Source organism: Ovis canadensis, chromosome 10, assembly GCF_042477335.2.
Source record: "Ovis canadensis isolate MfBH-ARS-UI-01 breed Bighorn chromosome 10, ARS-UI_OviCan_v2, whole genome shotgun sequence".
Taxonomy (NCBI): domain Eukaryota; kingdom Metazoa; phylum Chordata; class Mammalia; order Artiodactyla; family Bovidae; genus Ovis; species Ovis canadensis.
In genome coordinates, this window is record NC_091254.1 from 98,034,183 (window position 1) to 98,105,636 (window position 71,454).

A 71,454-nucleotide genomic window follows, 5' to 3' on the forward strand; every position below is an offset into this window, starting at 1 on the left:
TGTGTCCGGACTTTCTGGGCTGACCGCTGGACTCTGTAATGCGGATGGAGAGGCAGGTGGGACCACTGGGGTGGAGGGGGTCGGGCTGGGGGCCGGAGGAAAGGGAAGTGCAGCGGTGACTGAGGGTAGGGCAGGGCTTGGGGGGGACAGGGGGAGGCAGTGCCGGAGGAGACCCCCCTGCCCCGCGACGTCGCCTACAGAACCAGCAGGGACGCCCAGGGGAGCACACACTCTCCCTCTGCTCCGAAGGGCAGGCCCTGAGTCTGTGAGTCAGCGGGGTGACTCCTCGTCTAGCCTGGGCTCCCGTCCAGGGTGGGGACAACCGGCCTGACCGGTGTCTGCTCCACGGGCTCCCCCGTCAGCCAGGAGACCAGCCCAGGCCTGCTCCACCGCCAGGGCTGGCCCCCGGGAGAGCAGGCAGGAGCTGCCGGGCTCGTGGAGGAGCAGGCCCGGCGCCTGCCACTGGCTCCACGTCCCCCGGACACAGCGGGCCACAGCCAGGCCCGGGTCAGGAGAGGAGGCCCACACTCCGTCTCCTGATGAGCCAGGCCTCCCATCACGTCTCGGGGGCGGACACAGGGCCCCGTGAGACCTTGGCCGCGGGTCATTTTCAGCTCCTGATACCAAACGAGTAGCTTGGTTGACAGGTTCGTCCGTCTCACAGAATGTTGTTTAGGGAGCTGGGGGAAGCGTCTCCAGTGCTTCTTATCTGACGTATCTCTGCTTGTCATTTATTATGAAATTAGTGAACTTTATGGAAGACCTGTGCCTGCTGCAGTCCTTGGGGTCGCAGAGTCAGACACGACAGCGCGACTGAGCCGCGCCTGCTGCAGGTGGGTGCTTAGGAGGGGTACTCGCTGTGCTGTGCTTAGTCGCTCAGCAGTGTCCCACCAGGACCCTCCGTCCATGGGGTTCTCCGGGCAAGAATGCTGGAGTGGGTTGCCATGTTCTATACCAGGGGATCTTCTGGACCCAGGGATCGAACCCGCATCTCCTGTGTCTCCTGCATTGGCAGGCGGGTTCTTTACCACCTGCGAAGCCCCCAGAGAAAGAATGCAGAGTGTGAAACCCCCTTCCCAGAAGAACTGAACCAACCAGCCGCCCTGCAGCCTCTGCCGAAGCCACTGCCTGGCCCTGCCTCCCGCCTGAGTCACCGGGTGAGCCACGCTGGGTGTGGAGAGTGGCCTGCCCGGCTGTGAGCTGCCCTCAGGGGGCAGATATTTACTCCAGGGCTGGAGCAGATTTTCAGCCACACCTGGATGCCTCCTGGTGATCAGGAGAAAACACTGAGCAAAAGGCAAGCATCTCTTTCATTGAGGGCAGTCTGCGTGCAGGAAGGTTGAGTGGGGGGAGGGGTCGGGGAGTGGCTTTGCTTGCTAACTGGAAACATTTGCAGCGGAAAGCTTCCTCCAGGATCCAAGGACACTGGAGGAGGCCTGACAGGGGCCCTCTCCAGAGCGACTCTGGAGTTCCTGCAAACCCTGGAGGGCCCCCGGGAGCCGCCAGCCTGCACGCCCGGGTGGGTGAGGGCAGGTGTGAGTGGCAGGCAGATACACTGTTTTCCCAGTATGACCCCGTGACCCCAGCAGGACTCACCGCCCTTTGGGCAAGTCTGCAAAAGTCACCGAACTTAGCGAGCAACCCAGAGCAGAGGGGATGAGGTCGCCTGGCCTCTGCCCGGCTCTAGGTGCTCTGCTGCCCTGGGAAGGGCTGCCCTGGCCGCGGGCTGGACATCCTCCGTCCAAGCCGAGCAGATGAAAGCAGGAAGCGAGGTCTGCCGGCCTGGAGCTGAGTGTTTTCAAAAACTAGACCGGACGGGAGGAAGGAGCTCAGGTCTGGGAGGAGCTGACATCTCCCACGGATCCTGCGAAGCCTGGAGTCTGCTGAGCCCCTTTGGGGGATGCTCAGAGCGTGGTGGGAGGGCTGCGGGCCCAGGGCGGGGGCCCCTGCTCCCCCCACCCTCAGAAGAGACAGAGGAGCCCAGGCCGGCTGTGGAGCTCGGGATAAACCCACCAGGGCTCAGCTCCCCAACGGATGAGGATGTGGGGACTGGCCAGGCGGCATCTCCTGGCTCTGCCAGGACAGGACTCCTGCACGAGGGACCACAGGGTTCCTCAAGCAGCGCCAGGCTGGGTCCCAGCCCCAGGCTCCCCCATCCCTTTCAAGGAGTCTGAGAGGGCTGCGACCACATCCATAAAAAATTTTGTAAAGGTAGGGCCTTTCCTGGGTTATTGCCGTATGATGCCCTCGTAAATTACTAACAACCTGGCCTCTCTCTCTCAATTTTTAAGGGGGAAAACGGTTTCCGCACACCAGCATGACACTTATCAAGCAAATCTCTACTGTTGTAAAGTCGCTGCGGGCGTGATGGTTTCAGGGTATCCTCTGGCCTCGCCGGATGGTGGAGGGAGGCAGCAGGTGGAACACGTGGTGAGGGAGCCAGCATCAGTTGATTAGAAGCTTATCTTCAGTTATTTTAACGGAGGTGCCAATCTCCGCTCCCCAGCACGCCCAGAAGTGCTCATACCCTGTGAGAACGAGGGTCATGAGTCTTGTGTGTTTCACTTTGTCTGGACAGCATGGGGCTTACTGCACTGATGGTCATCGTAACAAGATCACAGCAATGTGGTAACAATTATACCCACGGATGAGGAAATTACACTGAGCCGATGATACCATGCAGCCGTGGACAAAACACACAACCTGGAGATCTGGGAGCGCGTGGACTGATCCCACGCACGGTCTAAACGAGGGGCGGTGGAGCCAGCACCGTCAAGGTCTGAACAGGCCACGACCCACTCTGCCTTTCAGCTGGTGGCCCTGAGGGTGGAATGGATGAGGAAGTAAAATACCAGCCCAGCTCTTGGTTAGACACACAAATCCGCGAACGGCCTGTCCAAGCAGCCTGCAAGCCTGCCAAGTGACCTCTAACGTGGGACTCGGGGCTTTGGGATGGGCCAGCTATGATCCTGCCAGTGAGCTCACAGGTGCTGTCATCCTTGAAGGTGCCCACCCACATCCTCCATGCTGCCCACAAACGGCTCAGAATCAAGCTCTCCCCAGTCAACGTGGGGGGCCTTTAGCCTACATCTTGGGATGATACCCTGTTAATCTAGCATTCACCTCCAAGTTCAGAAATTGGCTTCTGGTGAACACTTCTAGCTTCCATGGGACCTTGATAAAACCCCCTCCCTCCTTTACTTGCAGTCAATGTTTCTGGGTAAAGACACTCTCTGATTTTTGCCTTGTATGTCTCCCCTAAAATGACAGTCCTCTCATCACAGATTTCAGGGGCATCAAACCCTGTAGATCATGCCTCCTCCTTGGTGTCTAACGGGAACCCCCCAGAACAACCAGTCTGGGCACCAACAGGCCACATGTCATCACCAAGTTCCCAGATGCCGCACAGGGCTTACAGGCTTGAGATTTAAAAGCCATCAATCAAAAATCACTTCCACATTGCTCTGGTTTTATTTGTTCAAAAGAGATGCCACCCCTGTTACTGCATTTCAATGGTATAATGCCAGTGAAGTGGATGTATTAAAAAGTGACTTCTAACACGGAGGTGAGGTTGTCCGCGATAAAAATCACTGGCGGTCCTTTTCCTGTTTTCTGTACCTCCCGGCTCCGATGCTGACCACCCCACACCCTGGATGCTGTCTGTCTGACACCTGCATCTCGGGAGTTGGGCCACAGCAGGCACACGGGGGTGTGTTTCTGCACCCGAGTCCTGGCTCCGCCCCTCCTGAGCTCTGTGCCCCCCACCCCAGGAAGTCCTTTACCCGTTCTGTGCCTCAGTCTACTCATCTATAAAATGGGACAGCAATCCCTACCACCCAAGGTTATCAGGAGCCACAAGGGAATTAATGTTTGCACAGCATTTAAGCAGCATCCAGGACTCCCCTGTGGTCCAGGGGCTGGGGCTCTGAGCTTCCACTGCAGAGGGCTGGGGTTCGATCCCTGATGGGGAAACCATGATCCCTCATGCTGCACGGCCAAGAAAATAACTAAAATCAAATAACAAAAAAAAACATTAAGGCAATAAACAAAGAAAATAACAAAACAAAACAGCATCCTGTATGCCTGCAATGATTCTATGCTTGGTAAAGTGAATTTTTGTTGTTGTTTTCTTAATACATCGACTTTTCATGCACGTTGTGGCATGGGGCAGTGGGGGGGGGGGCGGGGGGCGGGTGTTTTCTGGTTTCCAGAATACAACTATTAAATGAAGATGTAACAAAACGTTTTTAAAGAGCCAAATATTTACTTAATGGCTCCGACCACCAGGAGAATGGCTTGATGTCAAATTCATTATCCACACAGGAAAAAGCATCGCGCAGGCGGTCTTCATTTCATAAATAATGCATTTTATTGTATTGCATATGGCTATTAAGGAGAGCATCCATGATCAATACAGACTGAATACAATGCGCTAGTCTAGTTCCGTGGAGTCCGGTGCCATGTCGGTCCTTATGTACAGCGGAGGTGGTGGAAGACAGCAGAGGTCAGTCTTTCGTCATGTCACGATAGCAAGAAATATATTTAACATCTCGAGCTCCAGAAACAATGCGTACCCCCGAAAAGAAAACACTGTGTCCTAACTGTTAGAGTTTATATAGCAAAAAATATTTTAAATTTAAGGTAAGTCAGGCAAAATGTACAAAGACCCAATATACATTGTGAAGTTTTAACAAACATAACATTTATACATTTTGGTTCCATTCTGTAAACTAAATTTAAAATGTAAATATTGCATATGCCTTTTTTTAAATTTTTTTGAAATGTACAGAAGAAAATTTAGTATATTATCAACTTTTTTATGTCGCTCGTTTGAAGCGGCAAGAGGAACATGACCACGGGGAGGGCGGCAGGACCACGCGGGGAGGGGAGTCTGACGCTGCATCCGGCATTGTCCACAACCAGTCCTGCGGGGAGGGGCGGTTTCCATAGCGACTCCATCCATCCCGAGTCCCAGAACTAAACCAAAACTTTATACATCTTTTCCATAAAGTCTCTCTATATTACACGCTGAAAATGACCTTCAAACCAACATCAGACGGTCTGTGCACGGTTGCGCTGTGTGATTCCAGAAGCACGAGACGAGCAAGGTCCAGGGCGGCCACTTTACATTCAACTTTGTCTTGCGATACAATCCTCTGTTCTGAAAGGTCAGCATGAAGGAGAAAGACGTTTGCATTGCGATTAAATATAGGTTTAAGACATTGAATCTTTTTGGTCTTCCTCTAGAAAAGCCTCATTTTATGAATGCATTACTCTATACTGATATATATCTATATATTTATATATATTTTTTTCTCCCCCTACCACCCTCCCACAAAAAAAAAAAAACACCCCAACTCGTATCTCCAACGAATTCATGTAACGTCTACAGGACTCTCAGAGAAGAGGCACTGAGGATGAGCCCGTGGGAGTGGGGGGCCCTGCAGCCCCCTCCCCATGCGTCCAGGGAGCACGGAGGTGACCTGACACTCTGCAGCTCAAGGGCGGCGGTTCTTGGGGACACCCTCGGCGATCGCCACAACACTGGTGTTTCCGGAACCCTGAAGACACACAGCAAGAGGGGCCGCCTTGTCAGGAACTTCTCTGACAAGTGACATGCGCTGTGAGATCGCTTTGCTTTCTCTGTGTTCCAGGATGCCTTCTGTATCAGCTCCTTTTCCTTTTCTGCGTCTTTGTCGTCGTTTGGGAAAGCCTCGTGGCCCGACACGAGTGCATTGTCATCAAGATAATACATTTTAGAAGAGACCTGCCAAACCCTTGACCCCCCATCTTGGAACGGCTCGCATGCCTACGTGAATTTTTGGTTAGAGAAACGCAAGCTCAAGGTTAAGGACGGCAGAGACGTTTGAGCTTGTCAATAGGATCAAAGGTGTCTGCAATCTGAAGTGCCTACATAAACATCTACAGAGAGAAGCTTGAGCAAGTCTCTTAAAGGTAAAAAGAGATACTCACCCCCATCCCCCACCCGGCCTTCCCAGACCCTGCCCCTCCCACCCTCCCCCACCCCGTACAGTTGATGATTTGCGAAAGTAGCTTGCTTCCGTTACATATAATAATTATTATTTATCCATCCATCTTCGGAGTCCAGTCTGAAGTCGCATCTCCGTGGAGAGACGTCAGTCCCGCGCGGGGCTCTGTGTGGGAGTAAACACATGGGTCCCTGGGCTGGACTTGGACGAGCAGCTGTGTCCGGGGCTGGGGGATAAGGCAGATGACCGCGCTGGAGACTCAGCCAGCAGAGGGGGACTCCCCCCACCAACCGTGCCGACCCGGCTTCACCTGGGACTGAGGTAGGACGGTGGTAGTTTTGAGCGGATGTCCGTAAACACCAGATTTTACCACCTGACTGTGAGCCGGGAGAATCTCCTAGCATGCTGCGGGGTACACCTGCTGCGCCGAAACGAGGGCGAGGAGGGACAGACACTGGCCACAACCAAGGCTGTCCGACCTTCTCGGGAGTCGCTCCTTCCGCTCATGTCCTCGAAAACCAAACGCCAGGAGGCAGACTGCACCCCCAGCCCCCGGAGACCGGGGGAGACGGGCGTGTCCACGTCTAACTGGGTCACAGGCGCATCCACACGTGACGATCGCTCAGATCCAAAAGGAAATGGCAAGCAGCTCCCGATGTGTTTTAAAAAAAAAATGCTGAGCATCTTCCTCCCATGGTTTTCTGTGATGCGTGTCGTCACGGGAATGAAGCTGGACAGGTCTTCACTCTGTAAGAGGAAGGAGATCGTTAGTGGGCTTCTGTGCACACAGAGCCACCCTGGATGGGGAGGCGAGGGCCCCCTCTCCACCGTCTTTTGCCACTTTTCAGGAAACGATCCTCTTTGGGAAGCAAAGTTTATTCACTCCATTTTTCCAGAGACAAGCTCGCTGGGTAAACCTCCCACTGTTGCCCCTGGAAGCGGGGCTGATGGATTCCCAGTGTGCTGGTGAGACCCATCAAGTGAGGCTCATGTTTTCAATGCAAGAAAACTAGCCAGGATTCTCCCCTTGGCGGGGGCGAGGCCGCGTGACCTGGCCACGGCCCCCTCGCCGCCCCGGGCTCAGGTCATCATGTGGATGGCCGGGGGAAGCGCGAGGAGCCGCTGCCTTCCTCAGGGGGCTGCGGAGACGATGAAAGCTCCACCAGGATCACAGCGCACCGCCACCACAGATGACACGAGCACGTCACAGCAAGAAAGGGGGAGAAGCAACGAGTCCTCACACCTGCCCGCAAGGAAGCCCTTCTCACTGGATCCTCAACCCTGTTCCTCACTCAGTTCAGCTCAGTCGCTCAGTCGTCTCCGACTCTTTGCAACCCCATGAATCCCAGCACGCCAGGCCTCCCTGTCCATCACCAACTCCCAGAGTTCACCCAAACCCATGTCCATTGCGTCAGTGACGCCATCCAACCATCTCATCCTCTGTCATCCCCTTCCCCTGCCTTCAATCTTTCCCAGCAGCAGGGTCTTTTCAAATGAGTCAGCTCTCCGAGTCAGGTGGCCAGAGTATTGGAGTTTCAGCTTCAACATCAGCCCTTCCAATGGATAGTCCCTGTTCCCAAAATGACCCTAGATTTCAAAACCTCCCATTACATACTGCTTCCTCTGCCGACGACCCCCCCGGCGCTGACCTGGCAGGATGCCCACCAGCTCCGACGGCTTCCTCCCTAAACTTCCTCAGCTGTTCCCGAATTCCCTCAGCTTACTGCCACTGGATGTGTTTGCTCCTTCTTCAGGGGACACACCGACCAGGAAGGCTGACGTGCCGCAGCGCACCACCTCTTTCTTCTCCAGCCTCTTGGCTCTTAGAAACGCCAGGTGGAGCACCCTCCCCACGTTGGTAACTACTCGGCCACATGAGTGCCCAGCGGGTCTCGCGCCGTCGTAAACAGAACAGTGTCGTCCTGCGAGGCTGTAGGTTACTTAACCAGCATCTCTGCATATTATTCTGAAATCACTTAGGATTCTAGTGATCGGTTCACACTCCCAGATTTACTTCTTTGCACACCTACTGTTTTCTGTTTACCTTGAGTTCTGAGTGATAATCCCAGTGAGACGGAAACATCCAGGGTGTCCCACGGCCGAGACTGGGCACCTCCTCTGTAGCCAGGCGGTGCCCAGGCCAGAGCCAGCATAGATGCGGGCTGTCTACCCACAATGTAAACACTGTCATTTTTCATGACTTAAAGTTCCCAACCATGCGGTATTTTGAGACAGTGCCACTTTATCTTAATATATTAAAAAAGACATATCTTTTAAGAAACTTGATACATAAACTACTCAGAACATGAAATAGAGAACAGGGCCCCAGAGGTCCTCCAAAGCAAAGACGTGGCTCCATCTATTTCAGGTTCTCAGCTGAGCACTTGAAGGGTTTGCATCCCTTAATTACAGAGGCAGTTGTTAAATCTACCTGAACTACCGAAGAATTGATGCTTACGAACTGTGGTGCTGGAGAAGACTCTCGAGAGTCCCTTGGACTGCAAGATCAAACCAGTCAATCCCAGTGGAAATCAACACTGAATATTCACCGGACAGACTGATGCTGAAGCTCCAATCTTTTGGCCACCTGATGTGAACAGCCAAGTCACTGGAAAAGACCCTGGTGCTGGGAAATATTGAGGGCAAGAGGAGAAGAGGGCGGCAGAGGATGAGGTGGTTGGATGGCTTCAGCGATTCAATGGACATGAACTTGAGCAAACCCCAGGAGATGGTGAGGGACAGGGAAGCCTGGCGTGCTGCGGTCCAGGGGTGGCAAAGAGTCAAACACGACTGAGCAACTGAACAGCAGCAACCAGAACTGAGTCTCCCCCAAAACGAGTCCGCATTTGGTCAATCTGGCCCTGACCATGGGGAGAGCCCTGTGGCCGCCGCAGAGGCAGTCACCACCCTGCGGGTCACACTTACAGAGAGAGTTCCATTCCGAGTCTATTTTTATACTAATGATTAGCTGAATTTGGCTAAATCATCTCGTGTTAACACTCAACCCCATTACCTTGAAAACAGCTAAGCACAGAAGTTCTCTAACCCCTCAAACTCTACACACAGTCACATACACGAGGGTTAATGCTTGCTGAACAGCTCACTCGCCTTTACCATCTGCAGGCTCAGAGAGCCATGCACGTTTCTGCTCTGCTTCTAAGGACGCTCTACGGCTATGAAATAACTCCCACCAGTAGAACTCCACCACTGCTAATCAAGCTGGCTGGGTCATTTCTTTGAAGCACAAACTGCGTAACTGTCAAAACTTTTAATTTCTAAGCAGTAGCATTATGAAAGCAGAGAGCTGCTAGGAGGCAAGAAGTGAACTGTGTATTTATTCCCAGTGACCTTCCGGCCTTCTTCCCAGTTCTGCTCTCGAGCAGCGCCTCTGGGACGCTCGCGGGAGGGTGAGGGAGGCGGTTCCCGCCAGAACGGGAGTCACAGGACGGCTGTTTTCCCGGCCTGTTTCACAGGTGCTCTGCCCTCTGCAGACACCTGCGTCCCGCAGGACGCTCAGCTGTGGTCACCAGCGAAGGGAGGAACAATCCTTCCAAGGGCACAAGCACGGGCCATCAGCAACCCAGGGGCACAGCCAGACGTGGGCACAGTGAGCAACAGGGCTCCCCAAGGCGCTGAGCCAACGGCTAGGCAGCCCCAGGCTTCCAAGGAAAGGCAGGGACAGGGGTGTGGCCCCGCACGTGGCGAGGGAGCCCCGAAGACAAGCACACACACCTCACTCAGCCATCACAGGGAGCAGGGTGTGCTCACGGCACGTGGGGAGGATGTGGGCAGGCTGAGGCCAGAGAGAGGACAGGCGTCAGCTCAGAGATGGGCATCTGGGCGAGAGGTGTGCGGCGCTTAACACGCGGATGCATCCAAGCGTGTAGACGTGTCCTGGACCGACACAGCGGCACCACGTGGACGCCAGCTGTCTCCCCCTGGAACACCTCGGGTCAGGGCAGGGAGCCTCCACAGGCCCCCCCGGCCCCGGAATGTCAGTCCAGGCCGCCCACGTCACCTGCCACTGAAACCCCCGAGGCTCACCCCTGACTCACAGGGTGATCCCCCTGCATGTGCTCCGGCAGGAATCCTGACCAGGATCCTCAGGCTTCAAGTGCGCTGAGCAAGCAGCCCCTCTGCAGTCGGCGAGCATCCAGAACCACTCTCGGTCCCGTCGCTCCATCCCGCATCCCGGGAAGCAGGGGCCAGAGCAGGAGCTGGGACCTAGGACCAGAGTCCACTGTTTCCTTGTATTTATTTACTTTTGAAAGTGAAAGTGTTAGTCACTCAGTCATGTTCGACTGCAATCCCATGGACTGCAGCCTGCCAGGCTTCTCTGTCCATGGGGACTTTTCCAGCAAGAATACTGGAGTGGGTTGCCTTTCCCTTCTCCAGGGGATTTTCCTGACCCAGGGATTGAACCCAGGTCTCCCGCACTGCACACGGATTCTCTACCATCTGAGCCACCAGGGAAGCTTAAAATCACTCCTCTCCCTGAAAATTAGCCTGGTTCAGCCAACTAGGAAAAAAAAAAAAAACTTCTAGATCACCACCCCTCAACTTTATTAACAATGGATTCCAGCAAAACTGTATCTTATTATCTATGTTAATCCTACTAAAGGCAAAGAACAAAAGATTAATTTTCTGATCTCTCCGCAGTGCCGATCTCTGTGATGTGAGATGTTCTCTGCACTGAGGGGGTGCCGGGGTAACATGAGGAACAAACATGGCCAGGACCACGTGCTGCCCATGAATACAATCACAGAGCAACATAGGCTAATTCTGACTCTGCTCCTGGAGGTAACGCGTCTAGAAACAGTGGAAAGTTACTGGCGCACGTTGAACTGGTCGCATAATTACACGCTGCGCTGCTCTGCAGCTTAGACACTGCTGTGTAAAGGGACCCATTCACAGAAGCATTTATCGAGAGCTACTTGATTTAAAAAAAAAAAAAAGTTTCAGCAGAAAGACTGAAGCTGTTCCACAGGGCACACACACAGCCCAGCCACGCCCACCTTCTTCTTCTCACTCTCATAGGTGACACGTGACATCCACGTGATGGATCCAGTCCTTTGTCAGTTACTGTAACTCCCTGGGGACCCGGGCTAATTCTGCCCTTTCTCTTCCATTTAAAAGATCAACCAGAATGCAGATGAGCACAAGTGTTGTCAGCAAAGGCCCACCTCCAATTTGCTCTATTTTTTAGAGAAAGAAAGAAAAAGGAAACACATCACTGAAAAACTCTGTGCTTGAGATAAGCAGGGGAGCCACCAAGCCTCAGAATAGGACACATGTCACACCACCACCGAGCTGGCCTCCAAGATTTCAAACACCGAGGCGGAAAATGTGGTGAGCAGTGGGTCGAGAAGGTTTCAGAAATAAATTGGGGGAATGTGCTCTGGCCAAAAAAAACAAGAAACAAACAAAAAAAAACCCTCAAACAGCATTCTGGAGCATGTTCTGACTCACGGCTTATTAAAGTGATTTCTTATGATTATTTGGGTTTGGATGTAGACAAGAGTCCCGTGTGGGGCTCGTGTAGACTTCCCTGCCTGGGAGGGACCGGGGGCCTCCCAGGGCTTTGGTAAACAGCACTGCATCAGACAGAAAGCAAACCCAGGCAGCAGGTACACACGGTTTGGTATTTTCAGGCAGATCTGAATAAGGGGCAGTACAGACACTTGTTTGCATGACAAAAAGGAAACATTATACTTTTTAAAATAAACATTCATATTTCTAGTAGCAAACACGATTAAAAAAGAGCTAAACCCTCTGGTGAGCCCAAACATGTCCTACAGGTTCATTAAGACTTCTTATGTCAAACACAGAATGATGGGAGAAAATAAACTTTTCAGTTACATGAGAAATTCCTAGAAAAGGCAACCTGATAATTCAGTATCTCCCCACTTTACTAAAAGCAAAACCACTCTTAGGATATACAAAAAAAAAAAAAAAAGTAAGGTTGGCTGTGATAACAAGCAACCCAAAGATTCTAAGAAAAACGGTTACTTAAACTTTACAAGTGGAAAAAAAAAATAACTCACAAGGAAAATACGGAAGCACGGAGTCCCCAGGACAAACGGGTACAGCCAGTGACTTGACCAACCCAACTTGTGGAGGACCTAGAACCTTCTGGAGGTGAGCTCATCACGGACAATTAAAATCATTTCATCCCAAATGCTTGTGATTAAAGACATTTCCTGGCATCAAGTTGCAACTTGATGTTAATGACAAGACAGGAGACAGGATGAGACACCCAAGTGCTCACAGGAGGCTGGGTTAATAAACGGCGTCTCTGTTCCTCCAGCTCATGTTTAACCCTGCACACAAGACCTGAATCAACTAAGCACTTGCTTCAACTCAAAAGACCCAAAAGGCAAAAATGCCCCTAAAATGTCAGCAGGCCCTTCTCCCACGTGTGTGCGTGCTGAGTTGCTCAGTCGTGTCTGACTCTCTGCGACCCCATGGACTGAAGCCCGCCAGGCTCCTCTGTCTGCAGAATTCTCCAGGCGAGAATACTGGAGTGGGTTGCCATTTCCTCCTCCAGGGGATCTTCCCAACTCAGACCAAACCCATGTTTCCCGCGTGGGCAGGTGGATTCTTTACTACTGAGCCTTCTGGGAAGCCCAGACCCTTCTCTCATAAATTATGAAAAGTGAGGCCTTTTCTGGATAAAACCAGATGAGGGACCCTCCGTGACCTGCCAGCCGCCTCAGGGCTAATCGGCAAGAAAGGATAAGCCGTAACTCCTCCCAGAAGTTCCATCACTGCAGCGCTGGGGACGCTGCTACCCCTTTCTGCAAATAAAAGACGGGAGGGACTCGAGGAGGAGTGAGGAGGACTCCTTTTGGGTCCTGGAGTCTAAACATTTACCCGTGGCCATCAGCTGCATCTAAACTCCCGCAGGACGCGAAGCCCGGCGGACGGTGGATCTCTGCTTGGCGCGCCTAGACCATCTCATGCCTGGCACTCAGCACGGGCCTGTTAGCCCTTCACGAAGCCCTGATGAGTTCAACGGAAACCAAAACCCACGTGGTGGGTGTCAGTTCTCACAGGCATAAAAGTGGGATGAAAATCTTCTCAAGGATCCCAAAAGCAACTCGGGACTGTCCGAAGCCCGGGAGAAAGCAGCCCTTTGTCACCTCACACGAGTGGCCTTCGGAGAGAGAGGCCAGTGCAGCCCTTGCCCGTGTCTGGAAACGGAGTTTTATCAGAACGTGGCCCCTGCCACTCACTCAGATGCAGCTGTTTCTCACTCTCAACGGTGGGGTAGAGGGAGGCGGACAGAGATCTTGAGGCCCCGGAACACGAGGAGGAGGAGAAAGGGTGAATCTGTGAGAGTTACAACGCATTTCCCTCTGCGTGTTACACCTCGAGACTCACCGATAGCCCCTTGGAAAATTATCTGCGAGCCTGCATGCTTTCGAGATCTGATCCCATCCACTTACAGCCTGCTATCCTGTTACAGACCCTCCTGAGAAGGAGGAAGCAAGTCATGGAGTCACTTATGAAGCCACCACGCTCTTTTGTAAGCGGTTTTCCTTACACGTCTATTTGATGTTTCATGAATAACATAGCAGGATCAAATAAATCGGATTATAACTAAATATATCCTACAGTACTGCTTTTTCAACTCGAAAAGAAGTTACCTACATTAGACCTGCAACTCAAAGAGGGTCTAAATCTCTTCTCTTTCTTGGGTCATTGTAAAATGCAACTGTAATTATGTATCTGCCCCTGAAAACAATAAATGTTTTGGGGCCAAATGATAGAACATGCATTAAAATTCCAACTATGCTATGAATGATACAATTCTTTCCTTAGCTGTATATTCTGGTACACTATAAAAATGTTAATACCGTGTCTAGGTGATGTTCTCAAGCCTAAATACTATACTTTTCTCATGAAGTGAAAACTTTATATATATGTATATATATCTCAAACCTAATAGTTTCCCTGTAAAGGGCTTTCCTGGTGGCTTGTCAGTAAAGTGTCTGCCTGCAATGCAGGAGACCCGGGTTCAATCCCTGACTGAGGAAGATCCCCTGGAGAAGGACATGGCAACCCACTCCAGTATTCTTGCCTGGAGAATCCCACAGATAGAGGAGCCTGGCGGGCTGCAGCCTGTGGGGTCGCAAGAGTTGGACAGGACATAGTGACTAAGCCCACCTACCTATAAAGTGAAAGGAATGTAGAATAGCAATTTATTCAAAATATAACCATCCCCAGATATCCTGCTGTTAACATAACATTTCACATGAACCGCTCTTTCCTTCGGGTATTTAAGTATTTAAGAGTTTCTATTAGATCTTTCCTGTTTTACAGTTTGATTCATTTTGTTTTTATTATTGAAACGGAAATAAGCATTTTCCGGAAATCTGTAATTATGCCAAACACAGCTCAAACCCCCTCTAAAATATCACTGAATCGGAAACATACTTATGAGTATAGTCAGAAAGATACACCTTCAGGAATCTGAAACTCTGTTTTTTCTACTTAAGGATGATGCAAGAACTTGGAAATGTATTAAAAATAGGAGCCATGAAAGACTTATCATTGTAAGGGGGAAGAAAGAAAGGATTTCAAGAAAAAAGGGGGAACATATTCTGACCCACCACCAACCCCAGCCAGTGACCTGAACCGTCTTCCAGCACTTGACACATACCGCGGGGGCCTCAAAAGCCTCGGCGTCCAGACTGTGGGTCAACCTCCCTGACGACACATCCCTGACTGGGTGGCCGGCTCCCCTCCTTGGGGGAAGAATCCACCGGCCCTCAGGCTGAGATCTAGGCTCTGCCTGCAGAGGGGAGGCCGCGGGTCCCCAGCCGGGCAGCCCCGCGCTCCAGAGTCTCGGGGCACACCTGCCATCTCGGCCTTTGCGTCATTCAAGCCTCCGCCCGTGCGTGACGTCACCAGCAACTGCAGCTTCAGGCAGCAAGTAGACAGGCCATGAATGCACAAACACGCGGGCAAACAGCTCCCGGAAAAAAATGAATAAACTTGTTTTCACTGGAAAGGAGGAGAACAGAAGCAGAATTGTTTTTTGATAGGGTGAGAGGGGCGGGGGTAAGTCCGGGCCGTTTGAAGCAAACGTTCTCGGATGCAGCACAGAACGCCTGGCTCGGGCGCCTTCTGCACGCCTTGGGCATGGCCCGCGCGTCTGGGCGGAGGCCCCCAGCAGGTGGGCCTCGGGGCCCAAGACCTCGATTCCCTCGGGCTCACATACAGCCGTGCCCCCAGTGCAGACGGACGCTTCAATTCCCCTGAGGCCGATGAGAGCCATTCATAGCCTGATCAAAGTACCCCTGATTGACATTTCAGTAACAAAAAGTGGAAGGTCCAGAGTTCCAGACCACCTTTATCAGCTTCATTTACTGGAAACAAAAAAAAAAAAAGTGAGGGGAAAGACAGCAGCTGATGGCCATGCCTTCCCAGGGGAGAGGGGCCAGGGGAACCCAGACCCCAGTAGCCCCTGATCTGCAGATGACTGCCTGCTCCCCGCCCAGCTTCACCTGCAGACATCAGCTGCCTGGCCGGCCAGGTGAGGCTGCCGGATACCCATGTTCAGCCCACACCCGCAGCGTCTTTATATCTTCAGAACTGGAGCTGGGCGAACCTGCCGAGAGAACTGTGGAGCCTCAGCACAGCCTGACCTCGGCACAATTCCTCCTCGGCCCACTTGCTGGGAGGAACCCCATGCAGCCGGGCCCCTCGGGGGAGCTGTGGGAGCCTCGAGTTGGAACCCTTGGCCCCCGGCCCCTCCTGAAGGGCCCAGGGCCACCAGCTGTCAGACACGGAGCAGGGAGGTGCCTCCAGGTGGGAGGACCGCAGACGTGAGACGGAGGACACCCAGGCCTGTCCGGACGGCACTCAAAGGGGACCAGCTAGGAGGGCCTTGGTCACAAACCCGCTCCCCCGCCCCTCTCCCCTAGAGAGAAGGCAGAGGGCAGGAACTCAACACTCAGCCACGCCAAGACAGCTTCCCAAGCCGCTTACAGTTAAGAGAAAACGCGGGGAGGCGATCAGCTCAGTGTAAAGACATTTCTTACAGTGGAAGGAAGTGCCGACTGGCAAGAACACATCCCTGGGCTCCAAAAGCTGGGCGGGAGTTCTCTACGACTCCCGGAACAGAGGCGGCCCCTACCCACCTCTTCAGGACTCGGAGTGCGCACACAGTGACGTCCCAAGATCACACAGAGGGCCGCCCCCCAGCAGAGCACCGCGCAGACAAGGATGCCCCGACCCAGGAGATCCCTTCTGCCTTGTCACACTCCACAGCTTTACGACTCTGTGACACTCGCTCTACGTGAATTAAGGTAACTTGTTTCCTCCGTCGTCCGTAGAGGGCAGCTGGCCATTTTGCAATTTCTACTTGTTGTATCGAACTGAACGTGAATGGGGCAGGCCTCTTCACGGTGTCCTGAACCGTAACTGAGAGGAACAAGAGAACCTCACACATCAGATGTTTTGGACGGCTCTGACGAGACGACGCGTGAGTCCAGTTATTTCCAAGTCTACGCAAGCCGTCTGCCTGCAGGGCTGGGGAGGCAGACACCAAGAAACAGGCACAGCCCCTGGCCACATGGCCCCCACCGAGACCCCGGGCCCTGGTCACAAAACGCCCGACGGACGAACGTGCAGCCTCCTGCCAGGCCTCCTTACCCATCAGATTCTCTAGACTGACTTTATGAACCAGAGACACCAAGAGACCCACGCGCGTAAGCGTTTTCCTAAGATACACACTTGATAGAGAAAACGGGATTTCATCCTTCCCATCTGGGACAACGCCACGGCAGCCCCTAAGGAAAAAAATAACAGCTAATACAGATGAAAAAATAATCAGGACGACATCGCCGCTTTTCTCTTGTTCAAATGGACGAAGTTCACTAAGACACTTCACCCAGACCATCGCTTTCTTATGCATTTAAGAAAAATTAAGTAAAACTCAGCCTACGTTCTAAAGACAGACTTAAACCCATGTTAAGTCCTTAAAAGTCAAGGAAGTTACAAATAACCACACACCAGTCTATGTATCAAGTGTGCGGTTTCCTCGAAGACAGGCTGAAAGGAGGGGAGGGTCTTTCCCATGGGACTCACTAGCTTTTCTTGGGCTCTGACACCCTCAGCTCCAAAATCACCCCATCAGCCCTTTCCTATGGCGGTCCCATCCCCAAGAAATACAGGGAATACTGACTTATCTATCCCTTTAGTTTCCCAGTCAGCTGAGGAAGGAAATCCATCTGCTGCAGAGCCTGACCTGGGGCTCCTTACAGGACAGCAACCCTGGCGGACGGATGCCCTGGGGAGGGGGGAGGAACGGATCCAGTTTTTCAAAGGAAGGTCCCGGGGTGCCCAGAGGACATGGAGCCCCAGGCAGCCTGAGCCGTCCAGAGCATCGCTCCCCACAGCCCGGCAGAGGCTCCCCCCGGCCCGGCAAGCAGAGCCCCTTCCCGCTCGGGTGGCCCCTTTAAAAAGCAAGAACGGGGACTCGTCCTCCTTGGAGGGCCTGAGGATGAAATACCAACTAAACGCGTGTTACAAATCATAAGGCGCTTTCCAGATACAGATGTATCCGTGTAGTGGGGTTCGCAGTTCTGGGGCTGAACAGGGCTGTTCACCCTGCGACATGTCCCCCTCTGCCCTCCCCACCCCAGTGACGCCTCAGCGGCCTCCTTCCCCCAGAGACCTCTGGGGTCTCTCCACGTGTGATGCACCATCTTTGAGAAAGAAAGTCCAAAGGAGACACAGACCACGCTAAGTGGAAGAAAAAAGATGCTACAGGGAAATGATACGAAAAGCTTTTAAACGCTTTACATGTGGCTCCAAAGCAAGTACGCTTTCTGCCTGTGATGTTTAGTGGCAACACAGTCTTGCACTGGCTCCACGCGCCACGGGCGGTTGCTCATGCCTTCTCAGCAGCCTCTGCTCTCCCCCTGCTCCCTCCCGGTCAGCTACACGGGCCTCCTTCTGGTCCTGGGGCACACCAGCGACTTTCTTCGGGGGGGCCTTTCACCCCGAGTCACTCCCTTTGCCCACAGGGACTCTCCCCATAAATATCTCCAGACCTCGCCTCCCGTTCACGCTCTGCCCCCCTCTCCCTTGTTTTAGTTTCTGGAACACTTGTTATCACCTATATTACTTCACACTCTGAACACACGTCAGTATTAGATATATTTCTTCAGTTTCAAAGGTGGGCTTGAAGATTCAGTACCTTTGGCTTTGGTGGTGGTGGGGGGGTGGGGGTTGCTTTTTCTTTGTTTGTTTTTCCACTTGGAAGTCAAACCTCTTTCATCCCAGCTTGCACTCTGGTCTTTTTCAAATGGGTGAGAGAGTTTTAAAGTGCACAGCATGTCACAATCTGCATCTCTGCTCCCAGGTGGCACTGGTAATAAAGAACCTGGTTGCCAAGGCAGGAGACATAAGAGACATGGGTTCGATCCCTGGGTCGGGAAGACCTCCTGGAGGAGGAAATGGCAACCCACTCGGTACTCCTGCCTGGAGAATCCCATGGACAGACGGGCCTGGCAGGCAACCGTCAATGGGGTCACAGAGAGTTGGGGACACGACTGAATCAGCTTAGCGCGTGCACGGCGAGCTGGCTGAGCCTGGCTCTGAAGGCAGGAAGACCCTCCCCAGCCCCCGTCGCTCCTGCTCCCAAGCCCACCTTTCCCTCTTTCCAGGAGCCCCTGAAAGGAAGCTCCTGTCATTTGTTTGCTTGCTTTTTCGAGGAACAAAAAAAAAAAGGTAAAACACACACTTTTTTAAAAAGGCTCAAGTCAGGGTGTGCCAAGCAGTTTCAGGAGTGCCTAAAGAAAACAGAATTTGCTTAGAAACTGTCCAGACATCTAAAAGCTGAGCAAGGTTGAAGCCTGACCTATAAATAGAATTGTGATTATGTGAAATGTTCACAGATCGTTTATGAGAAAAATATTAACTGAAATCGAAATGCTGACTCCTCACGAACAGCCAGCAGCCCGGAACACACCGCGCACTCACGCTCGTGGCTCCGAGAGGCGGGGACAGGTGACCGGGGTGGGCGTGGGTCCAGTTGCCCCTCGCACGGACCGCAGGGGAGCGTCTCTCTCCAGCAGCAGTCATGGGCGAGCAGAGGAGACTCAGAAAGCAGGGCAAGGGGTCCCGGGACCTAGCGAAGTTTCTGGGGCTGGTCAGCAAAGATAAGACGCATGGAGTGATGCTGGGAGTCGTGACGTGAGACGGCCCAGAGCTGAGGGGCTGGCAGCTTGGGGCTGGGACCACAGCAGATCAAACCTAGGGGTTCTCAGAGAAGAAAACTGGCGTGGAAACTCCACTTCCTTGGATGGACCCCAGGTGAGTGTGTGGGGCGGAGCAGGGGTGGGTGGGGCACTCTAAGTTGTGGTCCCACCAGGATTTTCCAGCAAAGGGCACCTGCAGACCCAGCAGCGACGGTCCATCCTGCGTCTCTGGCCGAGAACGGCTCAAGCGGGAGCACAAAGATGAACTCTGAGCATCCCAGCTGAGTGGCGAAGATGCATGCTCATCACCCAGAATTATTCTAGGGGCTGAATGAAACGCTCCACGCCGGGGAAACGTGGGTATTTTACTAGGCTGCATATTTCATTTGGAACCAAGTCTGTTCATAAACCAGCACGACCCACAGGCTAAACTGCTTCTGGCAAGAGGCAAGAACTAAAGTGGCATTCAGTTCTGTCCCTGATTCTGCGTCTTGACAGCTCCGATAGGATCCTCAACACCGGAACATCTATCGACTTGGAAGCTACATGAACTTTCACCTTGGAAAGAAAATGCTCACTTCAAACAGCTGTCAAAATAAATGAATTGAAAGAATGTTTCAAAATCCATGAATGCTATTTATAGGAGTGTGTTGATATTTCATATTGAATATATTCACATCATTCACTATTAAAGTTTTTTTTTGTTTGTTTAATAAACCAGTTAAGGTGGGTTTTCTGAAACTGACTGAGCTAAACATCCACCCCTGTTTTATAATATTCGCACGAAAGAGGAAACAGACACTGCAGTTTTGCTACTAAGATATTTTGTGAAAATCCATCTAAATATTTTCAACTGAACTGTACAGTTATTACCAGTTTAACTGGCGAAGTAAGAAGAGTTCTTTGTAGCAGTTCCGCCAAGCCGATTTGATAGAAATATTTGATTAGATATTTGTGTTTTAAATTTGGTTATGAGTATAACTGAGCTTATGAGTTAAGGGCATATGAGCAGTTTATGGCTTTGTTTCTGGTTCACTTGCATAACATGGCAAGTGTTATTTTAGGTCTCTTTCACGCTGGAAAACAACTTAAAAAAAGTACCTGCAACATATAAGAGGCTTCCCTGCTGGCTCAGACAGTAAAAGCATCTGCCTGCAATGTGGGGAACCCGGGTTCAATCCCTGGGTTGGGAAGATCCCCTGGAGAAAGCAATGGCAACCCACTCCAGTATTCTTGCCTGGAAAACCCCATGGACAGAGGAGCCTGGCGGGCTACAGTCCATGGGGTCCCAAAGAGTCGGACACGACTGAGCGACTTCATTTCACTTCATATAAGAATAGAACAGTAGCATGGCACCACCACAGATCACATTAACAATTTATCTTTGAAAAAACGCAGGCAGGCTGTGGCATAAGAAACGGACCCCGTTCCCCTTCTAGGAGTTCCCGTCCTCTTAGCAGCTCAGGGGTTCTGAGCTGTACCACCCCATCCGTCACCTTCAAACAAAGTCAACCTGCACCTCAGCCTCTAACCCACTCCCTGCTCAATCCTGCTTATTGCCTGGAGTTTCTAGAACACTACCTGCATAGTCTTTAAATTTAGGGAGAGCATCCTGGCCTAATTTCAAAACTTCTCCCCCACCTCTCAATTCCCCCATCATCCATCCATCCACCCACCCACCGTAGGCTCCGGAAGCCCTACGACAGGGAAGCAGCAGGGGCCGAGTGGGGCCTCTGCTGGGCCTGGCAGGCCAGGGTGTGTCCCTCCCAGGGCAGGTCGGGGCTTCTCCACGGTGGGACATGGCCACTGAGCTCAGCCTCCACGTTCAGTGGCTTTCCAGCACCAGCACCCAGCCAGGCAGCCAGCGCTTCGTCCCAGGTCCTTGCAGGAGGACATTTTCAGGGGAGGCGTCAGACCTCCTCCAGGGAGATGCTGCGGCTTTAACTTGCATCTTGATTCCCATCCGCTTTCCACCTAACTGGGGAAGTGCTCCCCAGAGCCAAAGCCCCAAGACAGGGCCCCTGAACTCGGCTTCCGTCTGACCCCAAGGGGCAGTTTCATCACTCCATTCACTCCTGGCCTGTTTACCCCGCGCCAGCCACAGCAACGCTGCGGGAATCGCTGGCGCACACGCTCCTGATGGCAGGCACCTGACCCCCAGGCTCATCTGCCAGGAAGGAAGTGGTCTCTGCTCGATGCTGTTGAGACTGACAGCTTATGTAAACACGGCCCTGGACCACTCCCCAGGGCGTGAGGCCAAAGAGCCCCGACTACACTTCCTTCCGGGCATGGAGAGCTGCTGTGGGCACCATTACACGTGTTTACATCTTCCTTTCTGCCGTTTGAAGGGGGCTCAGAGTCACCCCTCAGGAAGGCAGTGCCTTCTGAAAATTCATGTCTCATCCTGTAACAATGAAGGTAAGTAAATACATTTTTTTCCGCAAAAAAAAGAAAAAGATCTCAAAAACAACAAGGGCACTGGTGAAATGATCCCTTCTGGAGAAGATCACCACTTAGCCCCACTGAGGAGTTACTTACGGGTCCTCAGGCAAATTCTAAAATTGCTCGTTTTCGGACAGACTCATCATCCGAGACAGTGATGACTCATTTCTTAGGAAACTGCTAATGGACTTATCCGTAATGAGGAGTAAATGACATTTCACTTAGAGAAGGAATGCATCTCAAGCACCCCTCACGGAACGACGGAGACCCCAGACCCACTAACGGTGGCTCAGTGGACCAGGGTGACCCACCGACGAAGAAGAACCTACAATTCCCCAGATCGTAGAGGCCTTTTGGTCTGAATTTACCCCAAGAACGTTCTTTCTTCCTTCTCTCTTTTTTCTTACAAGGAAGCACATGAGTTTGACTGACCGCCGAGCCCTTGCCCTCTGCACCCCCGGGAGACGCTGCCCACATGGGTGTTGGGCCATCACCCTGATTCCAGGCTGCTTCCTCGTCTACGTGTTCCTGCTTTCTCTGCTTCTGTCCACCATCACACCTCGCAGCGCATGCACGAAGCAATTTCCTGAGAGGCTCCAAAACAAAAAAGACTAGTAAATAGCACTTCTACCGACAATACATCATTCCAGAGGGGGCAGGCCGTGTCAGAGAGCAAGGTCTTCATCACCACACAGAGGCCCGCAGAGACACAGAACATCCCATTCCTTCCTGAGAATGTTTACAAACATCTCTACAACTAATTAAATCAGTGACCTTGCAGAAGACGCCCACCTCCCCCGCCTGTTTTCACAACCTTCAAATGAGTTTCATCAGACCTGAGGGTTCTCCACCCCTTTTCCTCAAAACGACCTTCGATCTTTTTTTTTTTTTCTACTTGTCACCACACTGTGTGGAGAGAGTTCTCAAGCATTTGCAAGGGGGAGGTATCTTATCAGGTATAATATACAGTTTGTTTCATGAAAACAAAGATAGCTGAGAAATAAAAGTGTCCACTCTGCAGGTCACTGGAAGTCCAGGAAGACAGCCTGGGATCCCCAGAACAGATGACCAACCAACAATCTGATTCAACTCTGAAATCCACCACCACCACCAGAGCCTTGAAAATAATATTGAATCCTGAGCTCTTCAACCTAGCAGGTGTGGAAACCAGTTTAAAAAATAAGGGAGCTTTCTGAAACTAACACAGCATTATCAGTCAATTACAGACCAACAAAAGTGTAAAAAAAAAATTTAATACATTAAAAAAATGAGGGTGCTTTCCTTTACCATCCAGTCTTCCTGCCTAGCTGTCCCCATCTTACTTTGAATGAATAATGTGTGTAAGGAAAGACAGGGAGATTCAGTTAGCAGCACCAAGTGAAACAGCAACCCAGCTGCCAACTTGAAAGCTGCCTGAGGCGAGTCTACAGAAAATCCCAAGATCACTACGGCACATGAACTTCCCAGTCAGTCAGTATGTAGGGCCTGCTGAAGACGGGATACACTGGCCGGGAGTCGGGTGGTAAGACGGCATCTTTGTGAGGTTCAACCCACCACCACCCTTCCTGGCTCAGGGATTCCGAGACAGGTTGCTGGGACTCTCTGAGGTGCAGGCTCCTTAGTCCAAAAACGGGGACCCAGGCAGCTCTGCTCTGAGGTAGGGCTTTTGGAGTATCACGTGAGACTCTAGGTATCAAAACCTCTGAATACTACAAAGTGACAAAAAGCCTACTCTTTGAATTTTAAACACTTCTTTTGGCTGAAAGGGGAGAGAGGGAGGGACATGCAATTATCTTTCAGCGCTGACCAGGATAACGGTTGCATTTTCATCATCTCAGCTTCCAGTAGCATTCTTTCAGCCTCATTCACTGCTCTTCATGTTTGGGGGATTACTAGTTACACTTACAATTTGGAGGCAAAAAAATGGGCAGATGTAAGCATGGACTTTTGAATTTGCATTGCGAAAGTACCAGGTCACGTTTATAAATACTAAAAATTATGCATTGATTCTGTGCAAAAATATAAGTCATTGTTAGATATACATATGGATTTTAAGGTAACTATTAAAATCACTAATATAATGAACTGTATATAGTACCTATTTTTTTCACATTGAAAGAACTGGAATTTAACACTGTACTATAGTAATTCACTCAAGTGTCTGCACCAATACCTAATGGGCAGACTAAAGTCACAGTCAACACTGTACGTATGCTTGAGGTATAGAGCTTTAGCATGATTAGAGAACATTATTATTCAGCACTGGAGCTTGAATTATGAAAAAAATCCACATCAAGCCTCTTGGAGCACAACTGGATGAAAAACCATGAAACCAAACACATATACCCACACACACACGTCACCCCCAAATAATTTTTATGGAAAGTTTGGTACTCTTCAATTATAACTGATACTAAAAAGCCCAGTGTTTACCAAATGCTATGCAGGTAATCATTTTTTAATGTATGTTGTAGGCCACCATATTTGACCAAATATTCCAAATTAAGTACCATAAGCAAAGAATATTTTCTAAGTCCTGTCTATGGGCATAAATACCACACCTGGCGTGAGAGCACAGGGCCTCGTTTAGAGACACCTTTGCCTGATCGACTTTTAAAAAAGTCTCCGGACAGGTAAAAGTCACTTGATACACACTTAACATTTCCTAATCCAACAGAAAAGAAATCAGAACCGCGGACTCGACTGCTACAACACTTGTAAACACACAGCCTACAAATTTTAACCCAATTACATTTCAGCCGAATTCAATGAATTCCATTCTGATGCAATGAATTCAATTAAATGAGACCCCTACCCCCAGCCCACCCTGCAAGCACACAGAGCGAACGCTCATTTCCAACAGGGGCTCCAGCTCTCCCTGTCCACACTTTCTTCTCTGCTCTGTAATTCCACGCACAGTTAATGCAAGTCTGTGCCAGCCAGCCAGAAAGACATGGAGGAGTCAGGAGCAATTACCAGCCTCAGCATCTCCTCCATCTTGACTGATGACTTCACCAGTTCTCTCCAGAAACAAATGTACAAATCTATTGTAGACGAGCTGTCTACAATATTCAACCTTGAGTGATTCAGAATAATCGCTGCCATCTTGAAGAACGCATCCAAACTGATGAACTTAACATAGAAAGAATCTTTGCACTGAAATGTGAAGAGCGCTGTTCTCAGGAAACCTACAACCTGATCGGTAACAGGCTTATAACTACTCATTTTGCCGGTTCAGAAAATTGTTCAGCGGATGAAAAACACCAGCATTAAAAGCCTTCCCCAACTTGCACGGGAAAACACTCTACTCGTGTCTGCAGCAGCTGAAGTCTACAGAAACTCAGCTATTACAGGGGCCCTGGTGAAGACCCAGCTGTTGGGGCACGACACCATGGCCTCCTTCCCGCTTAGTTTTTCCCCTACTCTGTGCACTTGGCAAAGCAGATAAAAGAGTCAGGGTGTATTTTCCCTTAAGCTTCTAAGGCAAAACGGGAACACTTGATTCTACCCCAAAAAAGCAAAACAAAAAACCCCTCTCCCCCTGCCAAATCTGATGCCAAAAGCTACCTGGCTCTCGGAACTCCGCTGCAACAGAAGATGCATTAGTGGGGAACTGACAGAAAAGCCATCATCCCCGTGCTGGTCCTAAACCTTTCCCAAGTTCTTCTCAGAAAGAGACTCGTTTTAATACTAAGGTCTAAAGAAAATAAAGTATTAATTATCGATTAAAAGTCCTTTCCAGGAGGGTGGCGGGCCCATGGAGGAATGAAAGGATCAAACCCTGGAGGCTTTCCTGACCAGCTGGGACAGCCGGACCAAGACCAGTGCAGGTGTGGCCGTGCTCACGGAGTCAACCCCGCGAAGCCAAGTCCCCGCCCAACAGTGATGACTCAGCAGCTAAAAGTCTCAGGGATCCCTCTTTCTCTTGATGCTCCCGTGATGAAGGGCCAACACTGTCAGTATGAGAAACCTACATTCCAGTTACACATTTTCATCTTGCCAATCTCTTAATATATGGCCACATCATAAAAGGTCATCAGAAAGTGCCGTCCTGATACAGTTTCAGGATTAGAATGCTATTTTCCTCCGCGGTTACTCTACTACGTAATTTAAAACACTACTATGTGACAATTGATAATTATCTATGGAAAAGAAAAACACTCCAGTGAAACAGAGTCGGGAGAAAACAAAGGCTCTCAGAGACTGCGGTGACACCAAACAGAAGAGGCGTGCATTTCTCAGGAAGGTACTGGCTCCACGTTCAGACAACTATGAGGATTTGGGGTTTTGTTTTTAATTGAAGAACACACATCGACAGAAGTGTCTTTCCTGCGCATACTCGCGGTTTCAAGGTAGTAAGTATCAACAGCATCGCGGGATTTATTGGCATTCTTCTTTAGAGGAGCCGAAGCTCCCTGGATGTGGACAAGCCCCCGGACAGAGAAAGTGAGATAGAGGGACTCGTCTCCTACGTGACTCACCGAGATCAGCAACTAGAAACCTGGTTTCCTGATTCCTGGGCTGGTGTTCACACACCCTGCCTCCTTTTCCGAAGTACTATTTTGGTAAAGGTTTCTCTTTCAATAAAGGAACTAGAACAAGTCACGTGACTTTCATTCAGGAAAGCCTGTGTGTATCAGCACCTTAGTTGCCTGCTCCTGGGAACAGGGTGGGAGCCGGGCACACGATTGGCTTATTACGATAAGAGCCGGCCAACCAAAGCGGAAAAGCAAGCACCACAGAGAACATAAAGTATGTGTGGTTTGTCAAGCCATCTCCTTGGAGTTCTAAAAATATTCAAGTCCCCTGCTTGAAGACTTCAACAGACAACACTTTTAAACATAAATGGTGATGGTGTTGCTCTCTTATCCCACGATTCTTTCTGTGGGATGTGAATAAATAGTCCTTTTATCAAACAAATTTAAATACAGATGCTTTCAGGGTAATTCTTATCTAATCCGCCTTGTACATACACACACACCAATTTTAGAACAAAAACCTCACCAAAGAGAAACACTAAAATAGCATAGTTTACAGTATAGGACAATCTATAATCCTAACAACCAAACATACAAAGTTAATTTTTAAAAGCGGCTTGACTGCTCAGTAAATTCAGCAGGAGCACGTCTGCTCCCAAACAACACGGTAAAGATGGCTTAGACTTTTCCACAGACACACCCACAGAACACAGAACAAGCACCTTCTCCCTGCTCCCAAGTGAGAGGCATAATTTAGAGTTAAATTTTCAACTTCTGTGGACGACCTACGAAAACATAAACACATGTCTGGGTGTCGGACACAACTGAGCGACTGAACTGAACTGAACTTTTTAATTGGCTTCAGCACTGAAACTCCGCCCCCAGCCCCAATTCTACTGCAACCAACCAATCAGCAAGCCCGTTACTGGAACCGTAACTCTTTGTCACCGCTTATCCAAACGCCAAACGCTACCTAAGCGACCCCAAATAATGCCAACTCCGTGGAGCTCATGGAGTTTTTCCACGCACAACCTGAGGAGCTGGGTGTGGAAACACAGCCCCTTCTGAGGGTCCGGGCATGCACCCAATGACTCAGGAAGCTCACTTTCCGTTTTATCTTCAAAGAAATGCTTTGCAAGTCTTCCCTCCATAAATCATGTTCTCAAAAAACACTTATCTCCTGTAAACTTTTTATATATGAGCATCACAAACCAATGTCTCTGTGCAAACAAGAGTTAAATAAAGGTGGATTCAAGGTTTCCCGACAGTCCCTTTCCGGCTCCACAGAACACAATTAAGCTTCCCCCCACCACCACCTCGTTAATTAAAATGAGACCCTCCTCTTTCCTCGTCCGCTGTTCTCTGTGCTCAAATTAGCCTACTAGAAATCCATTTAGCGTGTAGGCCTTTTTGAAAGAAAGGAGGAAAAAAAAAATGGTTTAGACACAATGGATCAATTGTAGTTATCTATTTTGTTTAAAAATAGTCTTTTTCCGTTCTTAAGAGGGTGTTTACTGTAACACCCACAGAGACTTTGGACAAACAGCAATCCAAAGTGATTTCAGTGACCACAGAACTTACAAACAGCTTTGATTTCAGAGCCCTGAATCCTATAGGTTGAGAAGAATGTTATACTGGTGGGAAATCGGGAACAAAACAAGGCGGACCAGGCCTCTCACTAAACTTTTCTCTTGCAGTTTAAAATTTTCCCTCATCTGAAAAGGGCATTATATCAGCCGTGAATCACGTTTCTGAATGTATCTACTTTATCCGAAAGGCCTTGGATTCTTTCAGGCCCGGAGGCACACATCCCGGCTCACTGTTCCGCTTGCTGCGAGAACCGCCTCCCAGGGCCCTCCTCAATCCAGTCCGGGTTTTTCCTGCCTGCTCCACCAGAGGCTGTAAAAGGTGTTGTGTTCTCAGGCTGTTTTTTCTGATGAGAATCAGATTTCAGCAAGATGTACTTCGGTGTTCACTATGGTCTGTACCCCTTCCTGTGCGTGCGGATTTTTCCCCCAGTCAAGTCTACTTAGACTGCTGTGTTTATCTGGCCCGTGTCTTGGACGGCACCTAATAATCCTTCAACTCCCAGACACGCCAGCAATTCTTTAGACGCACCTGTAGGGCTTAAGTGCCTCCAAGAAAAGCGACCTTCAGCTGAGCGTCACCATTTACGGGGCACATCCTGACGGCTTCCAACTGGCGTCATTAAATGCCAAAGGGCCGTGTCCCTGAGAGGTCACCGTGCCTCTTTTCATCCTGTAGTCCATGATTTTAGGAAAAAAAGCAGTTGCTTTTCCTCTACTGTATGAGAATAACAGGGTATCCACCCTACAGCTATAACTTTTTTTTTCTTCTTTAAATTTATTTTTATTGGGAGGATAACGGCTTTATAATGTTGCGTCGGTATCTGCCATACATCAGCAGGAATTGGCCACAGGTGTACATATGTCCCCACCCCTCTTGCACCCAGCTGTAACTTTAAATCCCACGGATGTGAGGAAACACATGCTGAATTTACCCCACATCAGATGCGTCTGTTTGCTTTCAGAACACACGGTGTACAGATCCCCAAGCTGCGTCCATCATCACCCTGTAACCCTGGCAGACTGCTGACCTCAGGCCAGCATCTGAGCACCGTTCACTACTCTGTCCTCTGCGGTTCCCACAGCGCCTCTATCTTCCTGCACGGAAGCAGCGGTTAAGAAACTCTTTGAGCCCACCCTCCTCTCCTCCCCCTGGTCATTCAGGGTCTGAGTCAACCAGGTCAAGGCAAGCACACCTCTGTCCTTGCCAATCTGTGAGGAGACAGGGAGGGACAGCACTGGGCACCCCATGACTACTCCTGAAAAGACCCATGTGGTCATCTTTCACTGTCTTCTCTGAGGCCCAGATTCTCATCGCCTGGGCAACTGGGAAAATGCTGGCGCCTGGGCTCCGCCCACCGGCCGCTTTCCTTGACTGCGGCTGACCCCACAGGTCATTTCTCAGACCTGCTCCAGCAGTCTAACTGGGACAAGTGCCCCCAACTCCACCCCCAGCCGGGGCCCCCCGACCAGCAGCACCAGCGCAGCAGGTGAGCTTCTTAGGAAGGCACACTGGGAGCCACATCCCAGACCCACCGCATGGGGCCACCCAGCCCGGCCAGCCCCGCCTAAGACTCTCCAGGTGACCCCCAGGTGGGCTCAAGCTCCAGAGCGGGTTTAAGCAGCGTTACCCTTTCAGCCCCCTAGAGAACAGGCTCGCCTCTGGTGGAAAAGCTCCTCCGGTCCCCATGTAAACTTGAAATGGCTCAGGGCTCCCTGCAACCGCCAGCCAAAATGGATGCTAGTTTCCTAAACAACTTTGGGGCCTGTTTTTATAAACTTTGAGGCTCAGCAAAAATCAGCCCGTCCAGGCTCCAGGAAAACAAAGAGAAAGGTGACGTCTGCGGGCCTGGGAGCCGCCAGCGGCCTGTCCCTCCAAGTGGAGGTTTCCCAACTCACAAATGGGAGGACCCCCCCCTGGGCCACGTCAGGGGGGAGTGGCTGACCTGCTCCCCCCAGCCCCCCACCCCCCACCCCCCCAACCCCCCGCCAGGTGTTCACAGCCAGGTGTTCACAGACGGAAGAGGAGGGGGGCTGTGGAGCCAAAGAAAGCAGGTCTGCCTCCCTGGTCGGAAGACTCACTGTTTAACTCAAAGACAACTTGAGCGCTCTGGCGAGGTCTTTGGGGAAAGACAGGGACTGGCCCAAAGGCAAAAAAAAAAAGCGAGAGCCCTGCACCGGAACGTGGGCACCGAGGTCAAGGTGCCCCCGAAGGGAAGCGGCTTCTAGCCGCCCCGCCTGCCCACCCTCCTCCCGGCCCCGGGCCCTCACCTTTCACCACCGTGGCCTCCTTCAGGTGATGCGTCAAGAAGTCGATGCTGGCGTAGGCGTTGGCCGCGGGCAGGGCGCCAGGGCCCGGCCCTCCGCACACCGCGGCAGGGCTGCCGGCGCCCACGGCGCTGATGAGACCCCCGAGGCTCCGGCTGCGGCCCCAGGCGCTCCTGTCGCCCGTCTGCGCGTGCGGGTGCTGCTGCAGGGGCGGCGACAGCCCCGGCTCGTCCCTCACGTCGATGGCGATGTAGTTGAGGCCGTTCTGGAAGCCGGTGGAGGTCTCCCGGCGCATCGGCGAGCTGGTGCCCCCGGGACAGCCGACCAGGCCGCCGCCGGGCTGAGCCGGCGTCCAGGCCCGCGCCTGCTGAGGTATCGGCGGGGGCAACTGGCGGGGCGACGAGGGGGGCTCATCGCACCCACCCAGGATGCCGCTGCTGCCCCGGCCGCCGCCTCCTTCGCTGCCTTTCCTGAGAGAGACGTTCTCCACCGAGGCCGAGTTGTGACGCTTGGGGGTGTGAGCGAAGGACGGGGACACGGGGGTCACAGTGGTGGTCGAGGAGAAGGTCTCGGAGCTGTGGCGGCGGCGGCCCCCCTGCGGGTCCGCGCGGATGACCTTGGCCCCCCGGTGCGGATCTGGGGGCTGGCCAGCCTGCAGGAAGGCCTCGACTCCCGACACCTGATCCATGAGGCTCAGCCTCTTGAGGCCTGACACCGGGCTGCTCACGCGGGCACCGTCGGGCTTTGGGGGCGCCACAATTGGTTGTGGCGGGGTGGCGGCCACGCCAAAGGCCATCTCGGTGTAGTCACCATTGTCCCCCGTGTCCGAGGACGAGGAGGCCGCGCCCGGGCCCTTGGAGGCGGGTGCCGCAGGCAGGCGGTACAGCTCGCCTGGCGGGGGCGGCGGCGGCGGCGGCTGCAGGGCCGAGGAGGGGGCGGCCGGGCGCGGGGGCAGTGGCGGGTACACGGAGGCCTCGGGGGACAACAGGGCGTCCAAGGAGCCTACGGGGTCGCGGCCCTGGGCGCCCGGCTGCGGCGACTTAGGCGAGCTGAAGTCGAGGTTCATGTAGTCGGAGAGCGGGGAGCGCTGCCGGCTGTCCCCGCTCGTGCCCGGGGTGCCGGAGCCCAGGGACGAGGCCGGGCTGCTGGCGGACAACAGCGAGGACGACGAGGCGGCCGAGGCCAGGAGTGGGGGCGCGGGCGGCGACAGGCGCGCGCCGGCCTCCCCGAAGTCGATGTTAATGTACTCGCCTGGACTCCTGGGCTCGGGGGGCAGCGGGTACTCGTGCATGCGGGGCAGGGCCGGCAGCCCCTCCAGGGACAGGCGCGTGGGCCTCACTGCCCGGCAGCGCTGGGCCAGGAAGCCGTCGGGGCGGCTGCCTCCGCCACCGCCGAGCCTCCCGGGAGAAGGCACGGCGGGATGAGGTGGCTGGGGGTGGCCGCTGCCAGCCGCCGCGGCCGGGAAGGCACTGGCCGGCTGCGCGGGGCCGGGGGCCGGCTCCAGCTGCTCCTCCTCCAGGACCCGGCCCACAGGCGAGCTCATGAGCACGTACTGGTCGCTGTCGCCGTGGCAGGCGTGGGGGGCCTTGTAGGAGCGGGGCAGAGAGCTGTAGCAGTAGCCGGGCATGCCCCGCAGCGTCTCCCCCGCGGCCGAGAAGTCGGGCGGGGTGCCCGTGGTGCCCGCGTCGCTGGGGGACATGTTGAGGTAGTCCCCGTTGGGCAGCAGCTTGCCGTCGGCGCTCTCCATGGACAGCTTGGAACCACACCACATGCGCATGTACCCGCTGTCCTCGGGGGAGCTCTCGGCCGGGGAGCCGGTCTTGTAGCCGCCCGCAGTGCCCGGGAAAGCTCTGCCGGCCGCCGACGCGGGCGTGGGCCCCGCGGCCCCCGCAGGGGGCAAGGCGGCGGGTGCGGGCCGCGGCTGCAAGATCTGCTTCGGGGCCGACACGCTGGTGGGGCTCATGGGCATGTAGTCGTCGCCCCTGCAGCTCCCGCCGCCCATCCGCAGGGGGGCCACGCCGGGGGTCATGGGCACGTAGCCGTCGTCCGTGCCCAGGTTGCTGCTGGAGCTGCGGTGCGAGCCGATCTCGATGTCGCCGTAGTCCTCAGGGTACGGGTGGTAGGCCACTTTGGGAGAAGACGCGGGGCAGGATGGGCACAGGCGGCCGGAACTGCCCGAGAAGGTGGCCCGCATCAAGGTGTACTCATCCAGGGACGCGGAGGACGGCTGGGGCGCGGGCCGCTGCCGGGCAGGCGTGGTCAGCGAGTAAGTCCGCTTTCTCAGCCCTCGGTCCAAGTCTGGGGCGCCGTCCCCGGAGACCCTGCGGTAGGCGCGGCCGCCGCAGTGGCTCAGCGGCCGCTCCATGGTCATGTAGCCGTACAGCTCGCCCGCGCTGCCGTCCCGCGCCGGGGGCGTCTCAGCGATGGACTCGGGCGTGTTGCTCCGGTGGCCGCAGTAGACCCTCAGGTCCCCGGGGCTGGAGCCATACTCGTCCAAGGACATGAAGCCGGGGTCGCTGGGGGAGCCCGAGGCCGAGGCGCTGCCGCTGGAGGGGCGCTGGGGGTGCAGGGGGTGCTGCAGGTGCGGGTGCGGGCCGGGGGGCGGCGGGTAGGAGCCCGAGCCGTGCCCGCTGCTGGACGACAGGCTGCCGGGGCTGGTAGCCGCCGGGGGCGAGTGCGCCACGGGCATGGACATGGAGCGGCTGTGCTGCAGGCCGCCCCCTGCCGGCGCCAGCGCCGCCTTGCCCGCGCGGCCGCCGCTCAGCGTGTGCGAGCGGCTCAGGGGCGCGCGCACCGGGCCCGGGCTCAGCGGGCTGCCCGCCGCCGCCCCGGCCCCCGCCGCCGCCCCCGCCGCGGCGCCGCCGTCGCCCTCGCTGGCTGTGCGCACCCGGCACGCGCTGCACTTGGCGGCGGGCGGGGTGGCGGCCAGGCTGTCGGTGCGCGAGCGGCGCACCAGCCCCGTCTGGCTCGGGGGCAGGTTGACCAAGTGGTGGTGGCGGCGCGCACCGGGCACGCTGATGGGGTGCGTGGCCGACGAGCCGGACGACTGGCTCTTGCTGCGCGGCCGGAACTCGAAGAGCTCCTTGAGCGCCTTCATGGCCTCCAGGATGGTCTCGTGGATGTTCTGCGCCACCACCGAGTCGTCTGCCTGCATCCACAGCTCGCCGGGGCCCGTCACGGCAGAGCGGCCCACCTCGATGAAGAAGAAGCTGTCCGAGTGGCCGCAGCGGCGGATGCTCATGAGCTGCAGCGTCACCGACGGCTGCTCGCAGTTCAGCTTCACGAAGCCGATGGTGCGCGCCGACAGGCACAGGCGGTACACGCCCGTCAGGTTCTTGCTCTGGCCCAGGCCCTTGGGCTTCAGGTTTACCTGCCACACCTCGCGGTAGGCGGCCGTGGCGGGCGCCACCAGCCCGTAGCTGTCATCGGCCGCGGCGGCGCCCGCCGAGCCGCCCAGGGCGCCGGGCAGGGAGGCGCTGCAGGACCCGGAGGTGGCGGCGGCGGCGGGGGGCGCGTCGCCGGCGCCCGCGCGGCCCTCGCTGACCAGGTCGGTGAGCGCGCGGTACCAGCCCTCCTGCTCCTGCTCGTTCTCGGCTGCCACGGCGAAGTACTCGTCCTTGGTGTAGAGGGCGATCAGGTACTTGTGCTTGGCGTCGGCGCGCTTGTTGATGTTCAGGCAGCAGTCGAGCGCGATGACCCGCTTCGGGGCGCCCGCCTTGCTCCGCCACTTCTTCTCGCTCTCGTAGTACTCGAGCCGCGGCGGCTGCGGCGCCGGGCCCCCGCCCGCGCCCGCCTCGTCGCCGCCCGCGCCGGGCCCGCGCAGCACGAAGAAGCGCTTGTGGCCGTGCTTCTGCTTGCGCAGGTAGCCGCACTTGCGCACGCTGTGGTTGTTGTTGTTGTTGTTGTTATTGAGGTTGGGGCCGTCCCCGCCCGCCGGCCCGGGGGGCCCGTGCTCCGGCGGGCTCGCCATCGCGGGCGCTTCAGGCCGCGCAGCCCGGCCCGGCTTGGAGGGGCCGGGGGCGGGGCTGGGGGTCGGGGGGGGGGCGGAGTGCAGGGGGGCGCGGGCGGCTCCCCACCACCCCCTGCTCGCGCGCCGGAGCCCGCGTCCCTCGGGCCCAGGAGGTGGGGAAGGTTGGGCACGGGAGGCCCCGCGGGGGCAGGCACCCGTGCGGTGGCGCAGCGCCCTCCGCGATCCGGGGCCCCAGAAGGTGCCCGGCGCGGGCGGTGGCTGCCGCCCCCCCTCCTTCCCCGCGGCCCGGCTTGCCCGCGGCCGCTGCCTCCCGGGCTCTCGGGCGGCGCCTGGGGGACTCGCTGGCTGGGCCGAGAGTCGGGGTCCCCGAGCCGCGGGGCCGAGCCTACGGCGCGCGCGGCCGAATGGGTCCCGCCGCCGCGCTGCGCTCCGGGGTGCCGGGGTGTGCCCGGGGACTCGGGGTCCGCGCCGCCGCCGCCGGGGCTGCCGCTGCCGCTGCCGCCGCTGCTACTGCCGCTGCCAACGGCGACCCGGGCTCGTCGCGGTCCCCGCCGCACAGTGAGTAACACATCGCGCACCGAGTGACTGAACTAAGAAGAGCAAAACAACATGTGACTCGCCGTTACGCAGGCACACACGGCGCGGCCGCCCCGCCCCGCCGCCCGCATTGGCGCCGCGCCCCCCGACGGACGGCGCGCGCGGCCAATGGGCGCGGGCCGCGGGGAGGGCGGGCCGCGCGTCCCCACCCCGCCCCCCTTTCTCCCGGGGCCGCGTTTCCCGCCGTCCCCTCCCCCGCCCCCTCCCGCGGGGGGCCCGGGCCGGGGCGGGGCGGGGCGCGGCGGGGCGGGGGCGGCCGGGCCTCATTAATCAGAGGCTCGTTGCGGAGGCCGGCGGAGGAGATGCCACCCAGGGCGGGAAAAGGGGCGCGCGGGAGGGGCGGGGGCCGGCCGCCGCGCGCAGGGCCCGGCCCTCCCGCCTTTGACTCAATTAATTGGGCTCGGAGCTTCCGCCGGGGAGGGGGCGCTGCAGGGGGCGGGGGCCGACCGAGATCAAGGGGCAAGACCGCCAGCCCAGGCTCGGGGCTTGGGAGGGGGCGGTGGCACCCCCCCAACCCCCGGGCCCCGCACCGCCTCGCCGCCGCCGCACTGGCTGGGGCCTGGAGGAGGCAGTGAACTCGCCTGCCCCCCTCGAAATTCCCTCCGCCCGCAGCACACACTTCGGCGCGCGGATCCGGTGCCCGGGCTGGGGGTGGGCGCGCGTCCCCACCACCACCACCCCCGCCTCTGCGGGTTCGCGCCAGGGTGGTTCCCTTGGTGCCCGGCCCGCGGCTTGTTTACGAGCATCCCATTAGTCACCGGTGAGCTCAGGATCGATAGCAGCTTCTAGCCCCTTCCTGGAAGGGGAGCCGTGGTCGGCAAGGGGCGCGGATGGGGGCGCCCCCAGCCCCGGGCCGCGCGGGCCCCAGGCGCTCCCGGGGTCCCGCCGCTCAGGGCTGCCCTTCCCCCGCACCCGATCGTGGGCCCTTTCCGGGGCGTCATCAGCGCCATTCACTTGCATGTTCTCGGGAAGTTGAAATCGTCTGTTTAGATGTAACAGGAGAAAGGGGAGGGCGAGCAGGCGGAGAAGACTGCAGTATCCATCGTGCCGGGAAGAGGGCGGGCTCCGGCGAGCCGAGCCGGGTCCCCGCGGCCGGCCAGCACCCCGCCGACCCCCGGCCCCGCGCGCCGAGGCGCGGGAGTGGGCGTCTCCGGACCTATGCGCCCGCAGCGGGTGCTGCGTGAAAGATCCCCTTGGATGCTTCAGATATTTCCATCTACGTGGCGTCTGTGACTTTCAAAGTCGATTACAAATTAGGACCCACCATATAACGCGTCTCCTAAATGACTGTGAGGGCTGCTGTTGAGGGTGGGAGTGCCCGAGTTCAGATCCGAGCAGGCTACGAATCCTGCGGAAACGAAAAAGGCTATAGACACAAGCCTTGGTCGGGTTTTTTGGTTTGTTTTTAATTGCGTCTTCATGAAATGATTTGAAACAAAAAAAATTTTTTTAACTCCTGGAAGTTTGCCTTTGAATGCCATCTATACCTTACAAAAGTCTTCGTTTCCAATGTCATGGAAGTCTTACATTGAAGAAAAATAATTTAAGATTGTAATTTTTGAAAGACTGATAACTGTTTTAACATGTTTGTAAAAAAGTGACCTGAAAATTGTGCTAGTTAATATTAAGGGCCGAGAGATCCCTACTTACCGAAAGATCGTAGTAGTTTTGTTAGTTGCTATATAAATTATAAATTATATAAATTATGGTTACTGATGAATAACATAAACAGAAGACAGATCAATGACACAAAAATCATCAGAATTTGCCCCAAAGAGGTGTGTTCAAAGTCTATCCTTCATTTTAAACAAACCATGCCTTACAAAATAATACTTCTAGGAGTGGTGGAGTGTGTGTGTGTGTGTGTGTGTGTGTGTGTGTGTGTGTGTATGCCTGCGAGTTTCTGTGTGGGCATGGGTGTGTATGGACATATTTGTGTGTGTGTATGATTGTGTGTGTTCTATTACTTTTAGATCTTGCTGTTCTTTTTATGGTAACCGATGTTGCCTAGCAAGTTGTCCACCCAGCAAGGACAGTTGATGGGGCTTCTCATCTGGGAGCTTCAAGACCGTGTGGCCCAATTTCGTTGTCTGTGTGATCATTTCCAGTAAACCGACCTGCCTAAATGTTCAGTAACCCTAGCAAGCAGAGGGTGATTGTGGGGTAACCTCTTTCTAGCATCATGCCATAATAATTTATTCAAAGAAAGGATTTTTCCGCTTGATTTTGGCTTTTCAAACAAAATAAGTTTTCAAATACTCATTGAATATTTAGTTGCTGTGCCCTTTGGATGTCAACAAGACCATCTTGGGTTTTGTTTTTTTCCCCCCTCCTTAAAGCTGTTCCAGTGGGTGTTCAATACCAGCGTTCCACTAATGGTGTCAGAAGTTCTGTGCTGGCAGCTGACACCCCCCGTGTACTAGTCAGTCGGTCCCTGGTTAGGTACAGACAAGCCAGGGTGAAGAATTTATCTTCTCTATCAGTGGTGTTCTCATACTCTAGGATCACAGAGCTGCAGCAAAACTGCAAACTGATTGTCATTCTGAAGCCCTAGAACCTCTAGCTGCAAGTGTGGGAGTACAATTTCCCTTCTCATTAAGAAGTCAGCCCGTGAAACCAGCAGAAAGGAACTCTGTAATTAGAAACAGCCCAGTCTTCCTCAAGGAAGGAACTGGTTGTCTTTCTCCCTTTCCATTGCCAAATAAGCTATTTATTTATTTAAAGCTTGTTTGACACCTTGTGATTTTTCCAACTGTTCTCCAGCAAGAGTCAGCTACTAACATCTGCCAACCTGTCCCCTGTGCAGGGCTGGGTGCTGCTTGCGTGGCCTGTCGCCAGCTAGAGCCTGGATGAAATGCTTTCCCATGGCCCGGAATGGATGACAGAATGGCCATGTCTTCCAACGAATATTGTTTTCTGTTTGGTTGGTTTTGTTGTTGTTTTAATATAAAATCTTACACAGTGATTTTTTTTTTTTTTTTTACCAAACCAAAAAGTCCTTTCTGGAATAATTTAATTATCTTTCATAGAGTAGTCAATAAAGTGTGATATTAAAAATATACAATAATTCATAATACAAATAATAGTAATAATAATGTCTGTCAGTCGCTCAGTTGTGTCCCACTGTTTGTGACCCCATGGACTGTAGCCCACCAGGCTCCTCTGTTCACAGAATTCTCCAGGCAGGAATACTGGAGTGGGTTGCCATTCCCTTCTCCAGGGAGTAATAATAATAATGACCATTAATTCGCTTCTCTTTCACATAAGGAAGCATGTATATCAGGAGAACAGTTAACATGAGAGTTTTTTGGTTTTGTTTTTAATTCTTAACCCTGTAGCTGTTTCACAGCACTTTTGTCTTGATGGACTCTTTATTTATGAACTGACTAAGCTGATCAGCCCATCCTAACGGAGATCAGCCCTGGGTGTTCACTGGAAGGACTGATGCTGAAGCTGAAACTCCAGTACTCTGGCCACCTCACGCGAAGAGTTGACTCATTGGAAAAGACCCTGATGCTGGGAGGGATTGGGGGCAGGAGGAAAAGGGGACGACAGAGGATGAGATGGCTGGATGGCATCACCAATTTGATGGACATGAGTTTGGGTGAATTTTGGGAGTTGGTGATGGACAGGGAGGCCTGGCGTGCTGCAGTCCATGGGGTCACAAAGAGTCGGACACGACTGAGCAACTGAACTGAACTGAAGGTGATCAGTCAGTGAAATATTATATGAGCAGTTAGAGTAGCTTTAACTTAAAATGTATTTTAGGAGTAGAGATTTTAACATCAGAGGTGTATGTCCCAGTCTTTAGAAGGAGCGGCAGCATTCCATCAAGTTTGCTATATTAAATAATGTATTTCAAAAAAACAAATTTTTAAAATAATTAATGTATTTCAGTAGCTCATGTAATACATTACCCTTTTTGTGATGAATGAACTCCAAGGACAGACTTTCCCACACGACTGAGTGAATTCACTCTCACTTTTCACTTTCATGCATTGAGAAGGAAATGGTAACCCACTCCAGTGTTCTTGCCTGGAGAATCCCAGGGATGGGGGAGCCTTGTGGGCTGCCATCTATGGGGTCACGCGGAGTCGGACACGACGACTTAGCAGCAGCAGCAGCAGGATCCATATGGGGGCTTCCTACACTTTAGCTGCTAGTTTTTCCTCACAAATATATTTGCTAATATGTTTCAACTGAAATTTCACAAGGGTTTCGTAATATGCCAGTGCTGTGCAACAGAGTGTTTTACATGAAAGAATGTAACTGCTGTTCAGATCATTTACTGTCAAGGGGTGGCTTTGCAAATGTTTGAAAAAGCAGGATTTGTTCATAGGGTGTATCGTTTTCTTGGAAGTGGTAAAGCTTCCCACTTCAGTATTTATTTTGCTCTTTAAAAATCCTGATGCATTTTAAATAATCCTTTTTTAAAAATATTATTTTGGGGAAGAAGAGTTTTCTAAAGTAAATGATTTCTTATGGGCATATATTCTTGAGCAAACTACTCTGACGCTCAAGAATTATTCTGAAAAGTGTATAAATCGAATTAATCCTGCTCAGAATAATGTTCAGTTAGGTGGTAAGCTCCAGGACAGCCAATCCAATATGCAGAACATTTTCATTTTTAAAAGAATTATATTGAAGAAATATTGACATATAAACAAGCAATTACATAGTGACTGCAGTCAGTGACCTAGACTTCTTACTCATTCTCTAAATTCTGTTGTGTTTGAGAATATGTTGCTATATTAAAACACATCCACACTTTTTTCCCCCAAAGACTTTCCAGGATGGAAATTAAAAGTTTACATTAATGGCTATATAATAACATTACTGAATCATCAAGACAAACAAAAACTGTTCCTTCTCAGAAAATCCCTCTTCCTTGGAATTCTTGGCCCTGAAATATAACTTAGGTTTTGCATGACTAAATTGATGTCCTGCGACGTTGTAGCTGCTGAGTTAAAGCCTTGTTTATGTTCTTTTTGATTGTTTTGTTTTGTTTCTATCAGATCAGAATTAAGGTGTCTACTTCTCAATATGTACTTCCTGAGCAGATGACATTAAAAAGGGGGGCTGTAAAATGACACAGCTATATTTTCTGGGAGGGGAGAGGGGTGGGCAGTGAGGCCAGCTGGGAGTGCCCTTGAACACAGCCCAAATGTTAAGGAAGGAGAAATATCAGCTGGAGTTCACTGATGCCACTGTCTCACTGCTCTAGGAGGCAGCTTTCGCCCTGGTTTTGCAAAACTGCTCAGGAGGTAAATAGGACAGCGGCTGCCCGCTTGTCGCCAGACGGGCTGGTGTTTGGGGCTGTAGTCAGAAGCCTCCCACCTTCCTGCAGTCGCTCACGTGCCGTTTCCAGCTCGCCTTTCAGTCTGTTTTCCAGAGAGCTGTTTTGAAACCCGACCTACAGATAAGAGAGGAAACATGACCCGCTCTTGTGAATGCTGCCACCAACTGGCAAGGCTTCCTCCCAAGGCAGGACCAGCTCCCCTGCAAGCTCTCCCAGCCAGAGAGGTGCCTGCTTTTGTGCAAAGCTGCTTGCAAGCTCACCGACCCTGGCTGGGCATCATCTTTACACTTAGAGTCGATAGAAACTGCTTGAGATAAAAGAGAAATAGCATCAAGGAGTGACTAAAGACAATGTCAGATAACAAATGAGGGATGACTATGTTAGTAAGCTTCATAATTTTTCTTTTCTTTTTGGATTGAGTATCAAGCTAATATGGTCACATTTTCTAATACACTTTATATCTCAATTTGCATCTTTAGTTACCGAGAACAGCTATTATATTAAAAATGTATGTCGTTGTCCTTTAAGATTTTAGAAAACTACCTAACCAACAAATTAAAAATAAGAATCTAAACAAGATTATTTTCAAATATTTCCTGGAGCAAACCTCAGGGTTACAATCAGGATACAAACTTTTGGTTGTATTTCTCCACAAAATTAACCTATCAGTTTCTTTTTTTTTTAGAATAAGCCAAAGTCATCTCCAGAGATTTTGAAAAGTAACATTTGAAAAAGTATGGAGGAAAGAAAATACATTTTCAGAACTATCAATAACATTTTAAAAGCTACAAAAGGCAAATGGCAGTGAAATGTCAAAAGTGCCTACCTTTTTGATTAATTTGAACTTATGAACTCATAGCTTATTTATCAGAGTTAAAAGTATAAATTATACCCTCTTTCATAATTGCTCTAGTCACAGTTTTTTTGGCAGTGCCGATGACAGAGATATTCAAATTAGTGATGGTATTTGAGCTAAGTTATCCAAACAGTGTGAAGGGATCAGAAGACATAATTTATTTGCTACCAAATTTGTTCTTCAAGTACCTTTCACCTGGATAAAAGAGAAAAGCAAAACAATAGCTTAACACATAAAATAGCAATGATAAGAATAACAGCTAATGAGAGTGGCTTAGCATGTGTTTACACGTTACAGCGTTTGAGGTTCACCAGTCTGTGAGAATCAAATCAAATAATATAATTTATATTCTTGATATTAATGTAATTAGTATAGTTATGTCTATGCTCAGTCGCCAGGCGTGTCTGACCCTTTGCGACCCCATGGACTGTAGCCCACCTGGCTCCTCTGTCCATGGGATTCTCCAGGCAGGAATTCCGGAGAAGGTTGCCGTGCAGTCCTCCAGGGGATGTTCCCTACCCAAGGCCTGAACCCAGGTCTCTCATCTCCTGTGCTGGCAAGCAGGTTCTTTACCACCAGCAGTATAGTTATATCTATATTATAATAACAGTATATCAACATATTATTGTTATATAATATACATGTATCTCTTTCCCATAATGCCAATATTATAAATATGTGATTCTGACACAAGCGAGCATCCAGGTCGATCTTTAATTCCCCTTCTGGGTCCTATGAGCCCATATACAATGTTTAAGAATGACTAGCTATTTTTATGAATAGCACTTTTTTTTTTTTTTTTGCCTGTGTAAATCAGTTAGAACACAAATGATATTAACTCAACTGAAGTAACTTGAGGAAACAGGGATTCGTGAGGTTCACAAGAAAACAATTAGAGCAACTTGTGAAGTTAAAACAGATGCCGCTTATCACCATTTCCCGCTGGCTGTTGCATGTTAAGTGGAGATTTCGGTTCAGATAAACGCATTCTAGGAGTCACTGCTGGGTGTGCTGGGCACCAGCTGGCATCTTCCTGGCTCCTAGTTCTTCACCGAAATGTCAGCCTATCACCTTGCTCAAAGAGAGAGGAAAAAATAAGAATTATATGCGGAAAATTTCTTGAAATTACATTTGATACTACAAGAATATCTTTTTAGATAGTTAGTAGTAAGGATTAAACAGCCATATTTTTCACTGCTGTTGAGCAGCACACAGAAAATGAAATATATTGGTATTTTACTTTATTATCCTGTTTTTATTTTGGCAGGTAGGTTCCTGGTTTGAAAGCTTCTCCACCTAAAAGTGGGTTCCAGTTCCAAAACGGCAACTGTATCCCTCATGGTATAAATTTAAAAGGAAACGAACATGCAGATTGTTACTGAGTGTCATTGTTGAAAGTTACGTTACTCTTTACTTATAGAATAATAAAAAAAGTAGGATTATTCTTTATTATGCAGTTGAATTTATGTCTTTCTCAATTCAAGAGATAAAAATCAGCAAGCATCGAATTACTAAAGGTGTGTTGACTATCTGTTTAGGCATCAAACGTGTTAGGAATTATCTGGAACATAGGTTTTGCCCCTTTTGTTTACTATCTGAATAATAAAGTGCTATCTTTCTTCAATGATTTACATTGGAGGAGTTTCTTTTCTTTCTTTTTGTATCTTTTGTTACAATATCATCACATGTAATTTGGAAACAAAAATTGTCTGTTATGACACTGATCATATGGCATTTTTCTTAATTTTCTTAATGCTATATTTGAGTTTGTAACGTTGCTATTTTAGCCTCTTCTAACTAATAAGATATGGTAGATAAAGTGATTTTCATCTTTAAGCCCAGGAAGTTTCGTAAAGTTCCTCATATCATATCTGATAACGTTCAGGAAAATTCCAGGAAAAGGTGATATGAAGATGTAATAAGAAAAAAAAAAAACGGAAATGAATTTCATCTTGGAACAATCTTCTGATGAAAATCCCGTTTGCAGTTAGAACAAAGAAAGGGGATACGTGGGAAGAAATAAAAGGTAAACCGAGGCAACTTTGGCATTAATCTTGTCTTCAATGGATGTTTACTTTCTTGATGTTAGGTGTCGAGCAGTTAACATTTAGGCTGACTTGCAGATGGCCCTGAGCCTTCAGAGGGCTTCCACCTGGTCGCACAAGCACCTCCGAGTCCTCATCCGTGTTCAGTTAGAGTAACAAGCCCGATTTTCATGGCACTGAAGTTCCTGTCCTTCGTGTCACAGTCTTTCCTAACTATGATGAAACTGCTCGCTCCTGTGGCTCACTGCTGTTTTCCACTGGTTCTCTTTTTTCCCCTTCTTCTAAATTCTTCAGTGGGCTCACTTTTCTAAGTGCTCGTTGCAATCTCCAGCTACTTTCAGAGGAGGGGGACACACGTTCTCGTCTCCACAAGCTGACTTGCAGCACACTGTTCTCAGTCCTGACTGGACTACGGTTTCACACGTAACAAGGCATCATTAAAACATTTTCGTTGTAATAACAAGGAAATGGCAACCCACTCCAGTATTCTTGCCTGGAAAATCCCATGGATGGAGGAGCCATGGGGTCGCAAAGAGCCAGACACGACTGAGTGACTGTGCTTCACTTCACTTCAACAAAATGCCCATTTTATAAACAAGGCGCATCTGTTTAAGAGAGATTTAGAGTGCTTGAACCCACTCCACTGGGAATGAAAATAGGGGGAAAAAAAGAAAGAAAAAGTCTCTTTCATTTAGTGGAAATTCGTTTCAACTAGTCAAACATTAGTAATTCTATCAAGCATATTTTTAAGTTAATTTTTTAAGCTAATATTTTGGACAATGATCCCAAAGGTCTATAATATGAGGAACTACCTGCTTTGTAGGAAATACTATTAATAATAAATGGTTCCCAGTTACATCATCTGGTGATAAATTCATATTAACCCGATAAAGTAGTTGATTCTATCAGGTTTATCAGCGTCTTAAACATCTACTTTGTGCTAAAGTGTGTGTGAAACTATTGGCTCCAAAATGCAGATCTGCATCAGCCGGCCAGCTGTGCCTCCTGGGAGGGGCTGCCTCCCAGGGCTGTCTCGGTCCCCACACCTCTGCTGGGTGAGTTGGATGTGCAAGCCCCTGGGTCCGCTTGGCTCTAGCCCCTTCTGGGCACTGAGCTTGTAGCAGTTGCCCTAAGAGATGAGGGCTTCCCTGCCGGCTCAGTGGTAAAGAATCCACCTGCCAATGCCAGAGATGCAAGAGACGAAGGTTTGATCCCTGGGTTGGAAAATCCCCTGGAAGAGGAAATGGCAACCCACCCCAGTATTCTTGCTTGAGAAATCCCACGGACAGAGGAGCCTGACAGGCTACAGTCCGTGGGGTCGCAGAAGAGTCAGACACGACTGGGAGACTCAACAACAACAACAAAAGGAATAAAAAGTGATGGACGGCTCCCTCCAGGACAGACAGCAGGCTTGCTTATTTCCTGCTGCAAAGAGGTGGATCACCACGCCCGGTGAACCAGCCGGGACACCCAGCCCCTGCTGTAGGGACAGCCACTGGGATGCTCCATGTTACCCCGTGATGCTCAGGGAGGGGACGAGAGGGGCAGAGGCAGGTCTTGCTGTTTTCTGTGGCACAAGTCAGGGACCCCCAAAGCTCACCTCCTCTTCCAGCGAGCATGTCTCTAAGTGATCAGCTCTTAAAGAAATTGCAGTGAAATCTCAGCCCCCCGGGGAAGCTCACAGACCAGGGGGAGAGACAGCCTGTGTGTACACAGGCAAAGCCAAGGGCCAGTGGCCTTTAGTACAGAAATAGATCCAGCTTCACAGGGGAGGCTGGTGTACTCCAAAGCTGGCATTTTATTTCATGTCTCAGGAAGATAGACTGTTTGATAAATGATGTTGGCATAACTGGAAAATATATCTGAAGACACACTAAAATTGCATCCCTGTCTCCTTCCACGAAAATGTCAGGTGAATCAAAGATGTACATGTTAAAACAGGAAACCACAAAATGTGGGAGAAAGGGAAGAATGACAAATGTAACTTTCTGAAATAGAATTCTGTACAGAAAAATACAGTAAAGGCAAAATCAAAGGACAGACAGCGAACTGGAAAGAAATCGCAGACATTATCACAGAGGAAGTGCTAACTGTGTGTTTATTTCGTACGTTCAAGGCTCCTGTAAAGGCAGTAACAAAGAGACCACAAACAGTGTAAAAAGGGGTTAAAGGTCTGGACACAAAGGTCACAGTGATGAAAATAAATGCAAGAAAGTCTTAAACCAATAACAGCCTGCTTAACCTTTCTCACAATAAGATAAATGCAGACTAAACCCACAGTGTGCTGCAGCCATTTATCCATCAGACTGGCACCGATCAAGAAGTTGCGTTACACGTGAGTCTGTCGGGATGTCAGGAAGGGTTCCCATACAAGGCAGCCTGATGGTGCAGACCCAAGCAGCATCCACGCAGGGCAATCCGACTGTGTCTATCAAAGTGACAACTCTCCGTGCTCCTTGACTGACAATTTCATGTCTAAGAATCACTGGTACGTATGGGAAATGATCGCCTTACAAGAGTATTTATTGTTGAGAAGAGAACCTAATGTCCATGTGAGAAATAGTATGTACTAGAGGACCTTCATTCCCTCCATTCTCAGCTGGAACAGCAGAAATTTGGAAGCAAGTCAAAGGTCAGCAATTTGCAACTGGTCAAACCATATATGAATGCAGTATTATACAACTGTGACATGTCAAAGCTTTATTCACACCATAACATCCCAAGATGTGGTTTAAGCAGAGAAAATATAACACAAGAAATATATTAAATATATTATAAGAATATATTCTTATAAGAAATATATTAAATATATATTATATATTAAATATATTAAGAAATATATTAAATATATTTAACAGAGGTTAAATAATATTTAACCTCTGTTAAATATTCAGAGGTGTAAAAGTAATGTATTTTAATGTTTAAGGGCTCTGTAGACCTTAGTGAGTTTGTGGCTGTGATCTGAGATGCTGAAAGATTTGCTGGGTAGGCTGTCACAGAGGTTTGGACTGGAGGTATCAGTTTGGGAGTGCAGGCATATAGGAGTATATATCCGTGGGATGCACTAAAACCTAGACATCATATTCAAAAGCAGAGACATCACTTTGCTGACAAAGCTCCGTATATTCAAAGCTATGGTTTTTCCAGTAGTCATGTACGGATTTGAGAGCTGTACCATAAAGAAAGCTGAGTGCTGAAGAACTGATGCTTTTGAACTGTAGTGTTGGAGAATTTTGAGAGTCCCTTGGACTGCAAGGAGCTCAAATCAGTCCATCCTAAAGGAAATCAACCCTGAATATTCATTGGAAGGACATGCTGAAGCTGAAGCTCCAATACTTTGGCCACCTGATGCAAAGAGCTGACTCATTTGGAAAGACCCTGATGCTGGGAAAGATTGAGGGCAAGTGGAGAAGGGGGCTACAGGATGAGATGGTTGGATGGCATCACCGACTCGATGGACATGAGTTTGAGCAAACCTAGGGAGATGGTGCAGGACAGGGAAGCCTGGCATGCTGCAGTATTTGGGGTCGCAGAGAGCTGGACACGAGTGAGCGGCTGAACAGCAGCAATGCACTGAGCTCGCAGCCAGAGAGGGATCGGGAGGAGCGCCCAGATCACGCTCAGGTTTCGAAGTCAGGGTCAGGAAGGGGAGCAGCAGAGGACACTCGGGAGAGGCAGCCATTGAAGCAGGGAAAACAGCAGGGTTCGGGATCAGGAGAAGGCGTGGAGGAGAGCCTCGGGAATCGCGATGCTGAGTGACCCAGGGAGGCGGATCTGGCGACAGGGAAGCCTCTGTGGGTCCAGATGGGAGTTGGTTCCTCTGGTGAGGTGTTTGTGGAGGAGAGGAGGTCGGAAGGCAGCCCAGAGAAGACGGAAGGTGAGCCTTGTCCCTGAGGATGAACTTGAACGAGGGAAGCTCTTCCATGATGGATTGCAAATGCCGTCCTGGCAGGAGCGGCGGGGACGAGAAAGGACATGGAACTCTGAGGGAAGCCGAGGTGGACGGCCAGCAGCGTCCTCGGGAGGGAGGGGAGGTTCGGGTGACTTGGGTGGACGGCGACTGGGAGCTTGAGAGAAGCACGGAAGGCTTCAGGAGATGCCGGAGGAAGGCAGGGCTGGCGGGAAGACAGCTTGGCAATTTCTTACAAAGCAAAGTCGCTCAGTCGTATCCGACTCTTTGCGATCCCATGGACTGTAGCCCACCAGGCTCCTCTGTCCATAGAATTTTCCAGGCAAGAGTACTGCAGTGGGTTGCCATTTCTTTCTCCAAGCCACACCCAATCATAGCGTACCTTCCAGGAGTCATGCTCCTTGGAATTTCCTCAAAGGAGTCGAAAACTTATGTACAGACGTTTATAGTGGCTCTCCTCATAATTGCTCAAAAGGGAAGCGATCAAGACTACCATTCATAGGCCAATGGATAAATAAACTACAGTACGTTCACACGCTGGAATATTATTCACTGATTTCTTTAAAATGAACTCTCAAACCACGAAAGGTGTAAAAGAACATGAGACGCACGCTAGTAAGTGAAAGAATCCGATCTGAAAAGCTACCTACTGTATAATTCCTACTATTTGTCATCCTGGCAAAGGCAAAACTATGCAGTCAGTGAAAATAAAGAAAGCAGTGGCTTCTGGGGAGTGGAGGAGAGGTGGGCAGGCAGAGCAGAGAGGATTCTCAGGTCAGTGAGAATAAAATTGCACTTGGTGTGAGGCCGGTTCTGTGTGGTTACACATTTACCCAAGCCCATAGACTACTGAGCACCCAGAGTTAACCTAAGGTGATCAGTGTACTTCGGGTGATTATAATGTGTCAATATGTGTTCGCTAGTGGTAAACATGTATCACTCTGTTGAGTGATACGATAACAGGAGAGGCTATACATGGGGGGCGGAGTGGGGGAAACCTCTAAACCCTCCTCTCAATTTTGTGGTAAACCTAAAATTGCTCTAAAAAAATGAAGTCTTAAATTTTGTTTCAAAACTATGTCCCGTGAGAATGTTACTACATGTCACAGAACCATGTATTTTAACATTGCTGTTTTATGTTATGTGAATTCTACCTACAAGAACGCACCTTGATTACAGCTCTTCACCTCTGCCGAGAGGGTTTAAGTAACTCCGTGGTTACCCTACAGCACTAAAGAGACAAACTACAGCATGATCTTGCTGCCAAAAGATGTTCTTATTTCAAAAAGAGACCAGAAATGGATGGAGAAAATTAAAGAAGGGAAGGTGAGGCTGAAACGCAAAATGCTGACCTTCCCACATGAAGGAGAAAAGAACCAGGTAGTACCCTAATCCCGCCAGATCCAAAAAAATTTTAACCAACTAGCCTCTCCTGGGGGGTTCTGGGAGGTGCCAGGCCCTGACTTTGAATCACCCGGGATGCTCTTGAACAGAAAGCATCAGGACCCACGATCCAGCGTAAACAGTGTCTGGGGGAACACCCTAATTTGATTGCCCAAAGAGGCTTTTAACCCCCAACCACGTAATTATTTCATAACAAACATACGTCCCTGTTCCCCGTCGACCTCCTGCAGCACACGCCCACTTTCACATGAGGCTTTGCCGCCACTGAACCTCCACGTGTGAACACACATTTGCTGAGACGGTGGATGATCTCTGCTGCTGTGTAAAATGCTACTCTGTACTCTGACTAGATTATTGAGGGAATAATTGCTTAGGGGAGAAAATCTTTAGGCTACAGAGGAGTGAATAGGGGAAAACCAAAAGGCGACATGCGTGTCCCCCCAGAGGCGGTCGTCGTCAGCAGCACTTTCAGGACATCTTTTTGTAAGCACGTGTGCTACTGTGCAAAATGGAAACCATGCTGCTTTAAAAGGTCCCGAGTGGCATCAATGTCTTATGGCTACACACCCTTCCATTTTTTCACCGCAATCACCTGGTCTTTTCACCGGCCTGCTGCTGCCCACGGGCCACCGAGCTCAGCATGTCTGAAAGAACCAGATCGGCCCATGAGCATCACCACCGCTGTCTGACGGTCAGTGTCCCCGAGGCGCTGTGGCCTCAGCAGATGCTGTCCGTGGACGTGGACAGTGGTCCACACATTCTGCTGCGCACCTGTGACCCTCCTGCACACAGGAGCCCTGGCTAATGAAGACCCAAAGAGGAAGGACAAGGAAATAGAAGATACAGCGGGGATGGCCCCAAACACTTCAGCATCCCCATTTTATAGGTGGTGAAACTGAGGCACAGACAGCGCTTCATCTGAAGCCCCACAGCTACTGAGGAGCACAGCGGGGATTCAGGGCCACCCACCCCCAAAGCTGTGTGGCCGCCGGCGGGCTCAGGATGCACGCAGCCACTGTAGCTCTTTCACGTTCCCACCATTAGCTGAGCAAAAGGCCGGTTGGGTCCTCCTGTGTGCAGTGTGCTGAGCCGTGTGCTGGGAGAGGCCTCACAGTCATGGTGCAGCGGTGCAGCTGTGCTCACACACCAGGGCGGGCTTCCCTGCTGGGTCAGGAAGATCCCCTGGAGAAGGGAATGGCAACCCACTCCAATATTCTGAAAAATCCCATGGAGGAACCTCGTGGCCTACAGTCCATGGCGTTACAAAGAGTCAGTCACTGAATGACTAACACACGCACCAGGAACCCAGGTTAGAGTCCTGGGTCCCCCTCCCTTCCTTCCTGGGGAGAAGCTCTGGGGGAGGAAGACGGGGGATGAGATGGGAAGGAACAGTGACCTGAGACCACCTTCAGCCCTCAGATTCTTTAAGGAGCTGAGTGTGATTTGCGGAGTCCTCTGAGTTTCATCATTCCGCATTCATCCGAGTACCCCATCGTTCCGCAGCCCGTAACTAAGTGCTGGCTTCACGAGCCTGGAGAAGTGGGAGAGCAAGTCGGGTTGAAGTTTTGCTGAACGAATTCCACAGGCAAGAAAAGGGCCAGATGCTGAAGGGGTTTTCAGAGGAACAGATTGTCCAGGTGTGAACACGGAGGCCCAGAGAGGTGATGTGATTTGCCCTAGGCCATGCAGCTGGTGGCAGAGCCAGGCCTAGAAGCCAGGTGTCCTGGCTCCCAAAACATTCCGCTGCCTGAGGAATGGAACAGGGTTTCCCCAGTGGCTCAGGTGGTAAAGCGTCCGCCTGGAATGCAGGAGACCCGGGTTTGATCCCTGGGTTGGGACGATCCCCTGGAGAAGGAAATGGCAACCCACTCCAGTACTCTTGTCTGGAAAATTCCATGGACTGAGGAGCCTGGTAGGCTATAGTCCATGGGGTCATGAAGAGTCGGACACGACTGAGCAACTTCACTTGATTCACTGAGTTTCAGAGAATGACCCATAGACCCTTCAGCCACCAGAGCGGCACACGGAATCCCCAGGGAGCCCCAGAACTCAGCCTGCCTCTCAGAACCCCAACCCACTGGCTGTTCGCTGTTCAGATGCTTCCAGTCAGCCCCTGTCAAGAGCCACGCTGGAGAAGCCCGTCTGGTGCCTTGCTCGTGGTACCACCAGCAAACATGGGCTTGAAGGATCTTGCCATATTCAGAAATCCCTGGCTATTCCCTAGCCCTGAACCCTGGGCTCAGCATGGCGCTTCCAATGTGATGCTAAGAGGGTTCCTGGAAGTACCTGGCTGGAGATTTACAAAAACTTGGCCGAGGTATAAAGGTCTGTAAAGCTATTGTTTTTTGTAAATCTTTGGAACTGTTGTTATGTATTCTGCCTCCGACCTTTTGACAAGGATGGGAAAACATTACCACGAGGTCCAGGTGGAGCCCCAGAGGGGTTCTGGCCTAGAGGGGAGGAGGGGAACCAACCAGGCAGGAAGTCGGACCCCCTTTGAAGAGCGAAGACACCGACTCCTTTGCATCGAAAGCACACTAAAGAAAAGGAAAGGGGGGCTTCCCTGACGATCCAGTGGCCGAGGCTGCATGCTCCCAACACAGGGCTTCAGGGTTCGACCGCTGGTCTGGGAACTCCAATAGATCCTGATGCTGCAATAAAGTAAAAGGCCACAGGTGCTGCAGTCAGGAGCCAGCACGCCCAAACAAACACAGAAACAAAGATTAAAGTAAGAGAAAGGGGCCCCAGCAGCACCGACTCGCTGGCACTCCCCTGGGGGCGCGGCTGTGCGTCCACCCCTCCCCCGCCCTCCACGGAGCCCTCTGCCAGCTGTGGGGATGCTCCTGTTTGCCGCCATCCCTCCTCCTCAGCTTCCTTCCAGCGCAGCTCCTACCATCCGCGTCAGGACGCGCCTCCTCCCTCCCTTCTGTGGGGTCATGGTGGGCTCAGTGGACTCACGACCTCCCTCTCTCCTTGGGGGCCCGAGGTCCGGGAGTCACAGGCTCCCAGCCAACGGGGCGTGGCTGATACACTCTGGACATGCCCTCCTGGGGAGCAGGGCACGTGTTCCTGAGTTTCTGCACCTTCTGGAGCCACTGAGGACCCAGAGGCGGTAGGGGAGTGTTGGTGATGGCAGAGCCGCCTTATCAGCTCCGTATCACCAGCTCCTGGAGCGAGGCAGAGCCCAGGCCAGCCCCCCTACCCCTACCCCTCCCCCCCACCCCCTCCCTCAGATGAGTCTGTGCCAAGCCTCTCACCCCCGCCCGCCTCAGCTCCGTTTCCAGCCACACCTCTGTTTCTGTTGGTGGCGGCTGTGCATTCAGGGAGTCCGAGGCTTGCCTCGTGCTGACTGCACCTCAACTCGAATGCCCGCCTCTCCTCGCTTCCTCTTTCCCTGCGCTTCTCTGATACTGAAGACCCCGGGAAACAGCTTAGCGTTCAGGCTCATGCTACACGAAGTCCTGGGAAATTAGCACGCCATGCAGCAACCCTCAAGCAAAGCGGGCTTGCCCTTCGGCAGGTGGCACCTTCCTGGGCCAGGGGTTGAGCCTGTGACCCTGGCACTGGCAGGTGGAGGCTTTACCCCTGGGCCACCAGGGAAGCCACTAACAACGGCTGAGCCCACACACCTGGAACCTGTGCTCCACAACCAAAGAGGCCACCAGAGCAAGAAGCCCTTGCAGGGTGACGGAGAGTAGCCCCTGCTTGCTGGAGCTGGAGAAAGCCAGTCTGCAGCAGTGAAGACCCAGTGCAGCCGAAAATAAACAAAATAACCCCCAAAAAAGCTATTTAAAAAAGAAGGGTGAGAGCAGATGGTCATGTGTGTCTCCCTTTTTTTTACACGCCCTAGGTGGTGGTGTGCACACGTCCTTACAGAAGAGACGCAGAGACACGCAGAGGGAGGGACGATGGTGTGATGACCCCCGGGGAGGAGCCGCCTGAGGATGGAGGCAGAGACTGGAGCCTCAGGTCTGTTAGAGTCAGAACAGCAAGGATCACAGGGAACAGAAACCAAGAGGAATGTGTGGAGCAGCTTTTCCTGGTCCTTTCCATCACAGCTCGGCTCTACCAACAGCTCGATTTCAGACTTCTGGTCTCCAGAACTGGAAGAATACGTTTCTGTTGCTTTAAACCATCCGTCTGTGGTACTTCGCTACGAAGCCCTGGGAAACTACCACAATTAGCCTTAAACATGTTGTAATTCCTGATAATTACGAAGCAATAAAAGACGACTGGGTTTATTTCAAAAGAACTAATGAGCCAGCTTGACAAATACCCCCTTGGCCAAAAGGGTGCAATTTGAGTTTGAATAAGGGTAGAAATGACAAAGACGCTGCATGTCACACTGGCTTCAGTCCTCGTGATCATAATGATATTTTGAAATACCAAATTGGTCACTTCTTGAGAGGCATGAATAACGAGTCTATTATTTTGAAACCTCAGTAAATAAAAGGGTAGAATCAAGCACTTTTAATGCTTATCTGCCATCAACTGTAGACATAACAAAAGACTAGATGAGGAGAAAGCTCTTATAAACTTATTCTAGCTAAGAAATGGAAACAAAATGATAAATTTTGACTCGAACTGTTTACCAACCCCCAGTGAGTCTACTGGACCGAGGCATCAAAAAGGACAAATAAACAGGCCTAACAGACCTTCTGAGGGTCTGTGTGGCCTCACTAGAGGAACTGAACCAAATCTGAACGGACCTTTGAATCCAGCCACATTCAGAAGGCACAGGATAACTGCTGGACTCGATCCGTAAGATCTAGTCTTTAGAAACACAACTGGACGAATGGCCCACATTCTTCAACAGAACGAACAGTAAGCCAATGAATTAGATGGTGGGGAGTGACGTGTGAGTTCAAAACTCAATAAAATTTAACTATTGGATTGACCAAAACATTCTTTCCGATTTTTCCATAGCATCTTTGAACTTTCTGACCAACCCAACACAGCACCAACCCAATACAACAATTCAAACTGTGGAGCTGGAGAAGACCCTTGAGAGTTCCTTGGACAGCAAGGAAGTCAAACCAGTCCATCCTAAAGGAAATCAACCCTGAATGTTCATTGGAAGGACTGATGGTGAAGCTGAAGCTCCAATCCTTTGGGCACCTTATGCAAAGAACCAACTCATTGAAAAAGACCCTGATGCTGGGAAAGATGGAAGGCAGGGGAGAAGGGGGTGACAGAGGATGAGATGGTTGGGTGGCATCATAGACTCAATGGACATGAGTGTAAGCAAACTCCAGAAGATAGTGAAGGACAGGGAAGCCTGGCGTGCTGAAATTCGTGTGGTCACGAAGAGTCAGGCATGACTTATCCACTGAATGTCAGCAATGCAATGAAGAAATGTAAGGAAGCAATTAGTGTCGAAGCCAGGATAGCAGTGACTTTGGGGGAGGGGGCAAGAGCCCGTGATGTGGATAAGGACACAGCCAGGGTTTCTGGGGAGGCTGGCGTCGTTGAACGTGCTGACCTGGTTGCCTTTACAAACACACTGGCGCTGACTGAGGCCGGCTCTCATTAGTGCATCATCAGACCTGCGCTTTACGGGCTTGGCCAGAGGATGCCCTCTTCCCTTTCTGTTGTTCTCAAGCTGATGTCGACTCATTGCCCTTTCTTTGAGAGTCCTCACTGCCTCTGAGATCATTTAATAGGTTTACTTCTCTAGGCTGGACAAGCCTCTACAGAGACAGAGGTGCACTCTTCTGTGGGGGTGGAAAGCCGTCTGACGTTTTTGGCCGTAGTGAACCCTGGTCATGAACTTGCATGTGGAACGTTACTGGCCCGACACACCGGGGTGACAGCGACGGGTCCATCTCTGCGCTGACTTGCCTGTTTGTACATCCATCCAGCGTTTGCTGCCAAAGAGTGAGAAAGAGAGAGTTCGGGACCTCTGTGTAAGCAGAGGGGAATTCCCAGGGGATGCCAAGCGGATGGGAGGGAATTGAGACATTAATCAGCCCGACATTTATAGGAACCTTCGGGGAGAAGTTAGTTTCTATAAACAGTGGACCCCAAGGCCTCAGGAATGGATGAGATATAGGTGTACCTGTCAGGACTCCTTTGCTTGCCATGAACTCAATCTAAGCTGAAATCACTGTCTTGGGATATTATGAATACTTTGAACTTCGCTCATGCCTCAGAGGTTCAAGACTGTGGGACAGGACTGTCCCTCATCAATGATGGGAAAGGCCACAGCCTTGCAGAAGGCCCTCTGAGACCCTTCACCCTCACGTACCACCAGCCAAAATGAAAGAAGACGAGCAAGTCGAGGGGGCTGGTGGCCGAGCTTGCGGTCCCTGGAGGTGCGTGCTGCTCTACTTGGGACTTTGTGCTCTCAAGTCAGCTGATGGACATCCAGGGGAATCTTTGACCACCAAGGATGCACTTTCACGAAAAGGGGGTACCCTCCTGACCCTCACAAGACCTGCACTGCACCCAAAAGTCTGCCTCCAGGAGCCCCAGGGGGCCGCCCGGCTCTCCTGGAGTTGGCGGGCGTATGTGGAGGAAGAGACTCTTGACTGGCTCTTCCTTGGAGGAGCAGAAAGGCTGAAGGACCCGCAGTGGCAGAAACAAAGACAGGCAGTGGAGGAGAAACACGCTCTTCCAGGATCGGGGAGGAGAGGCCAGGGCACCAGGTTTCCCCAGGGACCAGCTGGGGACCAGGAAAGGCCGCTGAGCGGGATGGAGCCCCAGGACATCTCCCAGGAAGGTGGAGGGGAACGGCAGGGTCGGGGTGGGTGCGGAAACGCCCCGTGTCTAGACGTTGGCAAACAAGGAACAGTCAGACCACGACAGTGGACCCTTCCACAGACCCTTCTGTGGAAGCCAGTGTACCCAGGGAAAGCCACAGCACCGAGACCTGGAGGACAAATGCCAGCCTTCCTCTGTCCTCGCCCATGCCCGCATTTCAGGGAATCCCTGAGCTGAACGGAAGAGCTGCTTGACCAGGAAGAAAGGGGAAGTCTTTGATCAGGACGGGAGCGGGATTTTTAGTGTCTGAAAAAGTGAGTGTGCCCATGACGAGGAGGACAGAAAGGTCACGGGGCCTGCTCGAGTATCTTTAGGAGGCAGAAAGGGGAAAAGATGCAGAAGGCATATGAAGCCCGTGGCACCCACAGGTGGCCCTGACTTCCTTAGAAAACACTTACTGATCTGGGACCTGGAGTTTAAAGCTTAAATGGTAGGATATAATCTAGCCTCTGTCTCTCCTCCGCTCCCTCCCCTCACCCTCTCAACCTCTTTATATTGCATTTTCCCTGTAGGCTCCATTGTCAACAGCTGCAAGCTGACTCTCTCCACGTGGTTGGAAAGATGACTGGGTCTTTGGTCTTTACAGCAAGTGACCTGGAGGCAGAAAGAGCCTCTATGCCAGCATCCCCATGTTATCACAGAAGGACTCCAGCTGGTCCTCCCTGGTCTCTATGCCTTGAATCCACCACTGAAGGGCAAATGGGACACCAAGATTGCCGGAGGCCCGTTTGGTGTCTGAGGATGGGGGTCCCAGACATAACCACCCAGCCAGAGTCACGTGGGATGGAGGGGAATGTTCTTAGTGGAAAGAGAAGTGTCAGGACCCGTAGAAGAAGGAACTGGAGAGTGAGGGGCCAGCAGAGGAACCGCAGGAGCAATCGTGAGAGAACAGACCGCAGAGGCCTCTTGGCTCTCCCCCAGAATTGGTGAAAGCCCTCGGTCTTTTAGCATATGGTCTGCTGCCATCTTCAGCGGAACGGAAGTGAGGTCCCATCTCCTCCCTCAGCTTTGTTGCTCGGTGCCTGCAGCTTTGAGATGCTGCTGCTGCTAAGTCATTTCAGTCGTGTCCGACTCTGTGCGACCCCACAGACGGCAGCCCACTGGGCTCCACTGTCCCTGGGATTCTCCAGGCAAGAACACTGGAGTGGGTTGCCATTTCCTTCGCCAATGCATGAAAGTGAACAGTGAAAGTGAAGTCACTCAGTTGTATGCGACTCTTCGAGACCCCATGAACTGCAGCCTACCAGGCTCCTCTGTCCCTGGGATTCTCCAGGCAAGAACACTGGAGTGGGTTGCCATTTCCTTCTCCAGTGCATGAAAGTGAAAAGTGAAAGTGAAGTCGCTCAGTCGAGTCCAACTCTTAGCGACCCCATGGACTGCAGCCTACCAGGCCCTTCCGTCCATGGGAGTTTCCAGGCAAGAGTACTGGAGTGGGCTGCCATTGCCTTCTCCGTTGAGATGCTGAGTGGAAGGAAAAGAAGGTTCTGTGCCTGCATGAGCATTCTGAAAATAAACCGCAGAGAGGGCTTCCCTGGCGGCTCAGGGATAAGGAATCCGCCCACCAATGCAGGAGATGCAAGAGACGCAGGTTCGATCTCTGGGTTGGGAAGATCCTCTGGAGTAGGAAATGGCAAGTAGCTCCAGTATCCTTGCCTGGAAAATCCCATGGACACAGGAGCCTGGTGGGCTACAGTCTATGGGGCTACAAAGAGTAGGACACAACTCAGAGACTAACAAACAACAACAGTGAGGAGGAGAACAGCGACCTGAAGGCCAACAGCAGATACAGGCAGCCCTTCTGGAGCTCCACCCGCTCCATGCGAGGCAGCGCGTGAAACACTAAAGCGTGCGTGCTAGGGGCCGATGGTGCAGATTCTCCCACGTGTGACTGATATTTCCCTTCAACGTATGACAACCAGAGGAATACAAGGGGACGCGTCGTCCCTAAATTACCACCCAGCGTCTAGCATACATTTCGACACAATTTGCTACACAGGCTACCCATCTCCCTCCAAGTGATCTCCAAGTGACTGCATTTGCTAACCGACACAACAATAACTTAGGGGTTTTTGTTTTGTTTTGTTTTTTAATGGTGCAATTTAGTGGGAAAAGCAAATGGGTGAAAATAGAGCACAGATATAATAATACAGTTACTTTTTTCTGATATTGTTTGATTCTTAAACAGTGTTAAGTCAGCTGTTCTAAATAACAATTAACAGACACATCAACAGAAGTGCACTTCAAAGTCATTTCCGGAGATGGGCATTCAAGGCAAGTGAGCTGTACTTGTGGCAGCAACGCTGGACCAACCGACCATCTGAATTCCACTTCTGTTCCTACGATTTATAGCTGTGTGATTACGGGTAGCACACTTACCCTGAGTAGTGATACTTCGCATCTAAACACACGCAGGTGCCTGGGTTGGATGTTTGCTAAGGCACCTTCCTGTTCTAAAAGATTTCTGTCTTCTACCACGTCTAAGGGCTTCTCAGGTGGCACTAGTGGTAAAGACCCCGCCTGGCAATGCAGGACACACCAGAGACTCAGGTTCAATCCCCGGGTCAGGAAGACAGCCTGGAGGAGGGCAGGGCAACCCACTCCAGGATTCTTGCCAGGAGACTCGCATGGACAGAGGAGCCTGGAGGGCTAACAGTCCACAGGGTCGCAAAGAGTAGGACGCGAGTATAGTGACCTAGCAAATAAGCACGCATACACCGTGTTTAAAGGGCTTCTCTGGTGCCGAAGAGGCACAGAATCCAGCTGCCAATGCAAGAGACCAGGGTTCAATCCCTGGGTCAGGAGGATCCCCTGGAGAAGGAAGTGGCAACCCACTCCAGGGTTCTTGCCTGGGAAATCCCATGGAGCCTGGCAGGCTACAATCCATGAAGTAGCAGAGTGAATATGACTTAGGCACTAAACAACCGTTTTAAACCCAAAGCCCTGATTTTGTGAGCAGACAACTTACGGCTGTATCATTGCGGTCTGTCAGTTTATTGGGGGTTGGGCTTTGGTGTCTCTTTGGAGGACTTGATTTAACCCAGAAAGGACAGCTGTGTCTCTCCATTCCCTCCGCACAGCAGGCTTTCTCTCAGGCAGTACTTGGCTCCTTGTTTCATTCTGGGTGAAAACCGTGAAGTTCTTTCCAACGGCGGGCGAGGAACTCCAGCACGTGGCACCGTGAGTTTGCCCTGGACTCTCTCCCATCCGCGTCAAGACATTACCCACATGACACCTAATTCTCTCTCCCCTCTTCTACTGTGTTTTTCATAACAAAGTTTTCTGTGTAACTTGCAAAGAATATGTTTATTTATAATTTCCACTGTTTGTACAGCGCTTCTTGCCGTTAGAGTCTAAAGTCCACACCCGGCGTGTTCACTGACGTGCTAACTGTCGGGAACCTGGTGGATCTTCATTACTTGGGGACGCCTCCTTCCAAACATACTTTTTCTTGAGTCTGTCAGATATTTTGGAGGATATGCCCCCTTGGAAAAAAAAAATGACTCGTTTTGATTTTTGTTCAAAATGATGTGATGAGCCACAGATTAGGTATAGCAACTAAGGATGCCAGTAAAATACTAATATAAAACAAATGTTGAGAGGCCAAGCTGGGCTATATTATTTTGGCCAAAATTAAAAGAAGCGATAGATTTCTGTTCAGAGAATTTGTAGGGAAATGTCGGGCTACTGAAAAGTTTCCAAAGTTCTCTTTATGTTCAGAAAGGGGAAGAGCAATACAGGGGAAGGTGAACTTTCAGGGATAAAATAAGATGCCAAGACAGATTGTACCGCCCAGGGCACAGAAGTCAGTATTTTCTACTAACTATAAATGGTGTGTGTGACATTTAAAAATTGTGAATCGCCACGTTGTTAGTCCCTTGACACACACTATTGGGCACAACAACTGTGCGTCCAGAAAAGGTTTTTGAGCCACTGTTTCTTGTGACGGAAAACAACACGTAAGGTGGAGGATTCGGTTGTTGTTGCTTCAGTTGGTGAAGCCGACCGAGCGTGTCCTGTCGCTGGCACTTCCTGAGAATGCGTCACATATGTCTGCATCTCGGGACACTTTCTCGAAGCCTTTATTTTTCAATCTAAGTATCGTTGAGACATATTGTTAAATATATTCTTAAATATATATTGTCAAATATATTCTTAACAATATATTTATTGTTAGGAAAATTTCTGCTACTCCTTTAAAAATATGAATTGCTGGTAAAATACTTGCAAGTCAAACTTCAAACAGCAAACAGAACTTGGAGAAAGGAGAACAGTTGTCATCTGCAAAGTGGTATCACATGAAGACGGCTCCAGCATCAGTGGACTCCTGTAGGGAAATGTTTTCTCTTGCTGACTATTTGAAGTAAAGATTCAAGTTAATAAATAAAGGATGTGGTTAAAAAATATTTAGGAATGAAGATTTCTTTTAAGCCACACTCAAATAACTTTCATGATGGGATTTATATATATACACTGAGATATTGCAACTTGGTGGGGGTGGGGGGCTTCCTTGCTAAATGGTAAAGAACCCACCTGTCAATACAGGAGATGTAGGTTTGATCCCTGGGTTGGGAAGATCCCCTGGAGAAGTAAATGGCAACCCACTCCAATATTCTTGCCTGGGAAATCCCATGGACAGAGGAGCCTGGTGGGCTGCAGTCCATGGGGTTGCTGAACAGCTGGATACAACTTGGCAACTAAACAATAACAATGCTGTTGCTGTTAGGAACAGTTCAGCATTAGTCACTGAGAGGACGGCACCTGAGCTAGAACACCCTGTGAATCCGCAGGTGTGGAGCGCGGCATTGGAAAGGCGCTGCTCGATTAGGCAAAATGCCAGCCTCACGCAGCAGTGAGGTGAAATCCGTGCACTCGGTTCACTTGTGTGCGTCACTGCTGGGACCCCGGCCCTGCACCCCCAAAACGAGTCCTGTGGCTAGAAGAGTCTTACTGAATCCCAGATGCGATTAATCCAGCCCGAAGCTGCTCACGGACTCTGGTTTGGATGGAGCAATGGAGCTGGGTTCACGACATAAACATTACCAGAGGTCAGTTGGTGTCCACTGGGTGTAAGTTCAGAATCAGTGTCTTATACCTGCCCAGTGATCGCAATGGAAAATAAGGTTCTTCTAGCAGAGACGGTCAAAATTATTTCAGAGGCGCTAAACTGTGTAACGGTGAGTAAACTCACAGACAGTAGAGCCATACCTGAGAATCTGGGCAGGGAATGTTGCGTACCTGTTGTTTACCCTGGAAACCTCCTCAAATGTAGGCATTTATACCGTTTGGTAAATAATACAGTGGTATCCATGTGATGAAGTTTCGAGTTATCTTTTTGTTTATTCATCTGAAGTCAGCTTCTCCAAAAGCATACATGTCTCCCACATTTCTAATCTGAGGCATCCCACAGTCATGGGGAATCAAAATAAGCCCATTATTAGCTAGTGATGGGATTGCCAACACAACTGATTATTTATCTGTTACCCTCTGCATCCATCCAAAGCCCATCACTGCATCTGAGTAAGCCTGTGTGCTCAGTTGCTCCAGTCATGTTCGATTCTTTCAACCCCGTGGACTGCAGTCTGCCAGACTCCTCTGTCCATGGGATTCTCCAGGCAAGAATGCTGGAGTGGGTTGCCATGCCCTCCTCCAGGGGATCTTCCTGACCCAAGGATCAAACCCACATCTCTTACGTCTCCTGAATTGGCAGGAAGGCTCTTTAACACTACCACCACCTAGGAAGCCCACGTCAATGCTTATGGATGAGTAAACAGGTACAATCGTCTCCTCTGATGCTCCAGTGACTGGCGAGGAAGAATTTCCTTAGACTCGCATGTCACTGAAGCCTACGGTAGACATTTCTGGCTGTGCCCCACACGAGGTCTGCAACATGGCGCTTAGGGTCTGGGGTAAATTTTGGAGGTTCGAGAATCCACATCTTTCCAGCTCTACGGTCCTGAACAAGTTAATGAATCTCTCAAGGTCTCAGCGTCTTCGGCTGTAAAATCAGTACACTAATAAGGTACGCTTCTAACGTCAAGTATGTAATTAGCACAACGCTTACTAGCTAAGAGTCGTAGCTCTAATGATTTTATAGACTGGAGTTAAAGAAATGCATGCATTTTATTTGTTTCTTTTCATCGGTGGAGAAGGAAGGTAAGCCTGCTCTTTGTATGGTGGCTGCTGGAGATTTTAGTGGTACATGAATGGTCCTCATGTGGCGAAGCTTGACAGTCACAATGCTCCGTGACCTTCTAGAATCCTGGGCAGGGACCTGCAGTCCAGAGAGGCAGAATGCTATCTCAGGGCAGCAGAGCTCACACAAAGGGAAGGCGGAATCCTTCCTTTGAGGTCTCTGGTTCCACCTCTCAAGACAGAGAAGCTGCTGAGGATCTACACAGCGTCCTAAGCATGGAGAGCCCAGTGGTGGAACCAAGGTTATGTCCATTTTCAGATCAGAATTTGCAAAAATGGTGTTGGTCATATTTCTCAGTTACACATATGTGTGTTAGTCGCTCAGTCGTGTCCGACTCTTTGCATCCCCATGGACTGCAGCCCACCAGGCTCCTCTGTCCATGGGATTCTCCAGGCTAGCATACTGGAGTGGGTTGCCATTTCCTTCTCCAGGTTATATGTGTATCACAGTGCTAACATGACAGCAATACTTGTTCAAGCCTGATAATTAATTGTTAAGTTGATATCTTGATAATAGGGTCCATATGGGTGAATGAAATTTGTCAGAACAGCAGTACAATTTTCCAACTTGATTTTGTTGGAATATAAGGTGGTATTCCTGGGCTTCCCTTGTGGCTCAACTGGTAAAGAATCTGCCTGCAGTGTGGGAGACCTGGGTTCGATCCCTGGGTTGGGAAGATCCCCGGGAGAAGGGGAAAGCTACGCACTCCAGTGTTGTGGCCTGGAGAATTCCATGGACTGTATAGTCCACAGGATCGCAAAGAGTCGGACACAACTGAGCGACTTTCCCTCACTCACTCATAAGGCGGTATTATCATTTCAGCCTGGTTGAAACACTGGAGATGGTTTTGTTTATCAGCATTACTAAGGTTATTCAAAATTTACTGCCCCATGTCTTCATTAACCTCAGCCAGAGCTTCTAAGGCAGGAGACTGAGTGCAATCACAGCCCAAGTCAAACAAAACTCGTCAACAAACAGTCATTACTGCCAGAGCTCAATGGCTGTAACGCTACTAAAAAGCTCATAAATCACTTAAACCTGTGTGTCCTGCACTTTTCCCTCGAAATCTCCACCGAAAGCAATGCAAATGGTGTGTGGCTTTTGATGAATTACGCTGCTCTCATTCCTAATGTAAGGTTGAGTTTCTCATTATTAAACGGTCATGTGCCAAGATAGTTGGTGGCCTAACGGTCAATTAAATTCCAAATGGACTTCAAAGACTAGGATTAGTTATTTCCTTTTACTTTCAATTCTTTAATAATAATTTACTTAAACCCCTGAGAAAATTTTTCACATGCTTCATTTGCTGTCAGTGTTTGAGAATTATTAAATACTGTTTTCCAAAACTTTTTAAATAACTGAACCTTTTGAATAGCAGATCTGACAGTCACCACAGTAATGACACAGTTAGAAACTAAGGCGGCACAAATGGCCCTGTCCACAGCCGGAAACAGGCTCCCGGACAAAGAGCAGCCTTGTGGTTGCCGAGGATGGGTGTCAGGCGGACGGCTGGACCGGAAGTTTGGGCTCAATCAGTGTGATATTCCAGTCCACGCCTCCCCCCACACCCCCCACCTTGGACATGCCAAAGCCTTTGACTGTGTGGACCACAACAAACTAGGAAAATTCTGAGAGAAATGGGAAGACCAGACCACCTGACCTGCCCCTTGAGAAATTTGTATGCTGGTCAAGAAGCAACAGTTAGAACTGGACATGGAAAAACAGACTGGTTTCAAACCAGGAAAGGAGTACATCAGAGCTGTATATTGTCACCCTGCTTATTTAACTTATATGCAGAATACATCGTGAGAAATGCTGGGCTGAATGAAGCACAAGCTGGAATCAAGATTGCCAGGAGAAATATCAATAACCTCAGATACACAGGTGATACTACTCTTACGGCAGAAAGTGAAGAAGAACTAAGAGCCCTTTGATGAAAGTGAAAGAGGAGAGTGAAAAAGTTGGCTTAAAGCTCAACATTCAGAAAACTAAGATCATGGCATCTGGTCCCATCACTTCCTGACAAATTGATGGGGAAACGGTGGAAACAGTGAGAGACTTTATTTTTGGGGGCTCCAAAATCACTGCAGGTGGTGATTGTAGCCATGAAATTAAAAGACACTTGCTTCTTGGAAGAAAAGCTATGACCAACCTAGGCAGCATATTAAAAAACAGAGACATTACTTTGCCAACAAATGTCTGTCTAGTCAAAGCTATGATTTTTCCAGTGGTCATGTATGGATGTGAGAGTTGGACTATAAAGAAAGCGGAGTGCCAAAGAATTGATCCGTTTGAACTGCGGTGTTGGAGAAAACTCTTGAGAGTCCCTTGGACTGCAAGGAGATCCAACCAGTCTATCCTAAAGGAGATCAGTCCTGGGTGTTCATTGGAAGGACTGATGTCGAAGCTGAAACTCCAATACTTTGGCCACCTGATGCGAAGAGCTGACTCATTTGAAAAGATCCTGATGCTGGGAAAGATTCAGGGCAGGAGGAGAAGGGGAGGACAGAGGATGAGATGGCTGGATGGCATCACTGACTTGATGGACATGAGTTTGAGTGAACTCTGGGAGCTGGTGATGGACAGGGAGGCCTGGTGTGCTGCAGTCCATTGGGTCGCAAAGTGTCAGACACGACTGAGCGACTGAACTAACTAATATACTAATATACTAACTAATATATGCTATTAAGGATGGATAAACAGCAAGATATACTTATAACACAGGGGACTATGCTCAGCATCCTGTGATAAAGCGTAAGCATAGGAAAGCTTTCCTTAAGTAAAGGAAAGGCATAGGAAGAAGGATGCAGGTGTGTGTGTAACTGAGTCGCTTTACTGTGTAGCAGAAATTAACGCAACACTATAAACAAACACACCCCAATAAACCAATCTTTAATCTTGGTCTTAATTTCGGCTCCTCTGGGCCTCGTCGCTGCTCGGGGGCCCCCCTGGCTGCAGTGAGCGGGGCCCCCCTGGCTGCAGTGAGCGGGGGCCCCCCTGGCTGCGCAGCTCGGGCTCCTCACTGCAGCGGCTCCTCTCGTTGCGGAGCTCGGGCGTCAGTGGCTGTGGGATCTTCCCGGAGCAGGGATCAAACCTGTGTCTCCTGCTTTAGCAGGTGGATTCTTAACTTCTTGACCACTAGAGAAGTCCTAAAATAATTTTTTTAAAAAAGAAATTAACAGTGGCTATGTCAACATGTCAAAAATGCAGTATCTTCATTCCACTAGTGAAGATGCTTTAATTATGTTCCATTGTTTCAGATGTACACTGTGCAGGTCTCAGAGGGAAAAGTTCCTTATACACACTTAATGCCACAGGCATACGTCTGATAATAAATGTGGTGATGGGACATAAATGCTTTTCAGAGGAGTAATGCTTGGAAAACACTTGAAAATTTCTTGTTGGGTTTCCCCAGTATCCTGTGATGTTACTCGTTTTACCCAGGACTTTAGTGGGGAAAGCACCCAGACTTCCTCATCTGCAACCAAACTGACCAGGAGGACTGTCCTGGACTCCCGCCCACAGCCCTCAGGAGTCCAGAGGGCATCCTCTGATCAGCTCTGTTATCACCACAGGTGTTTGCGTGAGACGCAGAAAAGTACCTAAAAAGCCGTGTGCTTGAATAGCTGTGAGTTTGTCCTCTAAGGTAATAAAAACATGCATCTTAAGAGGGCTGTCGTACGGGAACGTGGACACCAATACTGAAGGCAAAACAGCAGAGATGCCTTAAAACTGTGGGCACCCTGGTCCTCAAGCTGGTGTGCGGGGACAGCCTGGATCTGAACCCAGAGGAGGGGGAGAAGGGGCTGGGCCTCCAGGCTTCTCCAGGCTCCACCCTCTTCCCCCCTCCAAATCCCCCAGGGCTAGGGTGACCTTGGCCAGCCAGCTGGGCTGTGGAGGAGGGGTACCCAGAAAGATGGGGGGAAGGGGCATGTCCCAACTAGGAAAGGATTCTCTCTTTTTGACTTTAAATAACAGGTAGCTACAAACACAATGCAGAAAGGCCTCTGATCCCCACAGGCCAGTTTCCTCTAGGGTGTGACCTCACACGAGCACGCTGCAGCCCCAGAACCGGGAGGTGGGCATTGCTGCGGGGCGCCAGGCGCCGGTTCACCATCCGTGCAGGTTCCTGAGCGGGACTGTTCCCTCTAGGAGAGCACGGAGGGCAGTGGCAGGAACAGAGATGAGGGCAGAGGTGAAGGGAGCGCCCAGAGACTGCTCGTCTTCACGGACACGATAGTTGTTACACGGCTATGACACCTGCTTCTGATGAACCGCAGCCCTGTGATTTAACACATCCTTGGTACTCCCCCAGTAACAAGGAAAGAGCCTAGAACAGGCTTTTTTGGATTGACAGACAGTGTTACCTTGAGAGAGAGAGTGGGAAGACTGCTGACGTGGCTAACAGCAGCTTGATTCGGAGAAGATTCCAGGTGATGGGCAGGAGAGGGCAGACTGGCTCGTGATGCCAGTTTGGGGTCTCCACGCCCCAAAAGACAGGTGGGTTAACGTGAAAAGGAAGACCAATGCATGTGGAAGGTGGCCTACATGTCAACAAACCACCTCTTTGTCCCAGCGTCACTAAATGAATTTTCCCCTTGTAGGAATAATTCTCTAGACAAGAAAAGGTGACTCTTAACACCTGGTATATTCACTCAGCCATTCAGTGGAGAGTCTTCTACACTGAAATTTAGATCCCGCTGCTTCTTAATGGAGAAGGAAATGGCAAGCCACTCCAATACGCTTGCCTGGAAAATCACACGGACAGAGGAGGCTGGTGGGCTATAGTCCATGGGGCCACAAAGAGTCGGACACGACTGAGCGACTTCACTACTGCTTCCTGAACAATGTACCTCCTACTGAAATACGTTTCCCACAGACACGCTGTGTGCCGAACTGAACATCGTCCCACCGCGTTTCAAAGGAACTGGGTTCTGGCGGCCTTTCTGCTCCTGTTGAGCTGAATTGCTGAACAGCCTGAGTCAGCAATTCCTTTGCTTTTGAAGTTCGCTGTTTTGATCTAGAACCACCTACAGCCATCTAGAATGCACCTCTCTAGGCCCGCCCCCCCCCCACCCGTTCTTTCTCTGAAGCAGATCCTGCTGTATTTTTTATTGTTTATTTTGCAGCCCTTTTCCTGCTGCTCTTTTATGGGCTTCCCAGGTGGTGCAGTGGGGAAGAACGTCTGTCAAGGCAGGAGGTGCAACAGACATGGGTTCAACCCCTGAGCTGGGAAGATCCCAGAAGTGGGAGATGGCAAGCCGCTCCAGCATTCCTGCCTGGAGAATCCCATGGACAGAGGAGCCTGGTGGGCGACAGCCCCTGGGGTCGCAAAGCATCAGACACGACTGAGCAAATGAGGACGCGTTGCAGTATTAGAGATTTGACTAAGAAGATGTTTGAGAACAGGACCTGTCGATCAGAAATACTTTGAAAGTCAGCCAATCAGCCGGTCTGTTTATGATCCTATGAATCTGCTGTGCCCCAAGGCAGGGCTCACGCCTGGGATACTGAGATGCCCTAGGGTTTTAAATGCTTTCCCAGCAGGTCCTGCCACTGCTCCCCTCTCTCCATCTCTCACGTGCTGTCCTCGATTTCTGGAGGGATTTCTGCTGAGATGGGGGCCCAGCCCCGCCCCTCCCCCCAGACCTCAGACCTGCCAAGCAGGGTTCCAGTTCTTTATGACAAGGGGGTCAGGGGCTGGACATCCATCCATAAACACTGAGACACAAACTATTGGAAACAGGATATGAATTGCTTGGATCAACAGACAAGAACTATCCAAGACTTGCTTTTTTTGGAAAATCCCCCTATCGAACCCGAGTGGAATGTAGAAACACCATGGTTGATGGGTAAGGAAGCATCGCTGTTTTCCTATAAAAGTAACAAACAGCTTCTTGGGTGATATGACTTACTCTCCACGACTCCTCTCCTCCAGGACAGGGCTCACACTCTGTTCTGCCTCTCCCCTTTCACCCCACCCAGCGACACTGTGAACCCCAGTGTCTGTATCTTTCTTTTAAAGAAAAGATCTCAAATGAAGCAACCTGCAGCTCCCCTTGAAGCTTTATTTGCTCATCTGTTGGTTCAATAGGCACCAACCCTCTGCCTCAACATTGAAAGAGAATTTTTTTTACTATGTTTTATGGGGAATTTATTTCAAAACCCACACTTTTTTTCCCCATTAGCATCAGAAGCTCAGCAGTCTCCTAAGGACAACACAGTGAAGGGCAGTTTAATCCAAATTGTTCTGAATGTTATAGTTTAATAGAACCTCAGGCATAGTCAGGTTAAAAATCTTATCTTTGCTATTATAAGATTAAAACCCTGGCACACTCCCTAGATAAGGATCATATAATTATTCTATCTTTGAAAACTCTTGTAATACATCAGATTCTAAATAGCACACTCACCCTTGGCTGAAACCAGTGGGGAAATATTGAGAGCCAGGACAATCAGTAATGGCACCACCCTAAAGAGTACCCACAGGAGAGCTTTATTTTGCCCGGTAAGCCTTTGATTCAGACATGGTCTTTCATTGAAAGTAAAATGATGGTATAACTGGTCAGGAAAACAAAAACCCCTTTCCATCTGTGCTTTTGGTGGTCCGAAGGAAGAAATAGGTTAACGGGTGACAGCTTTGGATGCTATAAAACAAATAACTTTTTTTTGGGGGGGGCGGTTTTTTCTTTTTTTTTTTTTTACTTTTTTTTTTTAAATTTTAAAATCTTTAATTCTTACATGCGTTCCCAAACATGAACCCCCCTCCCACCTCCCTCCCCATAACATCTCTCTGGGTCGTCCCCATGCACCAGCCTCAAGCATGCTGTATCCTGCGTCAGACATAGACTGGCGATTCGATTCTTACATGATAGTATACATGTTAGAATGCCATTCTCCCAAATCATCCCACCCTCTCCCTCTCCCTCTGAGTCCAAAAGTCCGTTATACACATCTGTGTCTTTTTTGCTGTCTTGCATACAGGGTCGTCATTGCCATCTTTCTAAATTCCATATATATGTGTTAGTATACTGTATTGGTGTTTTTCTTTCTGGCTTACTTCACTCTGTATAATCGGCTCCAGTTTCATCCATCTCATCAGAACTGATTCAAATGTATTCTTTTTAACGGCTGAGTAATACTCCATTGTGTATATGTACCACAGCTTGCTTATCCATTCATCTGCTGATGGACATCTAGGTTGTTTCCATGTCCTGGCTATTATAAACAGTGCTGCGATGAACATTGGGGTACATGTGTCTCTTTCCATTCTGGTTTCCTCGGTGTGTATGCCCAGAAGTGGGATTGCTGGGTCATAAGGTAGTTCTATTTGCAATTTTTTTAGGAATCTCCACACTGTTCTCCATAGTGGCTGTACTAGTTTGCATTCCCACCAACAGTGTAGGAGGGTTCCCTTTTCTCCACACCCTCTCCAGCATTTATTGCTTGCAGATTTTTGGATCGCAGCCATTCTGACTGGTATGAATTGGTACCTCATTGTGGTTTTGATTTGCATTTCTCTAATAATGAGTGATGTTGAGCATCTTTTCATGTGTTTGTTAGCCATCCGTATGTCTTCTTTGGAGAAATGTCTATTTAGTTCTTTGGCCCATTTTTTGATTGGGTCGTTTATTTTCCTGGAATTGAGCTGCATAAGTTGCTTGTATATTTTTGAGATTAGTTGTTTGTCAGTTGCTTCATTTGCTATTATTTTCTCCCATTCAGAAGGCTGTCTTTTCACCTTGCTTATATTTTCCTTTGTTGTGCAGAAGCTTTTAATTTTAATTAGATCCCATTTGTTTATTTTTGCTTTTATTTCCAGAATTCTGGGAGGTGGATCATAGAGGATCCTGCTGTGATTTATGGCAGAGAGTGTTTTGCCTATGTTCTCCTCTAGGAGTTTTATAGTTTCTGATCTTACATTTAGATCTTTAATCCATTTTGAGTTTATTTTTGTGTGCGGTGTTAGAAAGTGATCTAGTTTCATTCTTTTACAAGTGGTTGACCAGTTTTCCCAGCACTACTTGTTAAAGAGATTGTCTTTACTCCATTGTATATTCTTGCCTCCTTTGTCAAAGATAAGGTGTCCATATGTGTGTGGATTTATCTCTGGGCTTTCTATTTTGTTCCATTGATCTATATGTCTGTCTTTGTGCCAGTACCATACTGTTTTGATGACTGTGGCTTTGTAGTAGAGCCTGAAGTCAGGCAAGTTGATTCCTCCAGTTCCATTCTTCTTTCTCAAGATTGCTTTGGCAATTCGAGGTTTTTTGTATTTCCATACAAATCTTGAAATTATTTGTTCTAGTTCTGTGAAAAATATGGCTGGTAGCTTAATAGGGATTGCATTGAATTTGTAAATTGCTTTGGGTAGTATACTCATTTTCACTATATTGATTCTTCCAATCCATGAACATGGTATATTCCTCCATCTATTAGTGTCCTCTTTGATTTCTTTCATCAGTGTTTTATAGTTTAAAAATATGGAACGCTTCACGAATTTTCGTGTCATCCTTGCGTAGGGGCCATGCTAATCTTCTCTGTATCGTTCCAATTTTAGTATATGTGCTGCCGAAGCGAGCACAACAATTAACTTTTAAAACATCACTTGTTTTATGGCTGCCTATAGAAAAATCAGGAGAAGGCAATGGCACCCCACTCCAGTACTCTTGCCTGGAAAATCCCATGGATGGAGGAACCTGGTAGGCTGCAGTCCATGGGGTCACACAGAGTTGGACACGACTGAAGCGACTTAGCATAGATTAATCGGCATCTGTTAAAAGTGAATTTTACAAACCTGACTTACTAGCATTGCAAGATTGTATATCTTTACCAAAATTCGTTCCGTCCACTTTCTAAGCCGATGACAAAACCGTTCAGCGGATGGTGGGTCTTGCGCTCGGTTCCACTCTGAAGCTATGAAAGATGGAAATTATCTTTCTCCTCCCTCAAATTAAAGTGAGTGTCTTTGGTATTGCATGGTGCGATTTCACATTTCTAAATGATGACATTATCCAAGATTAGCCATCCAGTCAGGGCAGACCATGGCTGAATCTGGGAGAAACGCAGGGAGGTGCCCTGGTGAGGTGGGGTGGGCTCCCCAGGGCCCCTGCCTTGTCGCTGGCGTGCGCCATCCCCCAGGCCCACCCCCTGCCCTGTTCTGCTGCGTGGTTTCCGGTTGGCCAGCCCCTTGGCTTCTGCAAGTCACCAGTCTGCCCCTGCCACAGCGCCAGGCCTTTCTGGCTGATGATGTCGGCTCAGCCGTCGAGCTTCTCCAGCCTGCACGGGCCACTGGTGCAGACCGGTGCAGAGACGGCACCCGGGACCCGTGGCAGGTGGAGATACATGTCTGTGAACTCACCTTTCATGCAAACCCAAGAGCCAAGAGCAGCCCCCATGAGAAAATGCAAGTGAGAGTTACTTTCGAGGTGACAGTGAGTGGTTGGCAGAGTCGTCCAATGAGTGATGCTTTAAAAAAAAAGAAAGAAGACACCATGTTACCCGCCAGTCTTGGGAGGGAAGGAGAACCCGGTGACTGACACCCACCCCTGGGGCCTCCTCCGAGCATCGAGGCCTTCCCTGGTCAGGGGCCCCCTCGCCCCTCCCCAGCCCCTCTGGGATTCCCTGGAGAGGGCACTCCACCCCATGCCCCCTTCCTCCCCATTGATGCCAACCTTAAGTAGACTCCTGGCCCGTGTCTTGCCCTCAGCTGGCCGGTCAGCTGGGCTGTCTGCTGCCAGCCTCTCCACCATCTTAGGAAGAAGCAGGGTTACTCAACCACCTTCCCAGACTTGGAGGCTCAGAAGGTGAGCACCGTGTCTGTGGTCACATGACTTCAAACACATGGCAGAACCAGCCAAAACCCGACGGCTGCCTGACGGCAGAACCGGATCCCAGATGACCTCCCCCGCGCCCCGAGCTCGGACACTGAGGCATCCTTGTCCAAGGCCGAGTCTGCTGGCCGGCAGCTGGCACCAGCGGCTCCAGCCGCTACATGTAGCCTGTGTGCCCTTGAACACAGAGGAATTCTAGACACCCCCTACATGCGTGTGTGCTCAGCCGTGTCCCACTCTGTGTGACCCCGTGGACTGTAGCCCACCAGGCTCCTCTGTCCATGGGGTTCTCCAGGCAAGAATCCTGGAGTGGGTCACCATGCCCTTCTCCAGGGGATCTCCCCAACCCAGGCATCTAACCTGCATCTCTTGTATCTCCTGCATTGGCAGACAGGTTCCTTTAACCAAAAAACCCAAATAACCTCGATGTCCCAACAGTTCTCAGTCATTAGTTGAGACTTTCGGACTCTGTGGGAGAAGGCAAGGGTGGGACAATTTGAGAGAGTAGCATTGAAATGTATATTACCATATGTAAAACATGACCAGTGCAAGTTGGAGGCTGAAGCCAGGCACTCAAAGCCGGTGCTCTGGGACAACCCAGAGGGAT

General features: G+C 50.7%; 1 protein-coding gene and 1 non-coding gene across 2 annotated transcripts; both read right to left on the minus strand.

The window, feature by feature from the left end:
- Window positions 1-4,346: 4,346 nt before the first annotated feature.
- IRS2 (insulin receptor substrate 2) lies at window positions 4,347-34,529 on the minus strand. The gene is made up of 2 exons (XM_069602448.1): window positions 29,982-34,529; window positions 4,347-6,737 (listed from the first exon to the last, which is right to left on the minus strand). Exons 1-2 carry the CDS (start codon window positions 33,946-33,948, stop codon window positions 6,733-6,735), a joined length of 3,972 nt encoding a protein of 1,323 aa, XP_069458549.1. The 5' UTR covers window positions 33,949-34,529; the 3' UTR covers window positions 4,347-6,732.
- Window positions 34,530-69,491: 34,962 nt separating this feature from the next.
- Window positions 69,492-69,598, minus strand: LOC138447002 (U6 spliceosomal RNA). The gene has a single exon (XR_011259639.1). It is a non-coding gene; the product is annotated as a U6 spliceosomal RNA (small nuclear RNA).
- Window positions 69,599-71,454: the final 1,856 nt, after the last annotated feature.

What these genes read in the sequence shown, in the direction of transcription:
- IRS2 (XM_069602448.1), bottom strand. Translation starts at nt 33,948, where the DNA reads ATGGCGAGCCCGCCGGAGCACGGGCCCCCCGGGCCGGCGGGCGGGGAC.